The sequence below is a fragment of the Balaenoptera borealis genome (genome assembly GCF_965194805.1).
Source record: "Balaenoptera borealis genome assembly, chromosome: 5".
Classification (NCBI taxonomy): Eukaryota; Metazoa; Chordata; class Mammalia; order Artiodactyla; family Balaenopteridae; genus Balaenoptera; species Balaenoptera borealis.
In genome coordinates this window covers 13128619-13190824 of record NC_138862.1, presented here as the reverse complement: position 1 = coordinate 13190824, position 62206 = coordinate 13128619, and the positions used below count along the sequence as shown (strand labels likewise).

Below are 62206 nucleotides of genomic sequence, written 5' to 3'. Positions count from 1 at the left end.
CAATGTCTGCCTCCATCGTCACTTGTTCTTCCCTGTGTGTCTCTACATGGCCTTCTTACAAAGACACCAGTCATTGGGTTGGGGCCCTCTCTAACGCAGTATGAACTCATTTTTAATTATATCTGCAGTACTCCTATTTCTAAATCAGGTCACATTCTAAGGCTCCAGGTGGACGTGAATTTTAGGGGAGACACTATACAACATACTATACTGGTTAAGGACTCTCTTCTGCTGTCACCAGGGCCAGAGGCCTGGCAAGTCTGGACCTGACACAGGGCCTTGGGCACCACGGGGGAGTCAACTCTGTGAAGTCTCGAGACGTTCAGAACTGAGTATGTTAGGAAGTGATGCTTTGGGTGGGAACTTTGGGATGCTCAGAGGCGGGGAGGAGAGGAAACCACAACCGACCATGTGGAGTGATTGGCAGGTCCACCCCAAGGAAGGCGGACACTGGGGCCAGGTTGATGATCTGATCACCTCCTGACATAGACTTTCACAAAGAGAGAGACAACCCTCGGTGGTGGGGGATGCTGAATTGTGGGAATGCTGCGTCCAGTGGTTTATGAAGTCTTGATTCTCCACAAAATCCATGGATCAACATACTGTTTGTCCTAAAACTCTATCTTCACATCAGAATATTCTCTGGAGTTTCAGCCATGTTTATCAAGCCCCAGAGAAGGACCACATTCAACTCAGTGTATCCAAAACAAATTATCTCATTCTGCAGACCAAATTCTCCTGGTCTCCCTCTTGCAGTGAAGGGCACCACAGACGTCTCCTTGCCCAAGCCCCATCCTAAGCATCATCCTGGACCACACTCTCCCCTCACCTCCCACTTCTCGTCTATTCACAAATCCTGTTAGTTCCACCCTCCAAAGACGAAGGGCTACCAAGGGCTAGTATGAACTCCACATGGAGGTATGAAATCCACTCTCCTCTCATGCCACTTAGCATGGGGCAGTGGATGATGCATCAAATGCAGAACCATCTGCAAAATAAGAATTTGGGGTAATAAGGTAAATGAGGATTAAATAGTTAATATATGCAAGACACTTAGAAGAGTCTGGTACAAAGCAAGTGCTATAGGCGTGTAAGCTATCTTGTGGCAGTTTGTTGTGCTGTTGTACAGAGTACCAGAGTCCAGGGGCCTGCGTCCTCAGCCTCGATCCGCATTAAGGAGCTATGGACAAGTTGCCCCACTCTCTAGGGAGAGATTCCTCACTGAAATAAAACAAAAACAGTTGAGCTCAGCCCCTTGAGAAACTGAACTCGTGTTCTAGCATTGCTGTCATTTTTCAGAATGCTTTTGTGGAATTCTGTTTTAGTATTTCTCTTGGAGTTCAAAGTATTCTTTTTTTTAATTGACTTTTTATTTTGGAAAAATGTTAGATTTACAGAAAAATTACAAAGATAGTACAGAGAGTTTCCCTTACCTGGATATTCCTTACCCAGTTTCCCCCATTGTTAACCTCTTACTTTATTAGGGTATATTTGTCACAACTAAGAAACTGACATTGTTGCATTACTATTAACTAATCTCCAGACTTTATTTGGGTCTCATCAGTTTTCCCATTAATAGGACAATTTCTGTCCCAGGATCCAATCCAGGACACCACATTGCATTTAACTGTCATTACTCCCCAATCGCCTCTGGCCTGTGGCAGTTTCTCGATCTTTTGTTGTTTTTCATGACCTTGCGGGTCTCAAGGAATACTGGCCAGGTGTCCTGTAGAATGTCTCCTAATCTGGGTTTTTCTATTGGTCTCCTCATGATTAGACTAGAGTATGGGTCTTTGTAAGCAATTCCAGGGAGGAGAAGTACCCTTCTCAACGCATCGTATCAGGACGTACCTGGGAGCCACATGGCAACATGATGATATGAACCTCAATCATTTGGTTAAGGTAGAGTTGCCAGGTTTCTCCGTTGTCAAGTTCCTGTTTTTCCCTTTCTCTAGTTTTTGGAAGCCAGTGACTAAGTGAGAAGAGGGGAAACCAAGCTTCACCTCCGGGAAGAGGGAGTATTACATACATTATTTGAAATTCTTCTTTAAGAAAGATATGTCTCTTTTTGCCCATTTGTTTGTTTATTCAGTCACTTATTAATATCAGTATGGACTCGTGGTTTATAAATTTATACTTTAGGTTATAATCCTATATACATTATTTATTTTGTTGCCCAAATTGTTCCAGTTTTGGGCATTGGGAACCCTTTCAGGTTGGTTTCTGCATCCCTTTGACATGCTTCCTCCCTTCTGTTTTTTTTAACACTCCCTTACTTTCTGGCATTCTAAGATGCTCCAGGCTCATCTTGTATTAATACTTTCCCTGCCTCTGTCCTAGAAGCAGCCATTTTTCCAAGGAGCCCTGATTCATTATGTTCTTTTGAATGCCACCAACAGTGCCAAGTCCAATTCCTTTGTGAGTGGATTTAAAAAATATTTTAATAACTAAACATCATTTGGAATCTTATCTGGTGACATAGATTGGTAATCAAGTGAGTTAAATAATCTCTTTCATCAAAAACTGTGTGACAGAAAGTAAGTGGTGAACCAAAGCAATGGCATGGTTGAGAAGCAAATCACAGCCAGTCTTTTTTTAAAAAGTATTTAACATTTCTCAATGACTTCTGTGTTTATGCATTAAAAAAATCTGATCAACTCTCGGCTTTTGTAGGATGAATTAAGCATGAACAATGTCACTGATGCAAAAGAAACAAATGAACACTTCCTTCCCTTTTGCTTTTGAAAGGGGTGTTTTTCTTAAGTCTTAAGGATGTTGAAGTTTTCCACCATAAATGTTGAAACTTAGCTTCTGGATCATAATAGAAACACCACGTTCCATGATTAGTTACTATTTTTCTCAAAAACATGTGTGCTTGTTCACTTCTTCAAACCCCCCTTGAAAAATCAGAGCAAATGCCAAGGCTTTTTAGCTTTAAGTTCATGAATTAAAATTCTTGGCAAGTTTTCACAGAAATCTCTCTAGTGTTCAAGTCCTCTTCCATCTGACTGTAACACTTCAGCCATCATGCTCACAATTAATTGTCCAGCGTGCCGATCTTTCAGCATTTCCACTGCTCTTTTGAGTGAGAAGGCAACTCCCCGTTCTCCATCGCTGAACCAGCTCCTTCCTTTCTCAAGCCTTCCGTGACAATCAAGAGCTCTCTTCTTTGCCATATGTTCTTGGCTTTTTCTCCCAATGCTTTCTTTTGAAAAAAAAGTCAGATGTCTAGCTTGCCCATTGTTTTATTTTATACAAAATTGGAGACTCTTTGCTCTTAAAACTGCCATCATTTTTACTCAGTCATGAAGCAACATGCACATCCTCTTCAACCCCCTGGCGCAGACCTGTCTGCTTGGTGTGGGAAATCCTGCAGCCGTCAGGCAAAGGCAGGTTACAGCAAGTCCCTTTTAAGATCAGTCTTTGACTTCCACAAGTCTCACGGGCCACCCCTTTGGATACACAGAAATCTACTGCAGTGGATGGACAGATATTCGTGGTGCAAAGAGTCAAAAATGTTTGTCTTGTGTACGATGATTAATTTTACCTGTCAACTTGTCTGGCCATGGAGTGCCCAGATTCAACATTATTTTGGGTGTGTCTGTGAGGCGGTTTCCAGAAGAGAGTCGCATTTGAATGGGTGGACTCAGTAAAGCAGATGGTCCTCCACAAGGTGGGTGGGCATCAACCAATCCATTGAGGGCCTGAATAGAACAAAAGGCGGAGGAAAGAGAGATTCTCCCCTTTTATTCCTGCCTCACTGCTGGAGCTGGGACATCTCATCTCATCTCTGGCCTTTGAACTGGGGTTTATACTAGATGCTCCCCTGGTTCTCATGTCTTTGGACTTGGACTAAATTATATCACCAGCTTTCCTGGGTCTCCAGCTTGCAGAGGGCAGACTGTGGGATTTCTCAGTCCCCAATTCCTCATGATAAATCTCTCTCTCTCTCCCCATATGTGTGTGTGTGTGTGTGTGTCTCTCTCTCTCTCTCTCCCCATATATATGTGTGTGTGTGTTGTGTGTGTTTGTGTGTGTGTGTACACCTCTATAGGTATATATGTTCTATTGGTTCTCTTTCTCTGGAGAACCCCGACTAATACACTCTCCTTAGAAGGACCACATGTCATCTGGCTAGGAACCACCGCCAGAAGTTCCCCACCAAGCTGTCTTCTGTAGAGCCTCATACACCACAGCGAGCCGCTCCAGTACTGCCCTACCTTGACCCAACACTATTCCAACTTGGATCTCTTCCCCTTCTCATCCCAACATATCCAAACTTTTTGAAGATGTTCTCACATTTGCTGCTTCTGTTTCTTCACGCTGTTCCATCCACCAGGCACCACTGCCTTCTGGCATCTTCTCCCACTGTGTCATTGAAATTGCTCTCCAGCATCATTAGGAACTTCCTCATTGCCAAATATAATGAGTATTTTTCATTTATTTCACTGGACTGTCTCTGTTATGGACTGAATTGTGTCCCCCTGCCAAATTCATGCATTGATGCCCTAACCCCAATGTGACTGTATTTGGAGATAGGACCTTTAAGGTGGTGATTAAGGATAAACGGGGTCATAAGGGTGGACCCTAATAGGATAGAACTGGGGGAACTTATAAGAAGAGGAAGACACATCAGGGATGCACAAACACAGAGGAAAGAGCATGTAAGGACACAGTGAGAAGACTGCCATCTATACAAGCCATGGAGAGAGGCCTCAGGAGAAACCAACCTTGCTGACACCTTGATCTTGGACTTCCAGCAGTATTTTGTTACAGCAGCCCTAGCTGACTCATACACTTTTTTCCCTAGAAACTCTCTACTCTCCCAGTTCCGTGATTCTCCTCTCATCTCTTTGACTCTTCCTTCTTTGTCTCCCTCTGGATTTCCTCTCCCCTCACTGCTTTCTAAATGCTGGTGTCCCCACCTCCCATCCCCAGCCACCTCACTCACTGTCATTGTTTCAGATCCTCCCTCCAAGCCAAAGTTGTTAACATCTATATCTCCCTGAACTTCAGACATGAGCGTTCAGTCTCTGGTTGGAAATCTCAGCAATCTCTTAGGCACCTCAAAGTCAACATGTGCAAAGCCAGACTTACCAGTGTCCCCTCTGAATCTGCTCTCTTTCCTCCATTCTGTTTTCTTCTGCCCTGAGGCCCCCAGGCCAGAATCCTGGCTCTTGTGCTTGATTCCTCTCCTTCAGCTCCCACGTTCAACCAACCTCAGGATCTTGCTTCTTCCACCCCTTCATTGAAGCCACTTCCTTTCAATAGCCTTTACACCAGTCTTTATCATCTTGGGTCAAGCCTATTGCAACAACCATCTGACTGGTCTCCTGAAATCCACCCTTCATCCACTTGGTCACTGATCTTCCTAATATTAAACTCTGACCATGTCACTCCCCTACTTACAGACCTACATTGACTCCCTAATAGCCACAGGCTACAACCCCCACTGCTTAGCAAGAACACAGGGCTCTGTGCAACCTGGTCCCTGCTTATCTTCCAAGCTCAACTCTCACCATTCCTTGTCTGTAACTGTGCTTTAGCCATGCTCAGCTGCTTGTATTCCAACACACATATCTGCTGTCTTCTCTGCTGGGTCCCTCTCTCCCACTTTTCCTGCCCATTTTGTAAGACTACGTCCAATGTTCTCTTATCAAGGAGACATCATTGTCCCCACTCCTACCATCCTGGAATGGATCATCATATGCCTGTATTAGTTTCCTATTGCTGCTATAACAAATCACCACAAACTTAACGGCTTAAATAATACAAATGTATTCTCTTACACCTCTAGAGGTCAGAAGTCTGAAATGAGTCTTATGGGGCTAAAATCAAGGTGTTGTCAGGACTGGTTTCTTCTGGAGGTGCTGTTTTCCTGCCTTTTCAGCTTCTAGTAGCTGCCTGTGGCCACTTCAAAGTTATATCACTCTTATCTCTGCTTCCTTCATCATACCTCTTTTTTCTGACTCTGACCCTCCCTTCCATTTGGTAAGGACCTCTGTGATTAGATAGGGCCCACCTAGATAATCCAGGGCACTGCCCCCACCCCCAACATGGTAACATCTTTATATCCTTAAGTTAATCACATCTGCAAAGTTCTTTTTGCCATAAAAAGTAATACTTATAGGTTCTGGGGATTAGGATGTGGGTATTTGGTGGGGGGCATTATTCAGTCAACCACAACACCCCTCTCTGATTCTCCCATAACTATTGATGCATATCCTGATCGCTTCACTTATTACGTTAGTTTGTAGTTGTCTATTTCTGCATCCATCTTGCCTCTTTTACCCCCAACTGCTCTCCAGGCTTCGGAACCATATCTTTCTCATCTTGTATTCCCAGTAACAGCTGTGCCTGGAGCATAGTGGGTGCTTAGCAAACATTTGTTGAATAATGAAATGAATAGAGATCTCATCCTGGTTTTAAGATCTGACCTTTGGCTGGACTTGATGTATGCTGAGATTGCCCAAGAATTTAGTAGTTCAGAGAGTAAAGAGCATGGCAAGTTGTTTGCCCCCCTTGTACCTAGCGCCCCTCCGCCCACCAAGCCAGGAGAAGCAACATGCACCACGTTCAGGGAGCTGGAGGTCAGGAGTGCACAGGCAGAGCAGCCCTGCAGAATTTGGATGGGGAAGGCTCCCTGAGGGTCCTTTCTCCACACTCAGGGTGGGGTTTGAGGTTTGGAGATATTAGTATTGCCAGTTTTTCATGCTGCCAAACCACACAGAGTTGAAGCTCGTGATCCCATTTGGACCCAGCAACCACCCTCCCCATTGTAGTGTGTGGGCTGTGAATTCCCTTGATTCTGGGCCAAGCCACAAGCTGTGGGTTTGGGGCCACCATCCAATCCTCCCATGGTGGGAACCTGGCACCCTGATCTGTGGCTGTGGCCATGCACCCACTGACCTGGGAAATGCAAGGCTGTATAATGGCTGTATAGCAAGGTTACCACAGGGCCACATGTCCTGCCTTTAGCCTCCCAGTGTGGCTGGCATCTTGGGTCCTGAAGGTCATCAGGTCCTGTGGTCCTTGCTCTGGGCTGTGGCAAGGTAGAATTGGGGGAGGGGTCTTCCAGGTGGGTATTAGTGTTATGAGTCAGTTTTTTGGTGAGCAATTCACCAGACTGGAAAATAACAAAGTAAAAGGGCTGGAGGGACACAGAAGACAAATTTGTGTCTTTGAGGTACACAGGGGAAAACAGCCATTCCAGATTTGGGTCTGGGAAGGAGAGTTTAACAACAGCTGATCCAAAGGCAGAGCCTACCCTTCGGTGGCCTGATATGGGCTTGTCAGGAAAGTAGCTGGCTTGGAAGATGAAGTGAAGGCCAGTGTGTTAGTTTCCAAGGGCTCCCGTGACAAAGTACCACAGGCTGGGAGGCTTAAACAACAGAAAAATATAGTCTTACAATTCTGGAGGCTACAAGTCTGAGATCACGGTGTCAGCAGGTTTAGTTTCTTTTGAGGGCTCTGAGGGAGAATCTGCTCCAGGCCTCTCTCCTAGCTTTTGGTGTTCTCGGGCTCTCCTTGACTTATAAGTGACTGTCTTCTCCCTGCATCTTCACATCATCTTCCCTCTGTGCATGTCTGTCTCTATATCCAAATTTCCCCTTTTTCTAAGGACACCAGTCATTTTGGATTAGGGTCCATCCTAATGACCTCATCTTAACTTATTTGTCTCTATAGAGACCCTATCTCCAAATAAGGTCACATTCTGAGGTACTGGGGATTAGGACTCCAACTTATCTTTTTTTGGGGGGATAGAATTTAACCTATAACAGCCAGTCAGCTAGGAAATGAGAATTTTTGCTCAGAATGATGTTTCTTCTCGAGAAGAACTTTCTCTGCAGTTTGTAGGGTGGGTTACGATGGGAGAAGGGGTTAGAAAGGGACGGAGAGTCTGGTGAAAGACACCAGAGCCCCCAGGTTGTGATTGAACTTCGTAGAAAAGCTTCCTGATCATCAATGACAAGGCCACTAGTCTGTTTGTGACAATAACATTCTTTCCTGTTCAGAATAGAGCATCCCATCTTTAGCTTGGGCGGGGACTGATGCCTTTGTTGTCTTTTCAGCAATTGTTCTTCTGGTTTTCATCTCACCATTCATTATAGGGATGGTTATTATAATTCCTTCGATAAAAATTTATTTGTGTTTATAAATATAGATTTATAAATCTATAAATATTTGTCTATGAATAACTTTTTGTGAGTCTTTGGGGATCTAAAAATGAGACTTTCTTTTGGCTCTTGAATATCAAGAGACTCATGTTTCTATATTTGACTAGAAAATAGCAGAGGGTTTTTTAAAAGTGAGGGATTTTTTTCCCCTAATTGTAATAATACAGTTGCATTTTAGCAAATCTTGAAGGTTAGGAAAAAAGGAAAAACCGTTTACCCCAAATCCCATGCCTAAAAACATTTGTAATTCTTTCCCATGCATTTATAAATACAGTTTTACCCTTTATAGTGTTTGTTCATTTTACTATTATTTTTTAACTTTTTATTTAGAAATAATTTTAGGTTCATACAAGTTGCAAAACGAGTATGGAGAGTTCCCATGTACCCTCCCCCAGTTTTACCCAGTGATTATTTTAATTTTTGGCTGCACTATGCAGCTTGCAGGATCTTAGTTCCCCAAACAAGGATTGACCCGGGGCCATGGCAGTGAAGGTGCCAAGTCCTCACCACTGGACCACCAGGGAACTCCCTTATTTTTTTAAATTGTGGTAAAATATACAAAACATAAATTTTAAGTGTCCCATTCATTGTCAATAAGTACATTCACATTGTTGCGCAACCGTTACTACCATCCATCTCTAGAACATTTTCAGCTTGCAAAACTAAAACACCTGACCCATTAAACAAGAATGCCCCATCATCCTTCCCCCAAGCCCCTGACCACCTCCATTCTACTTTCTGTCTGAATTTGACTATGCTAGGCACCTCATATAAGTGGAAGCATACAGTATTTGTCCTTTCAAGACTGGCTTATTTCACTTAGCATAAAGGCTTCAAGGTGCATCCGTGTTATAGCATGTCTCAGAATTTCCTTCCTTTCTGAGGCTGAATAATAGTCCATTGTATGACTATACAATGTATACTATGTATAATACATTTTCTTTATCTATTCATTCGTTGATGGATACTTGAGTTGCTTTCACCTCTTGGCTATTGTGAATGATGCTGCCATTAACCTGGGTGTACAAATATCTCTTCAAGATCCGGCTGTCACTTTTTTGGGGTCTATACCCAGAAGTGGAATTGCTGGATCACGTGGTAATTCTATGTTTAGTTCTTGGAGGAACTGCCATAGTGTTTGCCACAGTGGCTGCACCATTTTACATTCCCACCAGTGAAGCACAAGTGTTCTAATTTCTCCACATCCTTGACAACACTTGCTATATTCTGTCTTTTTGATAATGACCATCCTAATGGCTGTGCCTAGTGGTAATATCTTCTATAACCATAGTGCAATTGTCAACATATATAATTTTTTAAACCTTATTTTTCTTTTTAATTGCATATGCAATCTTGTGGCCACCAGCTTTATTTACTTAACAAAATACAGATACATAACAAAAGCATTTGGCCCTGTCACTAAAACCTCTCCATAAATACCATTTTATTTGGCAGCCTCCTACTCCGCTGCGGGGCTATGGCTCCCCTGCCAAGAGTGGACTTGTAAAGAGAAGGGAGGGTAGTGTTTACTCTTCCCAGGCTGCGAGGCCAGCAGGTCACTGGGTCTCCTGTGTCCTGGGTGACTCCCTGAACCTGATGACCTGGAGTGGGGACACCGAGTGGGAGAAAGAGACTTGGTGAGTGATGGCTCCTTTTCAGCTTATTGGTGCACTAAGCCACCAGACTTAGAAATATCGCGATAGCAGGTCCATAGGGAACCTTCATTTCTAACACGTGTTCTTGAGGCTCAGAAGGGAAAACAAAAGTTTGGGGTTTGCTTCAGTCCGGATGAGCGTCAAGCTAGCAATGGCTGATTGCAGAGGCAGAGCTGCTCCAGTAGCGACTGTTTGGCCTGGACATAGAATCCAGGGCCCTTGGACCTCAGGACCTCAGCAGCTGCCCTGGCTGTCCCCACTGGATAAAACACCCCTCAACTGTCCAGTGCCCTTACAACTGTTCCCCTGAGTCCATAATTACAGAGCCCTCCTGGCTTAGTTTCCTGTAGCTGCCATAACAAAGTACCACAAACAGAGTGCCTTAGAACAGCAAAAATTTATTCTCCTACAGTTCTGGAGGCCAGAAGTCTGAAATCAAGGTGTCTCAAACAAAAGCTCACTGGTCTTGGGCAAATTACTTAATCTCCCTGTACCTCAATTTTCTCATCTGTAAAATGGGAGGATATTAGCACCAGGGGACACTCTTGATGTCCAGGTGTCCAGGAATCCCTTTTACCCATTCTATGCATGCATCCCCCAGCTTCCATGTGCTTTGCTCCTATATGCTTGCACCTGTGTCCTTCAGATGCCTGCCACTGGATCTGCTTCACCTGCAAGGGCATGGAGTGGAAGTACCAGGGAGTTGACATCCCTGGGGATGGCCGGTAGCCCAGCGCTGGCTTGTGCTCCTTGGAGATGAGGCAAAGAGCAATGACCTCCCCGTGGTGGGAGTGGGGCTTGCAGTATATACACTTGCGGCTTTCCAGGAAGGGTAATGAGGGCATGGGGACCTCTAGGTAGGTTAAGGGCCTTGTCTTGGTTTTCCCTGGACTTGCCCAGTTTTCATACAAAGTCTATTGTATTAGTCTACTCAGGCTGCCATAACAAAGCACCACAGAGTGGGTGGCTTGAACAACTAGACGTGTATTTTCTCACAGTTCTGGAGGCTGGAAAGTCCAAGATCAAGGTGCTGTCAGGGCTGGTTTCTGGTGAGACCTCTCTTGCTGGTTTATAGATGGCTGATTTCTAGCTGTGTCCTCACATGGCCTTTTCTCTGTGCAAGTGCAGAGAGAGAATCACTGGAGTCTCTTCTTCTTATAATGGCACCAGGCCTATAGGATTGGGGGCCCACCCTTATGACCTCATTTAACCTTAATTACCTCCTATAGGGCCTATCTCCAAATACAGCCACATGGGAGTTAGGGCTTCAACATAAGAATTTGGGGGGGTGGGTGGGGAACACAAGTCAGTCTATAGCATCCTCCACAAGGGCTGGTCACCACTACATTAGCAAGACACACAAGCCTAAAAGACAGCCTACTGCCTCTGGCCTCCACTTGATGCTTCTGTGCTTACATGGATGATGTGGGACCCTTGCCTTGGCTGCCACAGCTGCACCTGGCACTGCTGCCGAGGGGATGGGGTTTTCCAGGGCCCCCTGTGTATTTCCCCCAGCCTGACCTTTCTTTTTGGCAGCTGACTGCAGCCTCAGAGAGTCTGAGCCAGAAGTATGAGTGGCAGGGACATACCAGGCATTGCCCCCTTTCAGCATGATGGGTGCGGAGGTTCCCAGAGGGGTTCATGTTGGCAAAGGGCAGGGAAACTGTGGATGAAAGGCAGCCTCTCAGATACCCTCATCCGCTGCCTGGAATAGGCATGCGGGTCTGGCGCCCAGCCTGTCGCCATCCGTGTGATGCCAAACAGCTCCTGGGCGGACACAGACAGGAATTTCAAGGCAAGGCCTGTGTCAGTGGTCCTCCCTGACAGCCAGAAACCCCAGCTTGATAGTTTCAAAGGCTTGGGGCAAAACATACCACCGTAGTGAGTTAGACCAGTTTATAAAAGAAGCTCCAAATAGGAGGGTTTGCCAGCATTTCTGTTTCATGTCATCCTGCTATTTGATTTAACTGTTTTGGTGAACTTTCCTGATGGTCACGATGGTGGTGGCCAGGGAAATGTTATCAAATCTTCTTGCATTAATTCTGGAAGATGGTTCTTAATGATCCCAATGCAAGCGTTTCCATCTCTTCATCTCATTTGGAATGATTGTAGAACTTTCCAAGGGATCTGCCGGATTCCGTGCAGAAGATGGCCCTCACTCAACCTGTATCCCTGACATTTTGCAGATCTGTAACTTTTGGAGGTAGGCTTTGGACAGACCAATTCACGGGTGAAAGAAATGCCTTTGGGCTTCCCTGGTGGCGCAGTGGTTGAGAATCTGCCTGCTAATGCAGGGGACACGGGTTCGAGCCCTGGTCCGGGAAGATCCCACATGCCGCGGAGCAACTAATCCCGTGAGCCACAACTACTGAGCCTGCGCGTCTGGAGCCTGTGCCCTGCAACGGGAGGGGCCGCGATAGTGAAAGGCCCGCGCACCGCGATGAAGAGCGGTCCCCGCACCGCGATGAAGAGTGGCCCCCGCTTGCCGCAACTGGAGAAAGCCCTCGCACAAACCGAAGACCCAGCACAGCCAAAAATAAATAAATAAATAAATAAAATACAAGTAGCTATTAAAAAAAAAAAAAAAAAAAAAGAAATGCCTTATGGCGTTTCTGCAGTGCTGGAAGTTTCAGGTTCAGTTCTGAACTTTCCTCTTTCCTGATGGAATAGGAGCAAACTGAGAAGGGAAGGAGATAGGAAATGGCATTTGGTGTATGGAATAGAAATCTGTCCTTCTACAGGAGAAGGGGGGAGGGGACACGCGGACATTCCATCTTGTAAATGTCTGTTCACAGGTGATGCTAGGTGGTTTCAGTTTCATTTCAGAGGGGAACCCAGCCAGAAAGCTCTTTGCTGAACTTCCAAATCTCAATTTTCTCTGGACAGGGAAGAAAGAAGATCTGCTAATGAAGAAGATACCCAGGTTTTGACAGCTTATTAGTTCTATAGTTTTATTGCTCAGAATCCAGTGCACATGTGAACAGGCAGGACTGAGTCAGGGCATAGATGGGAGAGTCTTTTAGGAGGAAGAAAGAGAAGGGTCTGGGTAACACAGAGGTGGGATAACTTCCTCTTGCAAAACTCAGTGCTGGTTATAGGCTCTGATTTCTCCAAAGGAAATCTCCACATGACCAATGGCAAAGAAAAAAATGACTCATCTCTCAAGACTGCCATGAGTTATGATTTCAATAAACCCTGGATACCACGCTTTTATTAAATCCCCAACTACCTGCCACTTTTGTCGGTATAATGGTAGTATTTCACTGTCATTAAAAAAACCTCCAAAATCAGAATCATGTCCATCTTGAGGCAGACCTAGGGAGTTATAAGCTTAAAGGTCTCCTTACTTGGAAAGAGTGGAGACCACTTCTCTCAGTTGTTCAAAACCCTCCTAAGGAATTGTACTGTTGCTTTTAATTCCTATTTCTGGAGTTCCTAATGAGGTTGAACATCTTATATTTATTTGTCATTTATATTTTTCCCAGAGCGTTTGGCCCACATCTCTTTCCTTAACTCTCTCTCGGAGCCATTTCAGAATTACTGGGGATTATTAAGGAGAAGGGTGTATTATTAAGGAGTAGGGGATGATGTTGGGGGAGAGGAAGGAAGGATGAGAAGAGGAAGATTCTCAAACCCAATCCCCCGCCCCAGTAGCAAATCACCTCCCACTCCTCAGGGCTACATTCCCTCCACTTTATTCCCATTTTTTCCTCCAAGGCCAAGTCCAGTCTCTTAGGGAAGATCTCTCTTCTAAGATAATTTATTTTTCCAAGGCCCTTCTTTCTCAATCGTTCCACTTGGAGAGAGGAAAACTTTAGTCCTGGATCCTGACCTCCTCTCGGGTAGAATGCCTCTGAGGACAAAATCATAGATGGTCCTGGTGATCCTCTTTCATTTAAAAAGTAAAATACTAGTATTTTAATTGGCATGAAGCAAAAGAAATACCCAAATCCTGGCTTCATGACTTTTCCTTCCCACAAGGGAATCAGTAAGGCAGAGGGCTGTCTGATTCAACATTTGCATGAAAATTCAGGCTCCTCCCCAGGGATGTGAGGGAGCAGATGCTGCCCCTGGAGCCTCAGAGAGCCCTGCCTATGCCTTCCTCTCTCCTTCCTTAAAGGTCTGTGACATGCTGGGCCCACCCCTGAGTTGTATGTCCTTTATAATAGTTTGTAACATTTAATCCTTGCTGTCGTGTAGGAAATCACCTTGATCTAGCGGTAGCCTCCAAAGAGACCACCCTGAAAACAATTCCAGTGGTCCCTGAACAGACAGCACACAGACCAAACTAAGACACTTGAATCTCATGGTTTGTTAAGTCAACTTAAAACACACAGCAAGAAGCAAAGGGGCTGGGACGGGGTAGTTACCACAGTTAGCATAGCGGGCAACCCACGTGAATCCTGGCTTACATGGCATACACACACCCTGTCTGTACAGCTGCATCAACCTTCTGCAGTGATGGTTTGGTGCCAAGGTTGAGCAGGGGTCAGCAGGCAGAAGGTTCCTGGGGTCAACGTACACTTGTTCTGCTGGAGAGATGCGGGGGCAGTTATGCCCAGTCATAGCTGGAGTTTGCCGACTAGCTTACTGAACAGCTGTGGGTTTTATCAGCATTCCTTGGGCAGAGCACATGGGGATTCAGAATGGGACATACTGAGTGCCACAGACGGGTGGCCAATCCAGAGATGACAAAACAATCAGCTTAGAGGTGGCATGACCCATACATTATGACTTGGTCTTTCCATCCCTTTCTATCTGTAAGCAGTACTCTTGCTAGTCCATCCATTTTTTAAAAAATCATACAACATCACTTACAGGTTACTAATTTATTATCTATATTTGACATTTCTTATGAATTCTGCTTATGTCTTACAAGCTACTTGCTTATTCATTCTTTGTACTTCACCTTATTACATCCAACTCATCTCATTTCCTATCCTCCATCACAGAATTGAATATCCTCAGATAATATGACAGATTCATGTTATACCTGCTCGTGACCTGCACTTTAGATGACAAAATCCCAAGATTACCTTTTAAAAAAGTGAATCAGATTTGTCTTATACTTAAGGCATGTAGACATCACCTACATGGAAGGTTTCAGGGAGCTGCATCAACCTTATTCTCACCAATCCCCATCCCATCACTGGCAGACCCCAAGGACGCAGGACTTATCTAGATTAGGGTCTGGAGATGACATTTGACCTAGAAAAGACAAACAGCCTGAGGCATTGAGTCTGTCTAGATTGATGAGGCCCAGTGAAGAAAAGCAAATGCGATGCATGGCAGGATTCCTTTGAGGGAGAAAGAAATCTCGTCTTTTGTGTGGAAAGAATTCAACCTTGCCCAAAGAGAGGCTGGCCTTTGTCCTCAGCTTCTAGGAGGGGACATCCAAGCCCTTGGGATGTCATGCTTGATGGGAGTGTCTTTGTTTGCCTGGAGGTTTTGAGCCACATCAACAGTGTGACTTAGGGTGGGGACTTTGGGTTACGCGGTATCAGCTGACGTCTGGAAGAGCTGGAGACTGAGGTCAACCATGTGGGGGCCTGACCAGGTTTAAACGATGGAGCGCCAATAAAGGCTCTGGACTCCAAGGCTTGGTGAGCTTTCCTGGTTGGCAGGGCCCAGTGTGGATTGTGACACACCTGTGCTGGGAGAGTGATGCTGGCCTGACTCTAGTGGGAGAGAACAACTGGAACTCTGCACATGGATCTTGCTTGGCCTCCACCCTATGCTTCTCTTCCCTAGTCTGATTTTAATCTGTATCCTTTTACTGTAATAAACTGTAACCATGATTAGAAAGCTTTCAGTAAGTTCTGTGAGCCCTTCTAATGAATCATCAAACCTCAGGGTGGGGGACTGTGCCCCCCTGAACTTGGCAGTTGGTGCCAGAGGCAAGGGCTATGTGTGCACAGCTCCCGGGCTTCACATCTTCCCAAGCAAAGACCAGCAGTAGAGGGAGGAAAAAGGATGGAAGCTTCATTTTTCCCTTGTGACTAACTGTGCGTCTGGCCTCCTCCATCATCCCCTTCCCTTCCTTCCACTGGTCCTGCACTGGTCCCCACTGGGACCAGATCTCCAGTTATCAATGAAGAAGTGGAAATGATTGCAGAGCACTTACCTTCATGGATTTCTGAGCATTTCATACATGAATCCAGCTAAGCCTTTCCTACATTACCGGGTGAATTAGAAAAGGAGGCTCAGATTAGCATCTTTTATTTGCTCTTAGGTGCAGAATAAGTTCATTATTTGGCCCAAATGGAAGAGCAAGCCTCTCATTGCTTCCACGCGGTCATCACCTGTGGAAGACAGGGTTTCTGCGCCCTCTCTGAGCCAGGACCAGCCTGTCTTTAGATATATCTCATTCAGTGTCCCAAAGCAGGGCTGCCCGGGCTTCATTTGAGCTGAGGTGCTTTTACCTCTGACAACCAAGCATAGACATGAATTAAAGAGAAGCAAAGCCAACCCTTCAAGTGAAATGTCAAGTTCAACCATATGAATTTTCCTTTTTTGTAGGCCAATTTTACATCAGCTTAATACCTACAAGTTCACCAACAGGTAAAGCACTGTTTCACAATTTGACTGCACATTACACTGAGGAGCTTTAAAAACAAAACGAAACAAGAACAATGCCCTGGCCATACCCTAGACCAATTAAATTGGAATCTCCAGGGTTGGAACCCAAATGTCAAGACTTTGTTTCAAAACTCCCCAGGAGATTTCAATGGGCAGCTGAGGCCAAGAATTTCTAAAACAAATTAAAATGTGTGGTTTCCATGAAATCATCAGTAGACCTTCCTCATTGGAAACAGTCGTTTAACACGTTTGCTGAGAGCTCACCATGAGTCAGGCACTGATTCGACCCTAGGACAGCAGGGAGCCCCTGCCTTGACTCATGGCAACTCTGCTTCCATCGCTCTGCACACCTGTACCTGGGGTTATGCCAGCAGTCCTTCTTCAGGTGTTCTCTAGGCTGGGTTGTTTCTTCCAGCGGGCTCACCTGTAGGCACCTCTTAGGACTCTTTTCAATGACTTGGAAGGCTACACTTTTCCTATGGCCTCCTCCAGGAATAACAATCTTCTCTGTCCTCTGGGGCCATGTTTCTCAAAATATGGTCCAGGGACCACCTGCCTCAGAACCACAAAGGGATGTTTGTTTAAATGAAGGTTCTGGAGTCAATATTTTAAACAAGCCCCCCTTCCCAACCAAGATGATTTTAATGCACCTAGAGTTTGAGAACCAGCTGAAAGATTTGACCTGGTGGCCTGGCCACAAGGTCTGTGTCTTACTTCTTCCAGCCACGCTGGCCACCCTCGCCACTGACCACAGGCCACACAGGGTGGGCTGGCCTCCCAGGCCACAGCCCTTGGAGTTTCATCTCTGGGGATTGCCCTGACTCTCACATCTTAGTAAGATGCTGGGGCCCTGAAGTACCTCATACCTCCCCTCAGCTTAAGGGAGAGGTCTGTGTTCATGTATTATTTATCTGTTATCTATCTGTCTGTCTGTCTATCTATATATCTATCCATCAATCATTTATCACTGATCTATCTATCTATCTCCATGATCTATCCATCCCTTTCTTTCCTCCCCTTTTCCCTTCCTTCCTTCTTCCTGTCATTGAACCCACTACGTGCCAGGCACTGTTCTAATCACGTGGGATGTATAAAGGAACAACACAGTGTAAGATCACCACTGTTATGGAGCTTGCGTGCTGGTGGGGGAAGAAAGACCATGTTTTCTGGGGCAGCAATGACTTCAGGGCACAGACTTGCTGGGAAGATACCCTCCCTAGGAGTGAAATATAATTTTCTTTGGACTTTTTTTTCCCTCTGTAAAAATCTTTTCCCTTCCTCTACAATCTTTTGCTTCTACAAAGCAAAAAACATTCTTGCTTTACATGTGAGAAGTTGGAGCTCTATTTCCACCCACTACAGAGAGAGTACACACCAGGGCTGTTTCTTAAATGAGTGTGGATTGTCAGTTTGGGGGGAGAAAACAGAATTGCGGGGTGGGGGGCTTTGCTGGCCAATTCAACATCAGGTGATGAGTGGAAAAGAGCTAGAAGCCTGAAAACATCGCATCATTTTCATCACAGTGATCGTTCACACCAGACTCCATGGACCCAGTCTGAATACCGGTGGCTCATTTCCTCTTTTTTATTTTTTAATAAATTTATTTATTTATATTTTTATTTTTGGCTGCGTTGGGTCTTCGTTGCCGCGCGCGGGTTTTCCTAGCTGTGGCGAGCAGGGGCTACTCTTTTTTTTTTTTTTTTTAACATCTTTATTGGAGTATAATTGCTTTACAATGGTGTGTTAGTTTCTGCTTTATAACAAAGTGAATCAGTTATACATATACATATGTTCCCCTATCTCTTCCCTCTTGCATCTCCCTCCCTCCCACTCATTTCCTCTTTATCTGCTGGGTCTGGATCCTGGTAGGAAACAGGTATTCTCAAGCTGGGTAATTGAGGGATGTTTCCTAAAAGGACTATTTACAAAGGTGTGGGCTGATTTAGAGAAAGAACAGGGATGGTGACTTACCCTGGGGCATAACATCAGCGGGAGCTGTTACCTCCCCTTGCCTGGAGGGGAGGGACAGCGAGCGGTTACGGCTGGGTGAAGAGGACAGTGGAGCCGCGAGGACCGCCAACAGAGCAGCGACATTTGCTAGATGGACGCAGCCAACTGGGAGCCTCTCAGCGGAAAGGGACCCTGGAGATTAAACAGCCGAAGCGCACGTTCCGCCCCTCCATCTCCCTCCGCTACTGCCTCCCACTGGCCGACCCCAGGTGGAGGGCGGCTGGCGATGCAGTAAATGCAGGCCAGCCCCGCAGGGCGCAGGGCCGAGCTGAGGAGGACAGAGGCAAACGAAAAGCATCGGGCATGCCCACCTGTCACGGCATATTCCAGAGAACCGTACTCCCAGGGGGAGGGTTTGCAAGCCCAGGCCTCCATGTCCTCCCTCTGCGCCTTCACCCCACAGGCAAACCAGCTGCACAACCAAAACTCTTGTAGCTACAGAGAGCTTTCCCCTGCTCGTCCCTTGTCTGGTCAGCCAGAGCTATGCCTGGGCTGAGAGAAGGCTACGAAACAGCGTGAGGTTCTTCTGAATCGTTAATTCAGATTACCCGTTTCTCCCCACCCTGCTGTGTTGCCTGTAGTTCCAGCTTTGTGGGGTGCGCGTGTGCACACGTGCGTGCCTGTGTGTGTGTGTGTGTGTGTGTGCCCTTGGTCCACAGTCCCTGAGTGAGAGCCACAAACGTCTCACCAAGGGGTCCTTCCAGAGCTCAGTGCCAAGTGTAGCCAAAGCCTTGCTTTCCTTTCTCCTCCTAAGGTGTAAAAGTAAGACCTTCACCCATTGGACCCTACAATCATTGGGGTTCTCAATCTGGTGTTTGGGGAACTCAGGTTGTCTGAAGAGGGGAGCTGCTAGTTGGTTGAACAGAGAACTCAGTGAGAGGAAAAGTTAAGGAATGTTTCCCAGGACCTAAAACACAAAGTCTCCACTCTGACCTCAGACTCTCGAATTTCCTTCTTAGAGGCCCCGTGTTGCTTTTTAAATCCCTGAGAAGACAGCGTGACATCATGAACGCCACAGTAAAAATGAGTTTATCAGGTTCCTGCCTTCCAGGGGGCAGGGTTTGCAGCAGGAGAGCTGGGGACCAGCCTGGGAGAGGAGGTTGGGAGGTTGAAAGGTACTCAGGGGGTTCTCCGATATTCTAGGCTTTCACACAATCCCAGCAGCGGTCCCTGAAATTCTAAATTAAAGCACGAACTCCTCAGAGGGCCCAGGCACCCCTGGGGACCTTCTCTAGAAAGAATGTGAATTCGCCTGCATTTCCGCCTCCGCATGGGGTAGAGTGGGAACTCCGGCACCCTCTCCCTCCCAGGCCTCCTCCTCTCCTGGGGGGATCCTGGAGCTTAGCTGGGAAAATGACAATCTCAGGAATCACCTTCGCCAGCCAAAGTGTTCCTGGAACTAAACGTGAGGGCTTCGCATGTGGAAGAGATAGCCCCTCTGCACCCCACTTGTGAGCCAAACCGCTGCTGGTTGAGCAGTGGGAAGGGACGGAGGCAACAGACAGAAACAGGGCTTTTGGGAGAAATTGTGTTTGTATTGTACAGGCCAGGTTTGCACTTTCTGGAAGGGCCAGTGTGGTAGCTCGACAATCAACTACACAGTGACATCAGGGGAAAGAGACGGCAAGGGCAGTTTTCCTGGAAGTGAAACAAACAAACAAACAAAACAAGCCACCATACAAGGCGGTGGGGAGACCTGGCCAGACCTGGCATCCTCAGGCCCCCAGAGGATTCTGTCCACTGCCTGGCTTTGAGCCTTGGGGCTGGCTCAGCACGAGCCAGCCACACCACCTACCGATCTACTGCAACAGCCCCCAAGTCACTGTCCTACCTGGCTGGAGGTCCCACAGGCTTGCGACAGTCACCCCAGTTTGTTCTTCTGGACCCTCTTTGTCTCAAAGGCCACGTGAGGGGAGTTTCTTACAGGCTGTGCTTTGTCAGTTGAGAGATCTTTTCTCTGAGAAATGAAGGAAAGGGTCTGAGTTGCCACCATCCACCTCAGTGGCTATCCCACCCCATGGACCAGAAGCCTGGCTACCACGACTCACCTCACCTTGATGCTACAGAACATGACCTTGAGGTGAAGAGACCCCAGTCACCCTGGACTCTTTATCAAAGAATAACCTTGGAAATGGCATTTTTTCGTTCTTTTTTACAACTGAGTAATATTCCATACATATAGAGATTGTCATACTTAGTGAAGTAAGTCAGACAGAGAAAGACAAATATCATATATCGCTTATATGTGGAATCTAAAAAAATGGTACAAATGAACTTATTTACAAAACAAAGATAGAATCACAGATGTAGAAAACAAACTTACGGTTACCAGGGAGAAAAGGTAGCAGGAGAGATAAATTGGGAGATTGGGATTGACATATACACACTACTGTATATAAAATAGATAAACAACAAGAATTTACTGTTTAGCACAGGGAACTATATTCAACATCTTGTAATAAAGTATAGTGGAAAAGAATTGGGAAAAAAGAATATCTATATCTATATATCTGAATTACTTTGCTGTATACTTGAAACTAACACAGTATAGTAAATCAACTATACTTCGAAAAAAAAAAAAAGATTCCACTCTTTAAAAAAAATTTTGTTTTCAAACATTTCTTTCATCTTGACTGAAAAGAATCAAGAGGAAGCCTCCCTAGTTGGTTGTCTACAGAGCGGAGTCTCTCAGAGTCGGCTCTATTGAGTCCTGACCACATCATTCTTTGTTATGGGGGACCATCCTGTGCATTGTAGGGTGTTTACCAGCATCTCTGGCCTCTTCTCACTAGATGCCAGTAGCAGCCCTCCCCTTGGCTAGTCATGACAACCAAAAACGTCTCCAGACATTGCCAAGCATCTCCTGGCACCGGGAGTGGGGGTGGAGGAACAAGATCATCCCCAGCTGAGGACCATGGCTGTAGAATGATTTTATTCAAAGAGCAGACATGGGTTGCGCATGTCTGTGATAACTCATTAAACATCTTACCTGAATCAGCAACTGGAAGGGTAAAGCTATGACTAAGACATCATCCCTGTTCTCTGGAAGCTTGCCACATGGAACTGGAGATGTCTCACAAATGTCTGGAGGTAAGAGAGAAGGTGAGCGCCTCAAGATAGAAGAGGGCCCCTCACCTGCCTCACTTTTGATCAGGGAGGAAATAACCTTCCCCAAAAGTCCCCAGCAGATCCCTCCTTACGTCTCATTGGCCAGTATTAGGTCACATGCTCACTCCTAGGCCAATCACTGGCCAAGGGGAAGGTGATTGAAAGACAGGCTGGACCAATCGTGACTCATCCTCTAGGGTGGGCGTTCTTACATGCCCACCGCCCCCACCACTCACCCCAGAAAACTTTTTGTTTTTTAATCGAGGAAGTAAACGGGCAGAATGCTGATGATTCAGCCAGCCGTGTCTGCCACACCGGGTCCCAGGACTGGGTCCTCCTGACCTTCTTTTATTCTTGTATTACCACCCACAGAATATACTCTGCTCTTTGCGGTCACAGACACTGCTTTTTATTTTATTTTTTTGGCTTTGCTTTTTATGAGAAAGCTAAGTTTGGGCTGCCTTTAGATAATGTCACGGTAGAGTTAAGTGCCTCGTGTCAAGAACAGACATTGAAAAAGAGTTGAGTTGGTTCTGCCTCAGAATGTGAGCAGTTCCTTGTGGTTGCTAAGAGTTGATTCACCCTCTGGCTGGAAGGGTTTGGCAAAACCCAGTGGCCACCGTCTACTTTATTAATGAACTCACAACCAGACCACATAAAGAAAGCACTGGCTATGCTTGTAATGCATGGATGCTTGCATTGAAGAACTGCCAGATATTGCCCGGTGTCTGGTTGGTTGTGTGGCAGTCTCTCCTGCCCACACTTGGTGTATGTCTGGGCGTGTACCATGACAGCTGCCACTTACTGCACACTCACTATCTGTCCCTTTATGTACATCATTTCATTTAACCCTCACAGCACTCCTGGGAGGCAGCTATCATGATCACTGATTTACTCATGAGAGAAATAGTAGCTTCCTGAGGTCACCCAGCCAGGACCGGTGCCCACCCAGTCTGCCTAATGCTTGTCCGCATGTCAGACCATCTCTCCAGAGGCCGAGCAGGCTTGTGAAGAGAAACGGTGGGCCCTCTGTTCCAGTAAGGGGTAGAGAGAAGAAAGTAGCCACGGAAGGAAGATTCTGGGGGCTGTTAGACCCACCTTGGAGGGTTGGAGGGTGTGACACGTAAGAATTGCTGTGCCCTTTTGGGCCACCGAGCCTGCCCTTCTTCAAACATCCCCCTGCATTGCCTGATGGTTTTCATCTTTTCAACCTCCCACACCCAACCGTGTAGGAGTGTTCCCTTTTCTCCACACCCTCTCCAGCATTTATTGTTTGTAGACTTTTTGATGATGGACATTCTGACCGGTGTGAGGTGATACCTCATTGAAGTTTTGGTTTGCATTGCTCTAATAATTAGCGATTTTGAGCATCTTTTCATGTGCTTTTTGGCCATCTGTATGTCTTCTTTGGAGAAATGTCTACAGTAAGTCCTACATACGAATGAGTTCCATTCTGAGAGCGTGTCTGTAAGTCCAATTTGTTTGTAAGTCCAACAAAGTTAGCCTAGGTACCCAACTAACACAATCGACTATATAGTACTGTACTGTAATAGGTTTATAATACTTTTCACAGAAATAATACATAAAAAACAAACACAAAAAATAAAGAAAACATTTTAAATCTTACAGTACAGTACCTTGAAAAGTACAGTAGTACAGTGCAACAGCTGGCATCCAGGGGCTGGCATCGAGTGAACAGGCAAGAAAAGTTACTGACTGGAGGAGGGAGAGGAGGTGGGAGATGGTAGAGCTGAAGGATCGTCAGCAATAGGAGACGGAGGGCTACAATTTCACTCACTCCTGACGTTGATGGCTCAGGTTCTGGTTCCTTGCTGGAACCAGATGCACATTTGCATCTTTGAAAGTTCGAAAATTGAAGGCTCGTATGTAGGGGACTTGCTGTATTTAGATCTTCTGCCCATTTTTTAATTGGGTTGTTTGTTTTTTCGATATTGAGCCACCTGAGCTGTTTGTATATTTTGGAGATTAATCCCTTGTTGGTCGCTTCATTTGCAAAGAGAGTGATACTTTTAAATGCATGAGTCTCCAGCTCTCCCTGGAGTTCCCATCCCAGCAGGGGTAAATCACTAGGAACATCCCATCCCAGCTCACACGTGTTCCCTCTGCACTTTATGTTTCTTTATAGCATTTACATTGTCATTTCTTTTATTTATATTTGGCCCCCTCCACCCCAACCCCACACCTGGAATACACACCCCATGAGAGCAAAGCCCCTCTTTATTTTGTTCACTGCCGGATTCTCAGCACCTGGAGCACAGCCTCGTTTGTAGGAGGCACTCAATCGATGAGAGTTTATTTACTGAACGAAAGAAGGAATGAATGAGTAGGGAATGATAATAATTTGTCCTCCGGGATCTCCCAAATATTAGAAAGCCACCTCTGAGAGGCAGGGCAGAGCACCAGCGCAGGAAAGGTGTGAAGAAGTCTGGGGTCCCCAGGATCAGGGCTTTGGAGGAAACGATCGGATCATCTGGGTGATAGTAACGAAGAGACAAGAAGAGGACCAAGGCTGCAGCAGGAGGGCTGCCCTAGAAAACATCCCTTCACACCGGCTTCCTCGGGCCAATAGCAAACCATGCAGAGCGCTCCCACCATCCAGAGGAGCACTGGCACTCAGCAGCCCCACCAGCCATACGCATGCACGCATGCACGTGCACACACACACACGCACACACGCACACACACGCATGCACACACGCATGCACACACAGGGGCCTACCTCAGGGGGTCTCATCTGATCTGTAATCCGTGAATTTGTCAACTGTCTACTGCATCCTGCCGGGTGGAGGGGCGAAGTTGACCCACAGAGCTTTGTCCAAGGCTGGTCAGTACCTCTTTAGATGCAGGGGAGGAAGGGGTGTGTGTGAGAGTGTGTGAGTGAGTGTGTGCATGTGTGTGAGTGAGTAAACGAGTGTGTCTGAGAGTGTGAGTGTGTGCATGAGGGAACATGAGAGAGTGCATGTGAGTAAGAGTGTGTGAGTGTATGAGCTTGAGCGTGCACACGTGTGTAAAAGTGGCTGAGTGTCCGGGAGTGTGACTGTGTACCTGTGAGTGAGCATGAGAGTGTGCACGTACCTGTAAGTAAGAACGTGTGTGTGTATGTGACTGTGGGGTATGCACATGTATGCACGTGTGCATGTATTTGAGTGATAGGTACGTGGGTGTGTGAGAGTGTGTATATGTGTGAGTGCTCACACACACACACACACACACAGCTCTCCGTTCACGTGGAGAAGTCCAGCAGATGAAGGAAGGGCTATCAGCTCACCTCCCTCTGACTGGCTAGTCATGGACTTGTTCTAACCAGGATTCCCCTGGGGATGGGGGCATTGTTCCACGGGGCAGCCTGAAGGGACTTTCTGCCAATGTTCAAAGGACACTATTAAGGACAAGCCTTCCAGATCTTAAAATGAATGCCTGGGAGTGTCTGGCCTTGTCTGGGAGCACTTCAAGCCCCTCACAGAATGACTGGTAAATGCCAACTCCATCCTGAGAGGGCCCCAGACCCATTTCATGCAGCGGGAGACAGAAGGGGTGAGACACAGGGACCTCCACTGTGGGAGGGGGGCAAAGACAAAGGCACCCTAGGTGGAAGCCAGTCACGTGGACGGGGGCCACTATAAGGTCAGATGATCTCTGGTATCTTCCATGGTGCCTAGGACACAGGTGTGACCCATGTCACTGTTTGGACACCCACACATGTGGTTCAATCAGAACATGGCTGGGACCAGGGTGGTTTTGTCCTCACCCATCCCTGTGCTGCAGACACTTGGGTTGAACTTCACATACTTTCCCCTGAATGATGGTTCATGTTCACACATGAACTTGCTTCCTAGCCCACCCCCATTAGTCCAGCTGGAGGTTTCAGTGCCCCACCCCATCCCTGAGTTCAGACACTCAGGATTATGGTCCTCACCCTTCACCCTAACTCTTTGCACTGCACACAGGCACCACAACTGGGCCTTTCTCTGTGTGATCACCACTCCTTCTCTGCATGCTTTTCCCTTGAGAAGCATATGCTCATGCACATCTTTAGTTCTGGGTTTCAAGTTTCCACTGAAACCCAAATACCACATAATTCAAGGTGTTTATTTGCCAGGCTGAGAGATAGACAGGATGGCTGTGGGTCACCTTGCTCACGTTTCCGGGATGCTGTAAAACATGGTCTAGGAATTTGTCCACGTAAAATGTAAGATTTATAGATGCTGAGGCACCTTCCTATTTTCTTGATTTAGAATTTCTTGACATAGTTTGGTGTGCGTGTGTGTGTGTGTGTGTGTGTGTGTGTGTGTGTGTCTGCAAAGGGAATTCCCCACTTTAATTCTGTGGGAACACAGTGATCGTAAAGCAGCACGCACATGGTAGTAACACAACACCCAAGCATATCCTATTCAAACTGCAGAAAATCAAAGACAGAGAGAAAATCTTGAAAGAAGCTGGGGGAGGGAGGGGAAACACTTACCTATAGAGGAACAAGGATAAGAATTACATTGGATTTCTGTTCAGAAACCATGCAAGCAAAAAGATAGTGGAATGAAATATTTATAGTGTTGAAAGAAAAAACCCACCAACCTAGAATTTTTTACTCTGCAAAATTATCCTTCGAAAGTGAAGAGGAAACAAAGAATCTCTCAGACAAACAAAAAATCAAGAGAATCTGAGTTTTGAATCAAATAGACCTGCCTTGCAAGAATTAAAAGAATTTCTTCAGAGGGAAGGAAAATGATATAGGTTAGAAACCCAGATCCACATGAAAAAGGAAGAGAATTAGAGATGAAATAAATGAAGGTAAAATAAAATATATTTTTAAAAATTCTTGATTGATCTAACAGATGACAGTTTGTTCAAAATTATAATAGCAATGATGTATTGTGTGATTATAGCTTATGGATAAGTGATATGAATGACAGTAGTGTTGTAAGAGATGGAAAAGAGGAATTGGAAATACTCTGTTGCTAAGGTGTTTGTACTACACATAAAGTGGTATGATGTTATTTGAAAGTGGACCTGGATTAGTTGTAAATGCATATTGCAACTCAAGGGCAACTGCTAAATATCTTTTTAGAAGAAGTATAATTGATATGCTAAAAGAGGGGATAAAATGGCATCATGTAAAATGCTCAGCTAAAATCAGAGAAGGCAAAAAAGAGTGGAAGACCAAAAAAGTAGTAAAAGACAATGAACAGAAAACAGTAACAAATATATTAGTCCAAATATAGCAATGATCATTTTAAAATCAAAGGCCTAATTACATGAATTGGATGACAGACACCATCAGTGTGAATCAAAAAACAACACCCAACTCTATGTTGTCTACAACAAACCTACTTTAAAGACATAATTAGTTGAAAAGTAAAGGGATGAAGGAAGATATACCATGCTAACACTAATTGAAAGAAAGTGAGAGTAGTTATATAAATATCAGACAAAGCGGACCTCAGAACAAGGAAGTCATCAGTGGTTTCCAGCAGTTCCAGAGGAGAAAGGGAGGGGTGAATAGGTGGGGGACAGTGGATTTTTAGGGCTGTGACACTATTATGTATGATACATGACATTACCCATTTGTCAAAACTTATACAACTGTACAGGGCAAAGAGCGAGCCCTCAGGTAAGTGATAGACTTTAGTCAATAATAATGCATCAGTTTGGTTCACTAGTCACAAATGCACCACACTAATACAAGATAGTAATAGTAGGAGATATTTTGCAGGGAGATAAAGGCATATATGTAAAATCTCTGTACTTTCTGCTCAATTTTTCTTTGACCCTAAATCTGCTCTTTAAAAATAGTCTGATTAAAAATTTAAAAAAGAAACAATGTTCACTGTGGGCACTTGGCCTCCTCCTCCCCTCACTACAAGACCTGGTCAGAGTCTCGGCTCTCTCCATCCACACAGCCCCTGCAGCCTGAGCCCTGACACCCCTCAGGACCCCCAGACTGGCCTCTGCTGACAATTCTCTTGTTTCCTTCTCAGGTAGACGGACTGGGGATAAGAGGCTCATGGCAGAGTCCCAGGGGATGGAAAAGGGGGCTCTGAGCCTGGTCTACCAAAGAGATACTAGGTTTAATGAGATGTGGTTTAATGAGATAAAAGGGGGCAATTCAGCCAGAAGAAGGACCCGCTCCCTCCCCAGAGACCCACTTCTGAAGAGGTCTCAGTGGATTAGAGACCCTCCGAAGGCCACCTTGGGAGGCATGGGCTGAAGATGGAGGAAGAACATGAAGGAAGAACTCCGGTCACTGTGTCACTCCTGGAGCTGAGTCACCCCCTCCTAAGAATCCTTGGATTGAACAAAACTGGTTCCACAGAAAATCCTTGAAATTATGAGACCTTGCCAGTTCCAAACGATTTCTCCTGTGTTGTTAGGATTGGAATCTTTGTCTCTTAGTTAATACCTTCGGGGATACCTTTCAGTCTGGTGCCCCTGCCTGCCTGCCCACAGTGACCACACACAAAGAAGAGAGGGAGCCACAGAGAAGGGAGATCCCCAGGGCCTTTGAGGGCAAGACCAGGCTTTCCTGCAGCAGAAGGAAACTTTAAATCAGGAGAATGGGTCTCACTTGGGGACAGAGCCCCACCAATCTGCCCCAATGTGCTCTTGTATATGAAAAAAGACATAGCCTGGCCCTGCTTTGACCCCCTAGGTTGGCTGTAGGACCAGGTGGGACCTAGAGTGGCTGAGCTCCAGGCTGCGACCAGCCCTTTCCACCTCCCCCAGGGCCTGTATAAGTGAGATGACTTTCTGTTTCAGAGCAGTTAGGGAGCACTGTTTCCTAGAACCTGGCTGGCCCCTCCCCCTCCCCCAGCCCAACTGATCTACCCTGGTTACGGAGCAATTGTTTACCTTGGAGACGGAACACTCTGCAGGGTTCTGAGCCGTTAGCTGCGGCCAACAGGACACTGGCTCTCAGAGGCAGAGCTGTGGAGCCCTCACAGCCATGGAGAGCCTGCTGCCTGCCTCTGGATCCACTTTCCAGTTGATCCTGGAGCACCTGCGGGGTGCTCTTGTGGTGGTTTCTGAAAGTTTGACAAACGTGCCAGGTCTCCCTGCCTTTTCCTGGGAGATCCTGGTATGTGCTGTGATGCTAGTTGTGACAGTAAAGAGGCAGCACACTTTTAGAAGTGTGACGTTGCTAGGCAAAAGGAGTTCTGCCCATGATAAAACCTGTAGTGAGAATGAGATTGTTGGACCAAGGCACAAGCTGATGAAGTCCTCAGGTCCCCTGGGGTGGAGGCCAGTCCTCCCATGTTACAAACCCTGTGCTTATTGGCAATGAATACAATGCTGAGCAAGTCCTCATTTCGGGGAAATGATGACTTTCTGGAAAAGGCATGGGAGAGCCAGCCTCCTCAACTTTCCCAAGTCACTGATGGAAAACCCATCTTAAAAGCATCAATGAAGGGTGGAGAACAACCTCAGAAGAAAATGGATGATTTGAATGAGACCACTCGTTTTCCAGAAGGTTCAGAACTGCTCGCCCAAGAAATTGCCAGGTGGAAGCAGAGAGTCCAGAAAATGAAGGAGAAAGAAAGGCTGGAACAGTCAAAGCCACAAACAGAGCACATCCTGAATGGTAAAATCAGCCAACTGACATCAATGTCTGAGCACATGCTGAAGACCATCCCCTTACCTGACCTCCTTGGAGATCATGTGGATGATGGGAACTCGAAAGTCCCACAAAAGAAGGAAGCAGAAAACAGCCCTCAATCCATCCATTGGTTAGAAGCTGATCTGAAGGGTGTCATTGGCGATGCTGACTTCGATGTGTCCCTTTGGAGTCCTAAAGAAATAGCCCGATCACTGTGGGAAGAAAAGCAAATGAATGAAGAGCTTCCAGGACAAATATCAAGTCTTGAAGTGGAAGAAGCATCTCTGCGGTACAAGAATTCACAGCTGGAAAGGGAGATTCAGCAGCTGAAGCTGCAGCTTCAAATTCTGCCTGAAATGTCTGAAGATCATTTAACACAACTTCAGAAAAAATTTCTTGAGGAGGAACTGCACTGCTTAGAAATGGAGAAGAAACTTCCCAGTGTGTGTAAAAACGTGAAATCCACAACTGAGGATCATGACCTCTATAAGAAGATGGTGGAAGACATGGGCAAAGAATTGAAGAGAACCAGTTCCTACCATCGAAAGGAGATCTGCGTCCATGAGAAAAGAGCTCAAGCACGTGGGATGGCAGCTGTGTCAACTGAGAGAAAGCTCAGGGAGCTAAGGAAAGAAAATGGGCACAACAGGAAGATGCTGGCCAAGGTCGAGCCAAGTTCCAGCCTTTCCCAAGGGGCCCTGGTGCTCTTGCTGCTCCACTCACAGCCCACAGGGGCCCCAAAGTGTCAGGGCACGCCCTGGGTCATCAGGCTTCCCAGGGAGCAGGAGAGTCACGCTTTAAGGGCTCAGGGATCTGAGGTCACCTGCAGGGTTGACTCAGTTTCCCCAGCAGCTGAGTTCTGGATACTCACAACCACAGCACAACATCTGCATATGTTTTCTCTTTAAAGTTATTTTGATTTATTTCTTTTTAGTCTAGCTACTGTTGTTTAACCGATGCCACAATTATTCAAGTAGATGTAACATTATTGTTTTAGGATAGTATTTTTAAATAAAGATTTATTTAAAATGTCTTATGAATTTTTATTCTTAATAGATTCTTAATATAATCTTTATGAATACATTATTTTCACACCATCTGACCCTCTAGAATTAGATAATATAAGCACTGTTGTACTATTTTGATTTAAACAAAAGGTCTATTATTACTCTGACCATCACTGAAGTTTAGCATGGGTACAGACACTTAAAACAATAAAGACCGTTTTTGTATGCCATGAGCTGTTATTAGAAGTCTGTACAAGCAACATTTACCTGAATAAATGTTGATTAATTTTTAAAAAACAATTGGAAAAAACCCTAAACAACAACACTCCATTCATACTTAACAATATTTTTATTAGATTAGTCCTAAATTCATAGGTTAATTTAGGGGAGTTAAAATTTTGTGACCATTTTTTTCTTATTTTGTAATTTTTAAACCTTTTCCGTTTTGTTTCAGATATTGTTTGTTCTTTAGATTGTTCTAAATTTTATACAGTTATAATAAATTTTTCCCTTGATGGCAAACACACACACACACACACACAACCACAGTGCAGATACAAGGCACTTTTAGTTTGTATGTCAGTAACAGAGAATGGTCTAAAAATAGAGTCGCAAAATTTAAAAAAAAATGTTTAAAGAAAAAAGAAAGATAATTCATACTCACACTATTTGGTATATACATAGAAAAGGAGAGTTGCCTGATTTATCAGACAGGATTCCAGCAGGAAACACTTCATCCTAAATGGTGCAGATAGAGAGAGTGTGATGACGGCTCAGCTGTGGAGGGAGGAGGGAAGGACCAAGGATGGAGGGCTCCCAGGTGCTAACAAGAGGGGACGCTGTTCCCACCCCTGGGCCTGGGGGGAGGGGGAGGAAGTGGTGTCTTCTGGGCCCCATGAGGACCTGTCAAGGGCCCGGGGAAAACTGTTCTCGCCCTCTTCCCTCCCGTGCTCGCATTTACTGCTGTAGCAGCAGCAGCTGTCCAGAGGGCCTGGGTGGCGCAGGCAGGGACTCAGCCTCCCGGCACAGAGCAGGCCAGAAAAGGGCACAGATGATTTGCAGAACGACCTGCAGACCTGAGTCTATTCAATCGAAAGTCTGTGTGTATTTTATCGCAGTTATTCCCACTCATTTATTGAATAAACATCTATTGAGCTTCTACGATGCCTTCAGCACAGTTCTAGGTGCTCAGGATGCAGCGACGAAAAAACCACGCGATGAGACCCGCAGACCCACAGAGCTAACTAACATTCCAACGAGAGGCAAGGTCAGATAATAGGAAGCAGAAGGGGTGATGTGGAAAAGGAGAAGGAGGAGGAGGAGGAGGAGAAGATGACAAGATCACGGGCTTGAAGCTGTAGCTGGGCTGGGTCCCTCCACCTTCTGCAGGGACCTTCGGGCTGTGGCCTCCCCAGCACCTGACCCACCACAGAGCCTTCCGGGACAGCAGCTTCAGAGCCCAGCACGCAGCCTGTTGGCTCTGGGGCTGAGGCTGCTTTCCTTCTTCCCCGCTGGGGGCTGGAGCCCCAGCCTGGTGCAGAGAGGCTGTGCTCCTGTCAGCTGGCAGCAGTAGCCAGAGTGGAAGCATGACACCAGCTTCACCTTTGGGAGTCCCTTGTCATTCTTGCCGTATGTGATCCCTCCCATCTTGAGGGTGTTATTTTGTGACTGGACCCGGCCTCCTCATTGCCCGACTCGGCATAGCATGGCGGTTAAGAGACTGACTCTTGGTACCACCATGTGACAGCTGTGTGTCCTTGGCCAAGTCTCTTAACCTCTCTGGGCCTCAGCTTCTCATCTGTAAAATAAGAATGCTAACAAATAGTACCTATGGTTGGCGTGAGGTCACATGAGAACACCAGTAAAGTGCGTAGAACGATGCTTGGCACGCAGCAGAACCTATGTACCTATTCTCCAGCGACAGCAGCAATGGCAATTTTCCCCTGGACCAAGTGGAGCTCCGGGGTGGTGGGCTGAGCCAGGTCTGGAAATCAAACAGGCCATCCATGGTGAGGCAGGTGAGTGGGGATCCAGCGGCGGAGGGGGGTGCACGAGGTGCAGCCAGCCTGGTGTGGGCTGGCTGAGCAGAGCGTGATGGTAGTGGGTAGGCTGCGTGCTCAGGGAGCTTGGAGGGCAGGTCTACAAGAGAGCAAGGTGGCCGCAGGGAAGCAGTTGTGCAGCCCCAGGCCACCATGATCCGCTGAGCCTTGGGACCCCGGCCCTTCCAATAATCTTCCCTCAGGCCCTCAAGGGTGGGGCAGGGCTGAGCCTGTAGGTTAAATCCATCTATGGGGCAGAGCTGGGCTGGGCATCACGCGGGTCACCTGTGGAGGGGGGTACCTCCAGCACATTGTGAATGAAGTTCATTCTCTAATGACCATCATGGGGGGCGGGGGGGCCAGGAAGGGTAAGCCTGAGACACTCACAGGTGGGCAGACACTTGGCACGACTGCGAAGCTGGTGGGTTCTCTTTTCTGAGCTCTTGAGTAGCTCTTTTCCTTTGTCCCCGTGTGCCTTCCCTGCTGCCCTCTGGCTGGCTTCTAACCATCATCCGTCTAAGCCTGACCTTTCCCCACTGGGCCTATTTAAAAATCTCACTTTCTTCTCTTTCTTCCACTCAAATGGCCCCATTCCTGAATGCTCATCAGCTGGGCGCCAGATGAAGCTTACCCGATGGATGCATTCTCTACCGCTAGTGTCTGACGACCCCCCCCCACCGCCCCCCACCAAGAACACTTGTATTTTTCAAAATGCTGCCGAGTAGCCAAAGGGCTGGGATTTGAGGAGGTGTCAGGCATCGTTTCTTTCTGATCCCAATACCTCCTGCTCATTTTCTCTCCCCATCTTTCCTTTCTCTCCCTCCCTCCCACCCCTCCTCTCTCCCCATTGGAGGGGTTTCTGCCCCCTAAAGGTGTGCAGCAAGAGGGAAGCGAGGAAGAAAGTGGTGGATTCAGAGCATTTCTTTTAAAAAATCGTGCTGCCCTTTCATTTCTACCTCTTCCAGCAGTAACGTTTTTTTCCAAGCCTTTGAGATTTCTTTTGTTTTGCTTTGAATGTCTGAGCTTTCCTGGTCTTTTCTAAAGTTTTTAAAAAGAAAATGTTAATTGCTCTCTAAGGGACATACATGAAAGTGTACCTTACACACATAAACATCAGAAATGTACAATCCAATGAACGATCACAAATGGACACACGAATGTAACCCCACCCCCAGGTCAAAAAAGGGGTCCTTAGCAGGACCTTCAGGTTTCCTACCGATGCCCACGTCCTTCCCTCTACTCTGAATTCTACCACCATAGGTTAGTGTTTAAACATTTTATATTTGTCTTCTTTTAAGGTGGGCTTCTTTCCCTCCGCATTTTGTTTTTGCTTGTAGCTGTGCTGCCTTCATTTCATTGTTACTTAGTGCCATTGTATGAAGATATAATTTCTTTATCCCTTCTCTTGTTAATGGACTTCTGGGTGGTTTCATTTTTGAGTGATTACTAATAATGAGGCTATGAACATTCTTGTTCATGTCTTTGGGTAAACATAGTATATATAGGTACAACTTTAGTAAATGCTGCCAATGTTTTCCAGAACCTGTGCAGTTTTACCTTCTACTTAGCAGTGTATTAAGAGTTCCACTTGCTCTGTATCTTTTTTTTTTTTAATTTATTTATTTAATTATTTATTTTTGGCTGTGTTGGGTCTTCGTTTCTGTGCGAGGGCTTTCTCCAGTTGCGGCGAGCGGGGGCCACTCTTCATCGCCGTGCGCGGGCCTCTCACAGACGCGGCCTCTCCCGTTGCGGAGCACAGGCTCCAGACGCGCAGGCTCGGTAGTTATGGCTCACGGGCCTAATTGCTCCGCGGCATGTGGGATCTTCCCGGACCGGGGCACGAACCCGTGTCCCCTGCATTGGCAGGCGGATTCCTAACCACTGCACCACCAGGGAAGCCCTGCTCTGCATCTTTGCCACCAAATGGTTTGCTTCATCGCTTTAGCTTTTCTGATGGGTGTGTATGGTTTTTCTTTTGGCTTTAATCTGCGTTTCTCTGATGGCTAATGAGACTGAGCACCTTTTCATTTATTTTCACTTATTTTATTTTTTGATCTCATTGAAAATCTTCTGGCTGTGGCCTCAGCAGGATCTGATCCATGGCAGACCCGTGGCAGGGAATTTCAGATCTAAACTCATTTCCAAAATGTCTTGGGCATCTGCGTTCATTTCCCAGGGTTGCCATAACAAATTACCACAAACTTGTTTTTTTATTGATTTTATTTTCACTGCTCATTAGGATAGGTTCTTCTATGAGGTTTTTCCTTTCCACTTTCTTAATAGTGTCTTTTGATGAACAGAAGTTCGCCGTTTTGGTGAAATACAGTAAATCAATATTTTCCACTATGGTTATTGTTTTACGTGTCTTGAAGAAAGCTTTGGTGACTCCAAAGTCATGAAGATGTTCCCCTGTTGTATTTCTAGAATTGTTATTGTTTTGCTGTTCACATTTAAACCTATAACTGATCTGAAATTGATTTCTATGTATGGTGTGAGGAGGCTGATAAGAGAAATATTTTTCCCTACAGACAGCCAATTGACCCAGAATCGTTTATTGAAAAGCCCCCACTTTCCCTCCATTCTGCAGTACAAATCTTTTGTTATAAATCAAAAACCAAAGTGTTCCTTTGTATGTAGTTCTGTTCCTGGGTGCTTTATTCTGTTCCATTGGTCTATTTTTCTGTCTTTTTGCTGATAACACACTATTTTAATGACTAGCTTGGTAATAAGTCTTGCTTTCCAGGGAGGGTAAGCGTTCTAGCTTTCTTGTCGGATTGTTTTGGCTGTTCCTGAACTTTTGGACTTTCACACACATTTTAGAATCAGCTTATCAATTTTCACAAATATCTACCTAGATTTTGATTGTGGTTGCATTTCATCTACCTTTGTGACTGCATTAATCCATTTGGAGAGAACTGATACCTTTACATTCCTGAACCTTCCTAACTTAATATATACCTTCATTTATCAAACCTTTACTTTTTTTTTTTTTTTTAAAATCTCACTGTGTTTTTAATTTATGTCATACATTTATAGCTACTTTATTTATTTTTTATTTATTTATTTTTGGGTGTGTTGGGTCCTCGGTTCGTGCGAGGGCTTTCTCCAGTTGCGGCAAGCGGGGGCCACTCTTCATCGCGGTGCGGGGACCGCTCTTCATCGCGGTGCTCGGGCCTTTCACTATCGCGGCCCCTCCCGTTGCGGGGCACAGGCTCCAGACGCGCAGGCTCAGTAGTTGTGGCTCACGGGCCCAGCTGCTCCGCGGCATGTGGGATCCTCCCAGACCAGGGCTCGAACCCGTGTCCCCTGCACTAGCAGGCAGACTCTCAACCACTGCGCCACCAGGGAAGCCCCAAACCTTTACTTTTTCTTAATAATATTTTACTTTTTGTGTGTAGAGGTCCTGCATATCTTTTGTTATAAATTTATTCCTAGGTATTTAACATGGTTGATCCTATTATAAATGGTAGAGTTTAAATCTTTTATTTTCTAATTATTTGTTGATTATTGATTTTTTTCATATTGACCTTGTATTCAATAAAATCTAAATTAACTTCCAAAAATATTCTTATCAGTTAGCATCAGTATTTGTTTCCTAGGGCTGCCGTAACAGATGACCACAAACTTGGTGGCTTAAAACGATGCAGATTTATTCTCTCACAGTTCTGGAGGCCAGAAGTCCAAATACAAGGTGTCAGTGGGGCTCTGCTCCCTCTGAAATGTCTAGGGGAGAATCCTTCCTTGCCTCTTCCAGCTTCTGACAGCCCCAGGTGTTCTTTGGTTTGTGGCAACATAATTGCAATCTCTGCCTCCACTTTCATACATCTTCTCTCTATGTGTCTGAAAGCTCCCTCGCCAGGAATTCCCTGGTGGTCCAGAGGTTATGACTCCGTGCTTTCACTGCCAAAGACCTGGGTTCAATCCCTGGTCGAGGAACTGAGATTTAGGGCCCATCCTGAATCCAGGATGATCTTATCTCAAGATCCCTAACTTGATAACATCTGCAAAGATCCTATTTCCAAATAAGTCACATTCACAGACACTGGGGGTTAGGACTTGGGCATATCTTTGGGGGGGATACAATTCAATCCACTACAGCCTCCAAGCAAATACATATGTTTAACCCTTTCTCCACCTGAGTGAGTTTCCACACTTGGCTTTTTTTCACTTTGCAGTGTGTCTTGAAGATTGTTTCCTATCAGTCCTTCAAGAGTAGCCTCGTTCTCTCGAAGGCTGCGTAGTTCTCCACTGTGGGGAAATACCACCACTTATGGGACCCGCCCACTATTGCAGGGTGTCTGGGGGAAAGCAGAGCCTTAGAGCGCACTCAATCCCATTCTAGCAGGTGACCCTCCCCGGTCAGGTGGTTTCCGTCCCTGGCCTCAGGCGCCTCCTCCATAGGACGGGCGTTGGAGAGATGGTCTCAGCCTGCCCTTCAGCTGCCAGGCATCGAGGTCTGATACTCCCCAGTGCTTCCCCCTGTGCAATCTCCATTCGGGGTCTGGGGGTCCCTGCTTCCTTCCCCGGGCACAGATTGACGGTGGTTTGCACACACGGGAGGGAAGTGCAGGAAGAGGCATAGGGCTCTGACTTAGGCGGAGGGAACTTCCTGAATGAGGTCCGTCCGTCGTGTCCAAACCAGGGGCCTGGGGTGTTGGATGGAGTAATACTGCCAGCTAGATGACCTTTGCCTGCGGCCCTGCTCCCACTCAGAAGCACGAGCAGGACTGTCCCCACGCTCTGTAGGGTCTGGGTCACTTGTCAATTTCTTGCCTTTGTTTTATAATCCTCTTGGCGACTTCCATGCCTTATTAAGGTTTGGGTTTCTGAAATAAAAACCAGATGCTTGATGTCTCAGGGCCGTGAACGCTTTCCTAAAACTCCTTCTGAGCTGCTTGTCTCAGAGAGTACACAGCTGCTGCAAGCAGTGTAGCTGCCCGTGGCTCCGAGGTGCTCAAGAGCCTGCTGCAAAAATCATGTGTCATAATATTATTCCTTAGCATGGGTTAATTATAGTAATTTTTCTCAGCTTGCAGCAGTTAGAAGATCCTCTGTGACAGGCAAGGATCCGGGTTCCTGGGATCTGGGTGCATCTTGTGTTTATGTTCCCATTTCCCTCAGCTCATCCAGCCTCGGTGAGCCTTTAGGTCACCTTGGTCTGAGTTTGTGCAGAGGCCTGTCACACGCTGTAAGGCAGTGTGCCCTCACCCACTGGCACAGCTAGTGAATTCCAGAGCTTTAATAGTGCAGCAACACGTGTCTAAAATGTCTTCCCCCATTTATCCTTTTCACCACAAATGGTTCCTGTTCATTTGTAAGAGCAAAGTCTTCAGATATCTAAACCGACAGTTGAGGCTCGGGGGTCGACATGGCAGAGTGAGGGTAGAGGGCTTGGGATTAGGAGAGATGGGTCTTCTGGCTCTGGCTCTACCATGAAAATCCTTGATCTTGGGCTCTCCCATTATGGACGCCAAATGTCCGAGCATCAGTTTACCCATTTATGTGTTCAACCACGTGCTGAGGCTACAGAGAGGAATCAGGCACGACCCAAGCTCTCAAGGGGCTTACAATCTAAGATGGGAGACAAACATGAAAATCAGGGCTTGAAGGCATTTTAAGGGGTTTGATGGAAGTATGTAGGGTTGACCATGAGGACGCAGTGAAGGAAAATCTCAAATCTCCCCACGATGTCAAGATGCGTTAAGACTGGGTGGCACCAAATGTTGAACCATAAGTCGGCATTTACCTCACTGGGCAGGAGGACAGGGCATTTGTGGAGGCAGCGGAGGGGGGGAAAAGCCTGGTGTGCCTGGGGAACTACAAGTGGCCCAGCGTGGCTAGAGCATAGGCAGCAAACAAGGCAGGGCTGAGTCGGGGAGGACCTTCTGTGCTCTGCAGGGAGCTCAGGCTTTACTCCCAGGGCCCGGGTTCTCAACAGAGGCCATTTCCCAGTATCTGAAGACAGTTTTGATTGTCACCACCAGGGAGGTAAGGATCTACTAGCAACTGCTGGGTAGAGGCTAGGGATAAGCTGATCATCCTGAATGCACAGGACAGCACCTCCCCCCCCCACCCCGCCCACCAAAGAATATCCAGTCCCAAGTATTGATAATGCCAAAGTTGAGAAACCCTACTCTTAGGTTAATGGGGAGCTGTTGGAGAGTTTAGAGCTGGAGAGTGGCGCGCCCAGCTTCCTTCTTAGGAAGATGGCTGGAGGAACACCGTGGGACGCAGATCTGAGGAAGGAATCCTGGAGAAAGAAAGATTGTTTCGGGAAAGAGATGTGATGTCTTAAGCTAGGAGTTGACAAACTATGGCCCATGGTCCAAATCTGGCTTGCCATCTGTTTCTGTGTGGCCCAGGAGCTAAGAATGGATTTTACATTTTTAAATGGTTGAGAAAAATCAAAAGATGAATAATATGTTGTCACATGTAAAAATTATATAAAATGCAAACGTCAGTGTCCAAGAGTAGCTCTGTTGGGACACAGCACATTTATTTATTTCCTGATTATCTAGGACTGCCTTTGAGCTACAAGGAGAGAGTTGAGTAGTTGTGACAGAGACCACACAGCCCACAAAGCCTAAAATGTTTACTATTTGGCCCCTTATAGAAAAAGTTTATCAACTCGTGACTTAAACCAAGGCAATAAGGTGGAGATGGCAGAAAGATACAGGCCCAGTAACGATGTAAAAGGAATAGAATTAATGGGCTTGGCCACTGATTGAATATGGGGTCAGGAAAAGAGATTATTTTCTAGCTTGGGAGCTTTGGTAAGAGGGAAGAAGGATCCAGGTTTCAGGGGAAGATAATAAATTGGGTTTTGGATATATTGAGTTTTATCCGAGTGACATAAGAATAACTGTGAGACATCTAGGTTGAACACACACGACTGGGGCTTAAGAAAGATGTAGAGGCTGGACATGAAGATTCACAAATCTTCACCCTTCGGAGGATGGAGGAAGTCAGGACAGCAGGTGAAATGGCCTAAGACAACAGGTTTCCCCCTTTAATGGGTCACAGCACTCTTGGGGAATCTACTAAAAGCTTTAGCCTCCCTGCCAGAAAAAGAACACACTCAAAAATCTTCATAACGTTTCTGGTTCCAGAATCACAATGAAGTCCCGGACTCAAGATTAAGAACCTCTGGTCTGGAACAAACTTAAGGGCAACAAGAGGGTCAAGCATAGCCTTTAGGGGGCACATCAACATTCACAGTGTGGGGAAAGAAAAAGGAGCCTGTGAAAGAGGCTGGTCTGAGAGATGGGAAGAGACCCAAGATGCTCTAAGAACTAAGCCAAGGAAGAGAATATCCCAAGAACAGATTGAAGGATCAAAGTGTTCTGTGCTGTGGAGAAGTTCAGCCACATGGTTGAAGAAAATCTATCAGGGATTTGGTGGCAGTGGTCATGGGTGAGCTTTGGCTGGACCTCTCGGGAAAGTGGAGACTGGGTGAGGGCTGGAGGTGGGGAAGGGCAGACAGTAGGTACAGGCTCTTCTGTCAGAGGTTGGGTATGAGAAAAGAAGAAAGCCACAGCAATAGTTTTGTTTGGATACAAGGAGCTGAGGGACATTTAGTGCGTGTTGCTTGTATAGTCTTAATCTGAGATGACTTGAGCTTTACAGTATTTTGGCAATGAACCAGAAGACAAGGAGAGTTTGAAAATTACAGAAGAGAGCAGAGGAAGCTGAGGAGCAAGATTCTGGTCCCCGGGGGAGATGGTGCAGACGGGTGGGGTGGGGAGGTCAAGAGATCTCGTGGCTGACCCTCCAGGTCTCCACGCTCCTCTCCACCCACCAGACAACACCTCCCTGCTCACCACAGCTAGAGCGACTTCAGCTGAATGTCTGTAGCCTCCCTTAGTCCTTCCTGAAAATCTGTGAGAAACATTGATCTGGGTGGAAAAGTTTTTGGAACTCGTATCCAACATACTTAGCCTAACTTGAATCTCAACAAAAAAGTCTGGAGCCTAAGCAATATGTGAGCTCAAATGTACTGATGCCATTAGCTGCTTTTAAGGGAATGATGAGTAGATGTTGATATTTTAAGGACAGTTATCTTGTTGAGTGCATAAATAAAAGTAGTCAGTTTAAGATGTTTGAACCGATCAAATACACACTATGTCAAATCAGAGGTGCAAATTAGTAGTAAAATATATAACGAATCTTCCTTTCACAGTATTGCTGAGTTTAAGAATTTCTATATACGGAAATATAAATCATATTAGTAATCAACCAGTGTACATTTCCAGAGAACTTGCTAAAATATTCCTGTAAATGCTGAGTGTGGGAGATTGCTTCTTTGGTGGCCTCCAGTGAAGCCAGGCCCCTCCCAGTGTTCCCTTCCCCTGAATCTGGGTTGGCCTGGACCTTCTTTAAATAATAAAGTGTGTCAGGAGTGATGCTGAGCCAGTTCTGTGTCTATACTTTTTAAAGGTCCAATAGCTTCAGCTTTTGTGCTCTGGGGAAGCCAGCTGCCATGGAAGAAGTCCAATCACCCAGAGATGAATATGCCAGGAGGAAGCCCAAACTAACTGTGTAAAGAAGCCTCATGGAGAATAGTTGACAGGCCCCCACCCCCAATAGTGATAGCCAAGGCCCCAGACACATGAATCAAGCAGAACCATGTCAGCCAGCCCCAGCTTCTCAAGCTACCAAGTTGGTACCATGTGGAGCAGAGATATGCTCTCCCCACCAAACTATCCAATTTGCAACATCTTGACCACATAATAAAAAGGTGGCTCTTTTAAGCCACTAAATTTTGGGTGTATTATTTTGCAGCAAAAGCCAATAGAAACATGGAGCTTTCTGGTACAGTTAAGATACACAGAATGGGAGGAATACATGCACATTAAACATTTGCAAAGGATCAGATCAGTTGGTTGGCCTTGGGTGGCGAGGAGAGGGATAAAGTTAGATCCTTCACTTCAACCTAGACGAAAATTAATTCCAAATAGTATTTGTACAACACTGCTGTAAGATGTTATGGGACATGTCGGTAAGATTCTATTGTTACTGAACCATACTTGGGTCTACTTACCTGCATGCAGTAAAGCCAATCTACTGACACTGGGTTGTGCTGAAGGAAAGTGCAGCATTTATTGCTGGGTGCCAAGCAAGGAGTCTAGGCAGCTAGTGCTTAGAAGGCCCGAACTCCCTGATGGCTTTCAGGGAAAGGTTTTTAAAGACAGGGTGAGGGAGAGGGGTTGTGGGGTGTGTGATCAGCTCATGGACATTCTTCTGATTGGTTGGTGGTGAGGTCATCAGGAGTCAACATTATCAATCTTCTGGTTCCAACTGGTCTGGGGTCTACATGCTTGTGAGCAGCATGCCATTAACTTCTTCCTTCTGGTGGGGGCTTCACTATCTGCAAAGCAGCTCAAAGGACATGGCTCAGAATATTATCTATAGTCCTTGAGGAGGAACTAAAGGTCCTTGACTTTGTTTAATGGCTAAACTATTATTATTTTGTCTTGCTTGACTGTTTTCCTTTCCTTCTGCATTTTCTCAGTTCTCTGATTAAATTTACTCTTTGGAACTCAGGAAAGGCCTAGGAGGCTACAGTTTTTCTACAGACCAGAGGCAGGTGGAGGACATGGTGGGTAGGTTGGGGTGAGGGTTGGCTCTGTTCCAGGAAAGCCCTATAAGGTCCTGCTTGGTTACAGTATGTTTATGAGCTTTTGGTCTACTTTGTCAGGGTGTGTGTGGGAAGGGAGCAGAGGCAAAAATAATCTATGTTCCTTGTATAAAAGTCCTAAAGGCCAGAGAAACAGAAAAGGAGAAAATAAAAATTATCCACAATCCCATCACACAGAGATATCCACTGCTGGCATTTTTGTTTATGTTTTTCTAGAGGATTTTCTACGCATGCTAATAATCATATTGTATAATTGTTATAATCTATTTTGTTTTACTCTACTCTTTATCATGAACGTATGTTCATGTTTATCAATAATGTTAGTATCAGGGCCACATATTATTACATTGATAGATGTCCAACAAGTTTCTGGTTGCTGGACGTTGAGGCTGGTTGCAGTTTTTCAATTCCACGGTGAATGCTTCAGTGAACACTGGTATAGCTAGATCTTTGTGAACATATATAACATTTCTTAGAATAAGTTCTGAAAAGTGGAATTGCTAAGTAAATAAGTTTGCATTAATGAAGCCTTTTCGATATGTAATTTCAAATTATTGCAAAGAAAGAGATGAAAATGGTCCACCCTTCCCAGTAGTACCAGAGAATAAGTTTTCTTGCATATATGTTCTCCCAAACCATAGCTAATATCACCATTGTTAGTTTTCAAGAAAGGCATTACTTTTTGAAAATTGCTACTAGTATTTGACTAAAGTGCACATATGTTCCAACTGCAAATAAGCCAAACACCAAGGTGGAGGTGAGGGTGTGGGGAAGAGCCAGCTAGTGAATATTTTAGACTTTGTGGTCCGAGAGTCAAACTCCAGGACGTTATGGAGGCACTTACAGAATCATCGAAAAATATAAAAATGGTTCTTAGCTTGTGGATATACCAAACATGAGGTGGGCTGGATTTGGCCCTTGGGCCAGAGTTTGCTGACTGCTGCTCTAAACTGTCACCCCCTCACCCCGAGCCTGAGGCACTTCCTCTGACTGTTTTTTCAGAAGTTGGGGAGGTGAGCCCATACTGGGTAACTCTCAGGGTGGAATTTTCCACAAAAGTCCCCTGTGGAAGAATTTACTAGAATCCTAGGTTGCCATCATTTTCTGTGGTCTATTAAAATACCCCAACCATGGCTCCAGTATCTGGGTGGCCATGGCTACAGTCGTATAAGTGTGCACTCAACCAGCTAGCAGAGCTCGTGCCATGAACCCACTGCTATGAGATGGGGCTCGTTCTCACTGTGTAATTTATAATATGAATGTGGGTTTATTTCTCTGGTCATAGAAGTATTATATACTTGTTTTAAAAAGTACAAAAAATTGTTAATATACTCACCTATCAGAGATAACCTCTATTAATATTTTGGTTAATTTCCTTGTAGCTGTGTGCGTGTGCATCTGTGTGTGTGTGAGAGAGAGAGAAAAGGAGAGACAGAGAGATAAAGAGAGGGGTAGAGAGAGCAATAGAGACAGAGACAGAGAGAGGAATGGGGGAGAGAGAGACAGAAAGAAAGAGAAAGAGAGATTGAGAGGGGAAGAGAGACAGAGACAAAGAGAGAAATGAGGGAGAAGAGAGAGACACTCCAAAACTGGGATTATATTTGTGTATAGTTTTCTAGTGGTATAGTCTTAGTCATTTAGCATTGAGCTATGGGTGTCATTGGTTAATTGATACAACATCACATGGATGTGTCTTTTTCAAATGAATTCCCAGCTGATGGACGCTTAGGCTTTTCCCAATTTTCCAATGTTATAAATAATGCTGCATGAAATGTCTTTAAATGTAAATCTTCATCCATGTCTTTATGTCTTTTATTATTTCCTTAGAATAGATTCCAAAAGTAGGAATTGCCTTTCAAAGAGTGGGCATGTATTTAATATCTTTTATACTTATTGCCACTTGCTTTTCCAGAAAAGTTGCACTAATTTATAGCAATGTACTAATGTGATTAGAATCACATACTTAGAATGACAGAATTTTCCAAATTTTTGCTAATTTTGATAAGTAAAATACAATTTTTTGTTGGCTTAAATATTTATTTTTTTCCAGCTGTTTTTCCCATCTTCCTATGTATGTTATCCATTTGTATTTGTTTTATGAAATATATTTGCATTTCTTACCCATTTTGCTAATTTTTCCATTTTTTAATTGTTTTGTAAGAATTCTTTAAATATTAACAACATTAACTCTATTGTATATATTGCAAATATTTTGTGACTTGCCCTTTAATTTTTTTAGGGTGTCTTTTTGCTGTGGAGAAGCTTTGTATCTCTACGTATTCATATCTAACAAGCTTTCTTTGTGACTCCTTCCCTTGCTTTTATGTTTGGGAAATTCATCTGTGGGATCATCCTCTAACCCGCTGCACCTTTGAAGTTTTTTTTTTGATGGCTCCTTGTTTTATATTTAATTCTTTAAGCCATCTGGAATTAATTTTAGTCTAGGTTAAAGCGAAGGATCTAACTTCATCTTCCTCCCCCCTCCCCAAAGCTAACCATCTGATCTGGCTTTATGGACTAATCCTTTCCAAGCATTTAATGCATGACTTTCTCCCCCCTGTAGTCTTGAGGGTGGGGGAGCGGGAAGAGGAAGAGAGAAGGGAGAGAAAGAGATGGAGATTCTCTGAGCTACCCTCCAAAGCTGCCCAACAAGACCTGGGGTGGAGGTGGGGACCTTTTGTCCCCAGCAGCCTGTGACCCTCTGCAATGCACTGAAAGTTCCTGTGCACAGAGCAGCAATCCTCAGCAAGGAGTAACAGGCCATCCCTAACCCTGGCCCCAAATCAGAGCACTCTGACACAACTTTGGTGCTGAAGTTATCAGCCCGAGTCTGGGGGGTGGTATCTCCACCTCAGGCACTCACGTGGGCGCAGCGTGCTTTGTTGAAGCATCGCACGGACTGTCCAGGTGAAGATCTCCCTCCAGGCTCCTCTCCCACGTGTGTGTATACGTGTCCCATTACTCAGGGATTTTCAGAGATTCCTCTGTCTGGTCATCTGTCTCCTGGAGACCACATCCTTGGCCACACCTTTAGCTAGTCCTGAGCTCCGCTTGCAGGTTTCTGCTCTGCCATGTTATTTGTCTACATATTTACCAGGTGGACAATGCGGGGTGTCAACCAGGACATTGGTCACCTTCCCTGCCCTCTAGGAACTCACAGTCTGAATAGCATGTGACCAAGAAATGTTTCACTACTACCTGATCCAGAGGATGACTGGCTGGGGGCTTCCTGCTTGGGACTGTGACCTTAAATCACCACTAAACCTACCGACATTTACTCAACCAGTGTTTCCAAAGTGCCTCCAATGTACCTGGACACTAGGCATTGGAGGAAAGCAGTGCAGGTGCATTTTAAGTAAATATATTCATATTCATATAGGTACAAATATCATTATAATGACAAATACATTTGTTTATATTTTGAGTACATATAAACATGATACAGTTGACCCTTGAACAACATGAGGGTCAGGGTCACAGCCGAAATTCCACATATAACTTTTGACTCCCCCCAAACTTAACTACTAATGGCCTTCTGCTGAATGGAAGCCTTACCAATAACATAGTCAATTAACACATAATTTGTACATTATATACATTATATAATGTATTCTTACAATAAAGTAAGCTAGAGAAAAGAAAATGTTGTTCAGAAAACCATAAGAGAATGGATATCTAATAAGGACCTACTGTATAGCACAGGGAACTCTACTCAATACTCTGTAATGGCCTATATGGGAAAAGAATCTAAAACGGAGTGGATATATGTACATGTGTGACTGATTCACTTTGCTGTACACCTGAAACTAACACAACATTGTAAATCAACTATACTCTAATAAAATTTTTTTTTTAAAGTGAAAAAAAAGAGAAAATCGTAAGGAAGAGAAAATACATTTACAATCATGTTCTGTATTTATCCATATCGTAAATTTACATCATCTGCTTATAAGATGAATTGTCTGTCAGTACCCACAACAGTATTATCTTATACGATACAAAACAATGTAGATGTCATACGTATTACTAACACTAGACATCGACAATGAAAAGATAATGTGAAAAGGAAATTCATATTTATTTACAAGTATAATGATTCCTGCATGGATAACGAAGAAGCAGCAACATGATTGTTTTACGCTCGCCTGATGTAATCGGTACAATTGCTTCACGGTAACCAAGCCAAGCCAAGCCACTAATGAATGAATCATTATACAATTTTCATGGCACGCCGTGTGACAGTCATCTTCATAATATAATATTGGAAACATTGTGACATTTTTTAAAAACCACTTACCTGTGGTGATAGGCTGATATGCAGTTTCTCCAATTACCAGGGAGAGAGGCATACGGTGCAGTAATGTAATTCTTTGAAAGCAAAGTTGTGAAACAGTAAGAAAACTAACACGTTATTAATTTTATATCCAATATCACTCACTTTATGCCTGTGTAAGGATAGATTCATATCTATATTTTATGCATATATTTTATTATATATGCATATATACATATATATATACATATATTTTATTCATGACATTCTTAACTTTTTCTTCCTTTTTTTGCTATTTCTAGGCTATGCAGTTCATCTGAGAGTTTTTTCTTTTTTCTTTTTTTTTTTAAATTAATTAATTAATTTATATATATATATTTTTTTTATTTTTTTGGCTGTGTTGGGTCTTCGTTTCTGTGCGAGGGCTTTCTCTAGTTGCGGTAAGCGGGGGCCACTCTTCATCGCGGTGCGCGGGCCTCTCACTGTCTCGGCCTCTCTTGTTGCGGAGCACAGGCTCCAGACGCGCAGGCTCAGTAGTTGTGGCTCACGGGCCCAGCTGCTCCGCGGCATGTGGGATCTTCCCAGACCAGGGCTCGAACCCGTGTCCTCTGCATTGGCAGGCAGATTCTCAACCACTGGGCCACGAGGGAAGCCCCTGAGAGTTTTTTCAATTGACATAAATCTCAAAAAATTTTTCCAATATATTAATTGAAAAAAATCCGCATATAAGTGGACCCACACTGTTCAAACCCGTGTTGTTCAAGGGTCAGCCGCAGCTCGTGAAGTCTTTCCCGGCTAACTTCCCACTACCATGGCTGGGATAACCAGACACTGGATCAGTATCACCCCCAGGAAACGGCAGCCCTGGGAGCCAACCCCGAGGCAACCTGTTCAGGTCCTGCCTCAGTTTCCCCTCTCAGGTTCATGGCCCTTGATCATGATGGGTCAGTGCATCACCAGCCATCATTTTCCCCCCTTTCGCCCCATCCCCAAACGTATCCATCTCCCTGCGCCTCGTCTTGGCCTTTTATCATCCTAATTCTAAGGATCCATCTGCGTTACTTCTCTTTCCTTTCAATTCCCTTGCTTCCTGCTTGCATCCGCCAGCATATCTGCCTGTGCCCGGGCCCAGATGGCTCCTACTCTTTCTACAGCTACATTTGCAAAATGATGACCTTTGTATAGGATGCTTTTGGCCCTCAGCCCAGAAGGGTGCAAGCATAGTACGTGTAAAATGGGGTGTGGTGGCTTTTATCCTAAAGCTCGATCAACATGTGCACACGACATGCCAGGTGAGAGAGGTCATATGTGCAAAGATTTGCACATTAGTATCATAATAAGCTTTGAAGGATTTTGCTTTTATTTCTCCCTTATTTTCCTCCCTCCCACAATATAAATATTATTGACATTCCTAATGGATGATTTTTTTTTTTAACCAAAGAAAGACCTTTGTCTTCGGCAGACAATCTTTCTGCAAGAATATCTGAGGAAAGTTTGGGTGCTTCTACTGCGAGGTTTGATGTCTGCATTTCCAAGGTCACGTGGAAAGTGGTTTGTGGTCGGTTCATATGTCTCTAAAGTGTGCGCGGGGGAAACAGATGTAAAGCACATTTTAAAAAGCATGTTCTTTTTTAGGTAGACCCAGATCCCTTTGTTCAGGGAGTGTCAATCTGCCTACCTGCCTACCTCTTCCTCCCCTGATGCAGCCACGTGAGCACGGCTCACCGAGCCCACCTAAAAAGAATAATAATAACAACAGTAACATTGTGACATCAGCTGCCATTCCAGTCCCTGGGTGCCAGGCACTTTGCTTGGTACTTTATGTGGATCGTTCCATTTAACCTTCACAGCAGCTCACTGAAGCAGGAACTCTTCTTGTCATACCCATTTACAGATTGGGAAACAGAGGCTCAGAGAAATTAAGAAATTAGTTCAAAGCCACATAGCTAGTCGGTGGCAGAGCTGGGGTTTGAACCAGGCTTCCGGGCTCCAGAGTCCCCATTCCTGAGCCTCTGACACTAAGGCGTAGTTCACAGGGCCGTGGTAGAGCAGCCCCATGCATGCCTGGCCCCTACCAAGGGCACTGAATTGTAGCAGTGGTGGTGGCTGGTGCCGGGATTTGTGACTTACTGTACGGCTGTCCCCAGGCCATGTCCCGATGGGGTCCTGGTGCCTCCCCCTCACGGCTGGAGTCACTTGATGTCCACCTGTGGACTCGGGCCCTGTTTTCAAGAGCAAGGCTGAGTTGTGGGCAGGCCCTCCAGAAGGACAAAGCCTTCAGTTTTTCACCTTTGAGTTAATCTGACATGGGCCCCCCTCCCCTCTTTTTGTTTGTCTCTGTCCTTCCAGTTGGGTGCCACCTTGGGCCCAGTTCTCCACCTCCCACCATGTCACCAGCTGGTGCAGGGGCTTCCCGGACCTGGGGCCGCTCTCTTGCCAGCCCGGGCACTGAAGTGCTGCTTCCTGTGGACTTAGCCCCCTGCTGCCAGCACTTCTGTGCATCGTCTTAGTGACTGGGCCTGGGTCTGGCTGATTTGTCTGGAAGCATCACCTGCCTACAGGCCTGCATAACCAGAGCTGAGGCCATCGGCTTCTAGGGTAATTGGGAACCTAAATTTCCCCTGGGTCCTCTGTAACTTTGGCAGAGAAGGGGGGACCACAGTGTAAAGCGAAAGAGAGAGAAAGCATGGCCAGAGAGAGAAGCTGGGGTGGGAGAAGGGTGGGAGATGGCTCCTGGGGAAGGTGGCTTTGAACAGGTGAGAGGGTGGGCGCTGCCATGTCGATGGCTCCCGTGTGGCCTTGGGTGGGGCTGGAGGGAACCACTGGCTGTGCTCCGTGCCTTCGTTGGGATGCTCTGCACATCATCTTGGTTCCCTCCCAGTTGCCAGGAAACACTTGGGTTGCGTCTGGCATCACCGCAGCCCCTGGGTCCAGAAGCAGCCTCTGCAGCTGTAACAGGCACCTGTCACACCTCCCCAGCCGAGGGGGCCCGTCTGAGCCAGGGCCGTGCCCAGCTGGTTCACCAGTCAGCACTGGCACTAGGGCTCAGAAGCTCACCAGGTATTCCTGTGCATCGTGAGCGGTGATTTGCAAAACAGGGCCTGCACTGTGAATAGGCACGTTCAGTTTAGTTCCGTGTCCACAGCGAACTGTACCTGCAAACAGAATCTCCAGGGGAGCTTGTTAAAAAGGTTGATTCCTGGGCCGACCCCAGGTACCCAGAAGCTTGATCAAATCCAGCCCTTACTCTGTGCCAAGAACTACCCTATGCCCTTTACACGTGTTAATTCACTTAGACTTCACAGTCCTGTGAGGTGAATGCTGCTATTATTGTTCCCATCTTACACATGACGAAACTGGCACAGAGAAGGTGGGTAATTTGCCCAGTCACGCAACTCATAAGTGGCAGAGCCGTACCCAGCTCTGAACCCAGATTGCATAGCTCCAGAACCCTCTGTCCGGTCAGTTTGAGATTGTGCTGTCTCAAACAGAGAAGCCTTTCCACTCTCAGGACTGGCTTTTCAATCTGCTGGGCTGATTAGTGGTCAAGTCATAAGATTAAAGAAAACCTCATTGATCTATAAAATTCATATTAATCCAACAATCGCACTCCTTTTACCCACAGGAGTTGAAAAGTTATGTCTATACAAAAACTTGCACATGGATGTTTATAGCAGCTTCATTCATAATTGCCAAAACTTGGAAGCAACCAAGATGTCCCTCAGTAGGTGAATGAATAAATAAACTGTGGTACATCAGACAATGGAATATTATTCAGCACTAGAGAGAAATGAGCTATCAAGCCATGAAAAGACATGAAGGAAACTTAAATGCGTGTTACTAAGTGAAAGAAGCCAATCTGAAAAGGCTACGTACTGTAAGATTCCAACTGTATGACATTGTGAAAGAGGCAAAACTATAGAGACAGTAAAAAGATCAGTGGTTACTGGAGGTTAGAAGGGAAGGAGCGAAGAGTAGGCAGAGCACAGGATCCTTAGAGCAATGAAACTACTCTATATGATACTATAGTGGTGGATACATGTCCTACATTTGTCCAAATGGGCTTTGAGTGATAATCATTTGTCAGTGTAGGTTCATCGATTGTAACAAATGTACCACAGTGCTGGGGCATGTTGATAATGGGAGATGCTGTGTATTCATGGGGGTGGGGAGTATATGGGGGGAGTATACGGGAAATCTCTGTACCTTCCACTCAATTTTGCAGTGAACGTAAAACTGCTCTAAAAAATAAAGTTTAGTTTTTAAAAAAATCACAGTATGTGGTTCTTGGTTCTTGGTTGATCAGCCATCTCACTGTCCTCTAAATGGGACGGAATTATCGTTCCAAACTCTGTAACAAGGTTCTGAACCTATTTGGGAGTCATTTACCATTTTGAGAATCTGATGAAAGTATGGATTCTCTCCTCATAAAAAGGCACTTACACACAAACACACATGCACATTTTATATATAATAGCAGGGATCCCCAGGAAACCTACGAACCCCATGTTAAGAACCCCAACCTAGAAAAACACGTTAATCTTCCCCTCAGCCCTGCCCCCCTGCTCCTACCTTTATGCCTGTCTCTTTTAAAATTCTTGGTAAGAAAGAAAGAATATTTAGGAAAATTATTTGGTTGGAGGCAAAGTAATTAAGGCACAGTTTTACTTTTCCTTGATACTTATAAGCATTCATCTCAATTAAAGTGCTCATGATGAGACCAGAACTTGGGGCTGCCAGGAGACAGGATGAGACAGGGATTATGAAAGGTCACTGCTCGCTGAACCCGGGCTGCTTAGTACTGAAGCGACCCTCTGCCTTGAGTAGCTTAAAAAGATTCTCTCCCGCAGCAGATGTGGGGTGTGTTTTTTTTTTTTTTCTTTGAAGTCAGCTTTTGTCATAAACTATGGAGTTATATTACTGTGTGTTATTCAACAAATGTTCTTTTCCTCCAGTTCTACCCTGGGTAAGTATAAATCAATTAAGAAATACACTGTGATGGTTAGTTTTATATGTCAGCTTGCCCAGGCTATAGTGCCCAGTTATTTAATCAAACACTAGTCTAGGTGTTTCTGGGAAGGTATTTGTAGAAGCGGTTAACATTTACATAAGTTGACTTTAAGTAAAGGAGATTACCCTCAATAAGGTGGACGAGCCCCATCCAGTGAGTTGAAAGGCCTTAGGAGCAAAGAACTGAGGTTTCCCGGGGAAGAAGAAACTCTGCCTCGAGACTGTGGCCTCAACTCTTACCAGAATATCCAACCTCCCAGCCCGACCTATAAATTTGGGACTTGGCCTCACAACTGAATGAGCCTAGTTTTCAAAATAAATCCCTTAGATGGAGAGATGGATGGATGGATAGATCCATTGATCGATTGATAGATAGATATAGATCTAGATCTAGCTCCCTATCAATCTATCGAGCCATCCATCTTTCACCTAATCTATCCATCCATCCATTTGCCTGTATCTCCTATTTGTTCTATTCCTTTGGAGAACCCTGACTGATGCACGACCCCAAAACCCAGCGATCCATGTGGATGACAATTGCTCCCTAACGAATGAAAGACCTATATGTTATCAAATGCCACCTGCTTATCCACACGGCAGGCTCAGAGCTCCTGGCCCCTGGGAGGAGAGACGTGAGCTCAGAATGGTCAGCTGGGAGGCAGGCAGTCACCTCGGTGCTCCTGCAGCTTTCCTGTGCAGTGGTGTCACTGAGGCCAGTGTGGGAGGTGAGGGGTGAGGTGGGGTTTGTTTAAAATGCAAACTCTCAGAGTCCCACCTCCCAAAGTTCTAAATCTATGCGTCTGGGATCAGACCTCTGCATTTTAACAGTCCCTCAGATTGATTCTACCACAGGTGAGCCTTTGAGAAACAGAGCTTACAGGATAGGCTCCAAGCCCCAGACCAGACTGAAGCCTGCTCTCCACCCCCAGGACTTCCCCATCAGTCCTTCAAGTTCCAAAGCTGGGAGCAGGGGGTCCAGTTTTTACCCTCTGGGTCTCTTGGCAAGATTAGTGGCCTGGCTGTGCCTGTTGACACCCAAAGGCTTAATACCAGGGAAGGCAGATGCCAGGCACTGTTTCCATGGTGTAGCAGTTAAGCTTATGGACTCTTAGACGAGACTGCCTAGGATTCAGATCCCAACTTGGTCTCTTACAGTCTCTACAGATTCTTCTCCTTCTCCCTCTTCTTCTGCTTCTCCTCCTTCTTCTCCCTCTCCCCCTCCCCCTCCTCTTTCTTCTTCTTTTTAACTGACTATTTTTATAACTGCATGTCACACGATTTCTCTTCCCCTGCAGTTGTGATACTGGCATACAGTGGACTTGCTGAACTTGCCAATCCAATAGCACTTTTGGTTTTCCCGCCACAATCCAAAGTTTAAATAGTAAAATACGAATGTTTTGGTCTTGATACCCTGGTGGTTTCACAGTTGGATACTGATCTGCAGCCTCATTTTATGTTGCAAATCTTACTGCGTAAGGCAGAAAGGAAGCCAGGACTCACACCAGGCACGAGCCCTACAACAATCACCAGCCTGGGGGCTTCCCTTCCCCTGACCTGCCGCTCCGGGTGCCTGTGGCGGAGCTTTGTCTCTCCTCCATCCGAAGGGCTGGCCCATCCCTGCCCAGCCTCAGGATGTGTGTTCTCAGCAGATGATGGGAATGTTGTTGGCCTGCATTTGCAAGTGATGAATGGGGCTGACCTAACGTTGCCCTGGAGCTGAACTAAAGTCTTTCATGGGAAGAGAGCAGTCAGGAGGCAGGGTGGGTTTCTGGGGCAGAAGGAGGAGGAGGATGGGGGTGGGGTGGTCATAAAACAAGAAGATAAGGAGGCACAGTGTTTGTTCAGGTGATGCAGCTCTCCTGGCCCTCAGATGGTACTGAGGCCCCTCATCCTTCCAGCACTTGCTTTCTCCCGGCACTCCTTACCTCTGGCCTCTCCTAGAAATGGGCTGGGAAAACATCTGGAAAAACAGTACTGGGCTGTGCTGGCCAGTGAAGGAGGCCTTGTGGAGTCTGTTTAGTTTTTAGGTTCTGATCTTATCTTGTTTATAAAATCCATCTGCAGAGAGGAGGGAAAGGGGAGTGGGTGCTGGGGAACAAATAACTTCAGGCTGCTACGAGATTGGGTGTATTTCTGGCAGACGTGGCATCTCTCCTGGGTCTGGGGCTTGCTTTGCCCATCGCACTGCTCTCAACATCTCCTCGGGGCAGCCTGTCGGCTTATCTGAGAGCAACCCACAGGAAGCCTTTATTCGAAGAAGAAGCTGGAACTCAAGGCTTAAACTCCAGTGTTGGGATCACTACCAAGTTCGTCCAGCTCGTCCACTCCCATCAACTGAGGAGACCTCGGGTGTATCTAACCTGGGCTGGGCTCGTCTCGGAAGACCTGGTCCAGATAGCTGCCACCTGCTAGTGTGTGAGTTCATTCACCTCTCTAAGTCTCAGTTTTCTCATCTGGAAAGTAGAGGTGATGCCTTAAGGACTGCTTGTGAGAGCCTGGCATATAGTGAGGGCTCAAAAGATGCTAGCTGATGGCATTATTTGTGACTCTGAACAAGTGCTCATTTCCTTCCCTGGCATCTTCTCCCAACCTTACAGGGTTGCTGGAGAATTGATTGTGACAAAAGCTGTGAACACACCTTGCAAATATGATTTGAATTCCACTCTAATGCAAGGATTACGATTATTACCTGCTTAACCCACACCATGCTGCTGTTCATCTTTGCCTCTCTATCTGGAATGCCCTCCCCCTCCCCCATCTTCTGCTTAACGGATCCCTACTCAACTAAATGTCATTCCCTCCAAGAAGCTCTCTTCTGCCTCCTCAGGTTTTTGACCATTTCCCTCACTGAATACAAAGAGTTGTAGTTACAGGTTTACAACATGACTCCACCACTAGAATCTAAGCTCTTCTGAGGGCAGGAACTAAGTCTTTACTTTTGTAAATCCTAAGGCCTAGCAGAATACTTTTCACAGAGTAAGGAACAGTGAATAAATGGATGATTGGATAGAGGGATGGATAAATGGACAGATGAATAGGTAGATGGATGGATGGATGGATGGATGGAAAAGTGGTTGAATGGATGGGAAATTTGGTAGACATGCCTCAAGAACTACCAACAGTTGATATCTCTCTCAGCTGTCTCAGAATATTGTGCTAAAATTATTCCCTTGTCTTCAGCTAACATTAATCAGTGATCTGTACAATAAGCTTAGGAGGACTGATGGACTTTTAGCGAAAGGTTAGTCCACTCAACTTCTCACCTAAAATATGGTCCTGGGAGATTCCAGCCTGCATTTGCTCCCCTTCAGGGGAGTCTGCCTACAGCAGGTTGGATACCTGTCCCAGTTGGGAGTTACGGTATCTGCCCCATTTTTTAAAAATTAATTAATTAATTAATTAATTTTTGGCTGCTTTGGGTTTTCATTGCTGTGTGCAGGCTTTCTCTAGTTGCAGTGAGCGGGGGCTACTCTTCGTTGCGGTCCGCAGGCTTCTCATTGCGGTGGCTTCTCTTGTTGCAGAGCACAGGCTCCAGACACACGGGCTTCAGTAGTTGTGGCCCACGGGCTTAGCTGCTCCACAGCATGTGAGATCTTCCCGGACCAGGGCTCAAACCCGTGTCCCCTGCATTGGCAGGTGGATTCTTAACCACTACGCCGCCAGGGAAGTCCCTCTGCCCCATTTTTTAAACTCCCATGGAAGATCTACCATGGAAAACCTGACCAAATACATCATGACCTTGGGGATCAGAAAGGGTTTCTCAGCATCCTTTATGAATCTCTCAGGCGGTGGAAGAAAATTACCCCCTCTTGCTGAGACAGAACATGGTATTTAACAACGATTGCTGGATTGGAAACCAGGACCTCTGCTCTTGGCCTGGTTCTGCCACTAATTTGCTCTGGGATTTGGGGCCAGTCACTTCACCTCACTAGACCTCAGCCTCTTTGGGAAAACAATGGGGACTTTATGAATGTCAAGGTCCCGTTCAGCTCTACAGGCTGTGATTCTACAGTCAGCAGGGCCAGCAGGCTCCGGAGGGAGACACAATGCCTGGACCAGGCCCTCAACCTGGTCCTTCACGACTTTGGGGGCCCTATCAGCCCTCCTGGCCTGCCCACGGTCTGCCCGAGGACGCCCCCAGCGGGGAGGACACAGCCAAGGTGGATACTGTTTAGCACAGTGGTTACTAGCACAGAGCTCAGCTCCACCGTCTATGGCGCTGTAGCCTCGGGCAAGTTTCTTAATCCATCTGTGCCTCACTTTCCTCGTGTGTGATATGGGCTCATGGAAGGATTCCCCCCCCCCCACCCCCAAAGCAGGTAGAGGATGAAAGACGCAACACACGTGAAGTGCCTCACACAGAGTGAGGGCTGGAGGGATGCGAGCTGTTATCATGGAGTCCCTGGGAGATGGTGGTGGAAGCCACGGCTCCCGGCCTTCCATCCTGGGTCCTCCCTGAGGGCTCAACCCCAGGATGCTGAGGTCCGTGGATTCTGGTTTCTAAAGGTGCATTCACCTACGCACTGCTGGCATGAAATTGGGCCGAGGACGGAGCCCTACTGACTTGAATGAAACCCTTGTCTGGATAAAGGGAGCCCAGTTCTGAAAGCCGGTCATTAGGAGGTGGCGGAGCAGGGCTTCTGGCTGCCCAGGCGCCTCTTTCTCTATTTCTTCCTTCTGCCCTTGTAGCCCTGTGGATGCTTTTATCTGAACAGAGGGGCTCTGACCACTGACCGGGAGATGGCCGCCCTCTCCCTGCCTGGTGATCATTCAAAAGTGCAGCTAGAGCCTCCTGGGCCCAGGAGGTTGCCCCACACCTGATCATTTCAAGAATAACTTTGTCTGCCAGCAGCAACCTTTCAGCTGCCAGGCCCCTGCATGCACCCGAGTAACAGGGCAGCAAAGTGGGCCATCGCCCACAGAGAAGGTAACAAACGTGGCTGTCCCTGGCAGGCCAGAAAAGGAGCCCTGAGTTGGAACTGCAGTCTGTTCGGGTACCACACGCTGGGGGCCGAGACAATACACATGTGCTGTCCCGCAGGCTGGGAGGCTGGGAGGCTGGGAGGCTGAGGTCAAGGTGTCAGCAGGGTTGCTGCCTCCAGAGGGCTGTGAGTGAGAAGTTGTTCCAGGCCTCTCCTTTAGCTTCTGGTGCTTTCCAGGCACTCTTCACTGTTCCTTGGCTTGGAGATGCATAAGCCCCATCTCTGCCTTCATCTTGACATGGCCTTCTCGCCGTGTGCGTGTCTGCATCATAATTTCCCCCTTTTATAAAGACACAGTCATTGGATTTGGGGCCACTTCACTGCAGTGCGGCCTCATCGTAACTAATTACATCTGCAATGACCCTGTGTCCAAATGTTGGTCACATTCTGAGGTACTGGGGGCTAGGACTTCAACATGTGAATTTTGGGGGGACAGAAACAATTTAACCCATAACAGCTGGTTTTTCCATAGGGAGAGGGCAGTATTGGGTCCACATATGCCTGTGTTTCAAAGCTCGTGGGAGACCATCACGGAGTGTTTCCTAGGCCTCTGTGTAGAAAGGAGCTTGGAGGTCAAGATGATCTAGGCTCTGCTGATGGGTCACCTCTCTGCCACCCACGCTGGTGACTGTCCATTCTGAGTGTGAGTACCTCTAGCAAGGGGAACTTACTCCTACCTTCCCCCTCCTCGGGCCGCTCTTAAATAGAGCTCAAATCTTTCTCAGTAGCTCCATCCAATTTATCCCTCGTCTACAGCTAACATTAATCAGTGATCACTACAATAAACACAGGAGGACTGATGGACTTTTAGCTATTGTCACTGTAACCCAGACCAAGCCGAGTGCGGCACCAGGCCCTGTGGTTGGGAAAGGTGCCCCGGGCTGGCACTGGAAGATCCCGAAGGGATCCTGTCTTTGTGATCCACTCCAAGAACTTGATGGATGAACTTGGACCAGTCATCTGGCCTTGACAAAATGGGACACTGTAAGTAGTCAATCAAATAAGGCATGTGAGGGAGGAGGGGCCCATAGTGCATTCTCAGAGGAGGGAGGTGAGCAGGGGCAGAGCCTGGGAGGGAGGGCTCACAGGCTCCCACCACCCAGCTGGGTGACCATGGGGAGGTTACTCACCCACTCTGGGCTCCCGAGTCCTGGGTGTAGGCATAACAGCACCTGCCCGAGGGGCTCTTGAGGATGATGCATGGTGTGGCCAGCACTGGGAGGGGCGTGGGCAGGAAGTAGGAGCCCCAAGTTGACGTCCTCTCCCAGACGCTGGGCACCCTGACCCGGGCCAAGTCACCAGATCCGCTTGTGTCCCTCTTTCCTCCTCAAAGTGGAGTTGATGAGAGCTCGGTCTGAATCGAGCAGACACTTGTGATGTGATCTGAAAATGAGAAAATGCTATTCAATGCCTTATTATCTCATTGGATTCCACACCTCGGGAGGTGAAAGTCCTTCTCCACGCTTTGTGGGTTAGCTCCCCAGCCCACTGTATCCCCACTGAAGAAGGCGGAAGGGCAGGCGGAGGTCAAGAGTCATGAGGGAAGGAAGGGAAGGCAGTCAGCCAAGTCCGTTGCATTCTGCTCTCCCAGCCTGAGCTCCCAGGATGAGCCCATTCACCCAGCTCACTGGTCTCTGCGGGGCTCTGTCCTGCTCTGGCTCCGCACGCTCCAAGCTCAGAGAGCCCTGGACCAGAGCCTTCCCCCAGGCTCTCCATCCTCTCCCCATCCGCCTCCATGGGGAAGCTGCCTCCCGACGGCTGCTTCCCGCTTGGCCGGCCATGAATGCACCACCATGTAATACTTGAGCTGAAAGGCCAGTTTCTCACTTGAGATCTCTGCAGCTGGGCAGAGTTGGGCCAAAAAAAAATTTTTTTTGTTTTAAATCAGTATTAGCTTTGCAACTTTCTTACAGTAAATTTGCTTTAAACTAAGATATTAAATCATTTACAAGGTCCCTCCAGAAATGATATACTATCTATTCTTCCATGGAAGGCAAGCAGTTTGGAAGACTTTTTTTAAAGAAAGGATAAAAGAACAATATAATATACCAGAAGAGAAGGCTAAAAAACATATTTTTCTAGAAAAACAAGAGATATTCTCGTTATAGTGTCTGGCTAATGGACATCAAAACCTTTTCAGGAAAATCTATGGCGATGAAGAGCCATCCCTTCGTTTGAGAGCTGTTAACTCTGGGAGGAGGGTGGCTCACAGAAAGCGGAGATGGCTAGGACCATCAAGTCTGCCCCACCAACTCTTGCATTTTTCCTGAAGAAGAGACTGCGGTCCAAGTGGTAACTGATGTATGTTTATGGAGCACCTCCTATCTCCCAGGTCTTTTACCTGAATTAACTCGGTTCTCTAATAGTTCTGCATGGAGACATTAGTATCCCCACTCTAGAGAGACAGAAGCCACGACACTGAGCACAATACAGACACTGTAGGCTCCCCGGGCCTCGCCCTTTCTGTACCAGCAATGCACGCATCACAGAGCTTATGGTGGCCTTTCTCCCAAGCTTGTGCTCCGGTGCTCCAGGAGGCTTGGGCCAAGCCTACCTCCATCTGGAAGGCAACAAGAGCTTGGGTGGGAGCCAGTGGTGGGAGCACGAAAGAAAAGGCAAAGAGGGGGCTGACAGGAGGGCCGGGGTCAGCCTCTGGGCGTGCCTCCCCCGCCCTTGCTGTGATCACAGGAGAGAAGCTGGAGGACAATCTTTGTGAGGCCTCCCTGAGAGGCCGGCAAGGCCCCAGAATGCACAGCAGAAACCGGCAAAGTACCTTGAACGTTTCAGCCGAGGGGCAGGAAGCAGCGGCCCCAGGGCCCCGCCTGGCCCCGGCGAGGACGCTGCCCTTCCTCAGGGCGCTGGGCAGGTCACTTCCCCTCTTTGGGGTTCGCCCCCTCGTCTTTAACAAGGGCTGAGCACCTCCAGCACTTTCAGGGTAGCCAAGAAAACCAAGAGGACAGATGCCTGAAGATCAAATATTTTAGAATCTGCAGCATTCTTACAAATATACGGCCTTGTCCACGGTACCTAGTTATTTGGAGATGGGACCAGGCACATGGACTGACTGCTCTAGATTTTTAAAACATTAAATAATTAATTTACACTCTGCCTTGTTCCAGAAAGTATTACAACTGGGCAGCTAAAAATTTCCAGTAACTTCTTTTCTGTATCCCCAGAGTAACTCATTTTTATTGTAGAAAATTTAGAAAACGCAGATTTTAAAAATGCTAACCATCATCTGCCCCCATCCTGATACTCACTGTATCCATTTTAGTATTTATTCTTCTGGGCTTTTATTCTGTGCATCGAGACACTTTTAAATATTTACTTAACGAAAACAGGATCTTACTACGTGATTGTTTTTGAACTTGTTTTGAACTTTCTCATGAATTGGGAATATCTAACCGTGTCAATAAATAGAAATTTGCAATTATAATTTTTAGTGGCTCCTAGTATTCCATTATAAGACTGTGCATACATTTGAAACAAATCATTGATTGTTTTCTCTACTGTTTTTTCTAGGTTTTCATTACTATAAGTATTAATAGTAGACTAAATGTCTTTATGCAGAGTGTGGATCAAGATCTAAAGATAAGAAGCATGGTTCCCTTGGCCTGGTGGAGGGCCCTGTGGATGGGAGTTGAACTAAGTATTTTTGAGAGACGCTCTTCCCAAAAGAACCACATAGAGCAATGAGGTACTGCAGCAAGGGTGCTAACCTTCCAGAAGGACCAACCAGTGTCTTCATTCCCAAGCAAGTTGGTCACCACTCACTACTGAGAGGTGGTAAAATATATTGCTTCTGCTATACTAGTGGGAAATTTCTAGCCAAATCTTTTTTTTTCCAGACAAAGAGTTTTAGAATGTAATTTGTCTATAATTTGACAAATTTGTAGATTTTTTTTCATCTTGTAGCAGTTTTTATTTTTTAGTTTTATATTTTTTTATCTTTTGATTCCCTTGCTGGCTCCTGGCTCAGCCCTCTCCCACCACAGAACACTCTAGCGATGACCTTCACCTTTATACTGCTAAGGATGAGTCTGATAGCCGTCTCCTTCCCTGATGTCCCAAGGACTAAGGTCCATCTCATGCATGGATCTTTTAACATATTTTCTCTTGGCTTGAGGGAGGTGTCTGATGATTCTCTCATAAGAAATACAGCCTCTCAAAAAAAAAAAAAGATCTAAAGATAAATGAAATAGTGAAAAGAAATCATGGTTTCTCCCACTGCATTCCCTTGTCTGGTTCAGATTAGAAAATAAAAATAGTAAAATCATAAAAAAGGTTCAGCAAGATTCTGGTTTATCTAAGATGATACTCTTCTGGTCCTTTTTTGAATATCAAATATATCTTTTCTTTTTTATTTTTATTGAAGTAAAGTTGATGTATAATATTACATAAGTTACAGGTGTACAATATAGTGATTCACAATTTTTAAAGGTTATACTCCTTTTACAGTTATTATAAAATACTGGTTGTATTCCCCATGTTGTACAATATATCCTTGTAGCTTATTTTATATGTAATAGTTTGTACCTCTTTACCGCCTACCCCTACATTGCCCCGCCCCACTTCCCTCTCTCCTACCCCTACAGTTCTTTTATTTTAAAAGAAAAAGCTTTCTTTGCTCTGCTGATGCCTAAGCATGTGCTTAACTTTCTCTCTTTGTGCTTTTACACCAGCAGTTCTTAGAATGACTTCCCCAAAGGAGATGAATCTTTGCAAGACTGTGAAGACTTAATACCTAATTGTCTTCCAGAAACATGTTACCAGTTTATATTTTTCGGAGGTGAACCTATTTCTCCACACCTTCTTTGCTAATCTTTTAGGCCAAAAGTGGCTTTGTTTTTGTGTGCATTCTATTGACTAAGGAGGTTGAATGCTTTTTTTCATATCGGCTGTATGCACTTATTGTAAGAATGGTTAGTTCTTATTTTATACTGAACTATTTGCCTCTTTCTTTTGTCTGTCAGTATAGCTTTGTATTTTAAGATCTTAAATCCTATGTATGTCACATGTGTCCTAGCTATTTTCCCAGATGTAATTTGCCTTTCATGTTTCTTCATTTTTTAGATTTATGAGACTAAAATATTTTTTTATAATCATTTATCCCAGGATGTTACTTTATTGATATTTCCTTTGGTGTTATGCTTAGAATGCTTTTCCTACTACATGTTTACATAAAATTTTACCTCTTTTGCCTTCTGGTACCTTTACATTTTTAAAAAAAATATATAAACCATGTGCAAGTTATTACCATGGATGTTATGAGGAGGAAATCCAGCTTGATTTTTTCCAAATGGTTAGCCAGTTATTCCAAAATGATATATTGACTGGTTCATTCTTCCCCACTTAATTGGAATTCCATCTTTATCATATCTGATTATTTATTATAAGTAGAGCTCTTTCTTTACTTTTCATTCTGTTCCTTATCTGTTTGTTCCTAAGATAGTATCATTCTGTTTATATTTTTGTCACTTAAAAAAATATGTTTTAATATCCGGTAAAATCAATGCTCCTCCTTTTTTAAAAAAAAAAATCTCGACCGGTTTCACACATTCTGCCAGTTGAACTTTAAAATCACTGTCAAGTTCCAAAAATAATTTCATTGGGATAGAGACCAGAATTCTAATGAATGTGTTAGTTAGTTTGGGATGAATAAATGTGTTTACGATGTTAAGTTTTCCCAATTCTATTTTTTCTAGTAAGTTTTAAAAAACTTATTCAGTAAAGTTTGTAGTTTTCTGACTTCAGATCCTATATACCACTTGTTTCCTCAGTATTTTATATTTTTGTTGCTACTGTGAGCAACCTTTCTCTCTCTCTCTCTCTCTTCCTTCATGTTTTCTTAACAACCACACAATGTTGTTAGTCGGGTCTCCATGAAGGCAGGGGCTCAGGGCCCGCAGGCCATCTGAGATCATCTTTTCCCTCATTAATGTCAAAGCTGAGAGCTCTGGTGGAAGGTTCTTCATGGACTTAAATTTGTTGGAAGCTTCTGGGAATTCATAGAACACTCTTTCAGAATCTCTCACTACCCCTAGATGTGATAAAGCAAAACACAGCTCTCCTGGGCATTTTCATTTGCTCCTCTCTCCAGGCAGTGTGCACTCAATT

General features: G+C 45.7%; 1 long non-coding RNA gene across 1 annotated transcript; it reads right to left on the bottom strand.

Annotated features, from left to right (window-relative positions):
* Positions 1-1526: 1526 nt before the first annotated feature.
* On the bottom strand, positions 1527-12651 carry LOC309629570. The gene is made up of 2 exons (XR_014245114.1): positions 12433-12651; positions 1527-12075 (listed from the first exon to the last, which is right to left on the bottom strand). It is a non-coding gene; the product is annotated as an uncharacterized lncRNA (long non-coding RNA).
* Positions 12652-62206: the final 49555 nt, after the last annotated feature.